A 60948-nucleotide genomic window follows, 5' to 3' on the forward strand; every position below is an offset into this window, starting at 1 on the left:
AAGTCACCGATCTATTAATAACTGTTCGAGGGCAGTCATCAAGAAACCAAACAAAGGAAACCGTGAGCGCCACCCACTGGGGAGTCACGGAGCCGGGCACCTGCCCCACGCCACCCGGCCTTCTGATGTACCCCATCCGTCCCCTTCTTAGGGAGCTGGCAGGGGGTAAGATGGAGGGCCCACTGAGATGCACCGTTCCCTCATTTCTTCCAACAACGTGGGTAGGGGGTCCAATGGGACCATCGCTCTCCCAAGCTGCTAGTTTACTCTGCTTCCTGGATCTGCAGAGCCCCTCCTTCGACCAGCTGAGTAGTCGAGGGCGAACTTCGCTCTCCGGACTCCATTTCTCCGTCCTGGGCTTTCTCAGCAACCCACGTCTGTCCTACAGGTGTTCATCTGACTTGGGCGAGCTTAATCTCATTTTACACAAGGGGAAACCGAATCCCCAAGAGGCCTACAGAAAGGAAGAGCCAGCCCCATCCCAGCCCTCCTGGCCCCTAACAAGGACGGCGGTCACACAGCGGGAAACTGAGGCTCAGGGGAGCAGGTGCGCCAACTGGCTCCTCCTCACGGCCGACTAGGGGCAGAGCCAGATGACGGGGCGGGCAAGGTACGCGGGAGGCCACTGCCACCTCCCACTTCTCTCGGCCAAATTAAGGGACGCGACACCCCCACCCCCAAGCGGGGGGAGCCCCAACAACCCCCCACCCCCACTTCGGGCTCAAACCCTGGGGAAAACTGCCGCCAGCTGCGGCCACTCTTGGCAACACCCAGGGCTCTGCTAGAACAGACCCCCGCCACAAAGAAACCCGCCGGCGTCTTCGCTCCGGCCACCGCGCCTGTAAGCCAGAAGCCCAACACGAGATGGGTGACGGCAGCCGCGGCGGCGCCGGGGAGGGGCCTTTGAGAGTTAAGCTCCGGTGGAGCCGAGCAGAACCGAGCAAAGCCGAACTTGCCCGAATGCAGCCGAGTCCAGCCGAGTCCAGCCGAGTCAAGCGGGTCTGGCGGATCAGAGCCGCGTCTGACCGAATGGTGCCGAGTTGAGCCGAGTTCGGCCGAGTGGAGCTGCTGGAGGGAGCCAAGGGGAGAGGGGAAGGTCACTCGGCGCCCCCTGCTGGACACAGAGCCCGGCGCTCGACTCAGCCGAAGCTAACGCGCCGCCGCCTCCCAGTCCTGGGACAGTCGGGGGCTACTGAGCCCGTTTTATGGATGTGGAAGCTGAGGTTCCAAGACGTTTCGAGCCTGGCCCAAAGGCACACAGAGCTAAGAAGTGGTGGCTGTGAGGTTCGAAACAGATTGTATGGCAGAGAGCTCACCTGTCACTGCCACCCACTGCAGTGATCGTTGTGTGTTTGCTTTGTTCTCGCAGGAATTGCTGTCATTTATCATGGTCATCCAGGGGGAGGCACCTGCCCTGTCTGATGATCCGGGGTAGACCCACCCTGGAGCACAGAGATAACCCCTGTTCTTACAGGTGGTGAAACCAAGTAGGCTCTGGGTACGCTGACCAAGCACAGCAGGGCCAGCTGTCTCCATATGCAAATATTGACATGTTTCCCGGTCATTAAAGCAGAGAGCAAGTCGGAGAGGCCCTATACGACTGCTGGCCTCATTTTCTCTTCCTGTTTACAAGATGGCCAGAGGCTAGGAGCTCCTGGCTGTCTGCAGGCTGTGTTCCTGGGCTATGTGAGCCAGGACCTGGGATGTCTGGGACCCTGGAGGAGGCCAAGTGTGGCTCCAAGCACTGTCTTTGAGCTTGTGAAAAAGTGAAGACTGGCCTTGCCCTCCACACACATGTGTGCTCAAATACATCAGTGACGTTCACTCCTGTGTGCAGGCCACCTTAGCCTGCCATACAGGCCTATGCCAAGGCTGCAAGGCTGGCTGGAGGGTGGCTGGGCTGGGCTTCTAGAACACAACTGATATCACAACAAATGAGTAGTGTCAAAGGAAGGTCAGACTGCATCAATGGAAGCAGCCACCCTCGCTGGCCAGGGGCTCCTGAAGTTTGTCCGGCTTGATGTCGGCCATCCCTTCTTTGCTTCTCTCCTGGACATCTGCCATTCCAAGCAGAGCCGAGCCCACAGGTCGGAAGAGCTGCTTCACGCAGTAGCCTGTCTTTGCACTTGTCTTGATGAACATGGTACCGAGTTCTTTGGCGTGCCGCTTGCCCTCTTCAGTGGTCATCTGCCTTTGTTGCCCAGGTCCATCTTGTTGCCCACCAGCAGCGTGATGACATCACTGCCCCGCTCTGTCCTGACATCAACAATCCAGAGGCCTGGGCTGCCCTTCATGCTGCTGAGTCTTGCTCAAGGACATCGCCTGTCACCACCAGTGGCTGCCAAGGGGGAGCTGACACCATTGGCCTCCAAGTTCTTTCCACACCCAGCATCACTCCTGCCACACTCACCTTCATTTTCATAGTTTCTAAAAACTATAGGCGCTGGACTGAGACTAGGAAAATGGGGTTCTTGGTCTGCCTCTGGTGCTGAGACCATGGGTGAATCATGTGACCATCCCAGGCCTCACTGTCTTCAGGTGTAAAATGGACATGAGAGCTGTTCAATCGTACTGTGAACATCTTTCACGCTTCTTCCCAGAGCACAAACTCCAGTTCCCTCTTGATGCTTGGCTGGGCTATAACCCCTCCAGCAAGATTACCACCCCCACCCATGGATGGCTTCTCACTTTTGTTAAAGCATTACTCAAGGTTTATTTAATACATAGTACCTACAATGCACTGTGAAAGTGAAGTGCTAGCTACTCAGTTGTGTCCAGCTCTTTGTGACCCCACTGACTGTAGCCCACCAGGCTCCTCTGTCCATGGGATTTTTCAGGCAAGAATACTGGAGTGGGTAGCCATTCCCTTCTCCGGGGGATCTTCCCAACCCAGGAATCAAACCTGGGTCTCCCATGTTGCAAGCAGATTCTTTACTGTCTGAGCCACCAGTGAAGCCCTGTACAATGGACTGTACTACTCACATAATCTTCTTAACATAGATGTCTAGCCTCATCTTCATCTCAGAGAGACAGAAACTGAGGCACAGAAAGGTTAATCAAACAGCTAGTGAATGGATGAGTGGGGATTCAAAACTAGACAGTTCCAGATTGCAGGGGCTTAAGAACCACCCGTTTATCTCTTATGTTCAATGTGACTTCCTTCGCCCCTGAAGACAGACCTTGTGTTTCTCTACCTTCTGCTTTTTGCATTTGGCAGCTGTTCTATAAACACTTGTTGAATGAAGACATGAATGAATGATAATGTCCAAGGTCTTCCAGAGGCCCGGGAGAGGCAGGGATGCTGGCTTTGTTTTGCGGGTGGTAATTGTATTAGTTTGCTAGGACTGCTGGACTGAACTACCAGAAACTAGGTGATTGAAACAACCAAAATGTATTTTCTCATAGCTCTGGAGGCTGGAAGTCCAAGACCAAGGTGTCAGGCAAGGCTGCTTCCTTCTGAGGGTTGAGAGGATGGACATGTTCCAGACGTCTCTCCCAGTTTCCGGTGGTTTTCTGGCTATCTTTGGCACTGACCCTTGGGCGCATCACCCAGCATTTTCCCCATGATTGTGTCTGTGTCCTGATCGTCCCTTTTTTAAGAACACCAGTCATACTGAAAGAGATCCATCTTACTCCAGGGTAATGTCATCAGAACTCCTTAAGACTGGAAGGACCTTATTTCCAAATAAAGTTACATCTGGAGGTACTGAAGGTTAGGGTTTCATATGAATTTGAGGAAGAGGGACACAATTCGATGCACAGTGGAAGTTAACTTCCTAGGAGGTCCTGTCTGACACAACTTCTGTCCCTGAACTGGGCCTTTCTCCCTTTCATTCACTGCCTTTCTCCGACCCCAGGGCCTTAGCACATACCGTCCCCCTGCCAGACACACTCAGGCTCACCCTCTGCTCTCACTGCCACCCCCAGCACAGACCCCTCCGCCCAGCTGTGTTCCTCCAGAGCGCACTGCACTAGTGTTCCCACTGGTTAGTAGTCCGCTTACCTGTGTGGCTGCCTGTGAGAGCCACAAGCATGGGAACCGTGTCTATTTCCCTCCGCTGTACTCCCAGTCCAGTGTCAGGGCCTTGCATGCAGGAAAACCTTTGTCAACTTAAGGAACTTTGCCCAAAGAGGTCAAGTGAATGGCCAAGGCCACGTGGTAGGTTTGTGGCAGAGTGGGCCTGCCTCCTGGGTCTCCTGACTTTGGGTCTTATGACGTTTAAGGGATGTGTTTTCCCTCTGGCCTTCCAGTAGACTCACCAGGTCTCACCAGGGCCTGCCAGCCACAGAGGAGCACCCTGGTGTTTTGATGGGACTGTGGCCTTGTACAACTCCCCTCACCTTATACCTGGAGTTCTTGCTGTCTTTAGAGTGCTTTCTTCTGTGTCTGGAGTCCTTTGGAACCCAGGCTGTCCCTTCCGTATGGGACAGTGGCCTCTGTCTCCCCCACTTCTTGGAGGTGAAAAGGGCTGTAGCCCTGGGTCCTTGGTTTCCTTGTCCCAGGCCCTGCAGACTCCTTTCTGCTGGTGCTGAGGCTGATGTATGAAGTCCTAGTCCAAGCCATGGGCTGCTGCCTGGCAACTGCCTCTGAGAGACAAGTTTAAGGTAAGGTCTTGGGTCTTGGATGTCTTGAGCAACTTGGACATCTGGAGAGAAGGAATCAGGCAGGGAGGACCATCACCACCCCTTCCTGCCTGCTTGGGCTCACAGCTCCAAAGCCTCCCCTGAACCCATAGCCCCTGTGGTTCCCATAAGCCACAGATTCTAACCCCAAACCCCCATATGACTCTTTCCACCCCCTCGATTCTTCCCACATTTATTCAGGGTCACCACAGTGCACCAAAGAATTGATGCTTTCAAACTTTGGTGTTGGAGAAGAGTCTTGAGAGTCCCTTGGACTGCAAGGAGATCAAACCAGTCAACCCTAAAGGAAGTCAACCCTGAATATTCATTGGAAGGACTGTTGCTGAAGCTGAAGCTCCAATGCTTTGGCCACCTGATGCCAAGAGCTGACTCATTGGAAGACCCTGATGCTGGGAAAGATAGAAGGCAGGAGGAGAAGGGGATGACAGAGGATGAGATGATTGGATGGCATCACTGACTCAAGGACATGAGTTTGAGCAACTCCAGGAGGTGGTGATGCAGGGAAGCCTGGCATGCTGCAGTTCATGGGGTCACAAAGAGCCGGACGCGACTGAGTGACTGAACAACAACAAGCACATTGTACCAACCAAAGGAAGCTAGAGTAACAGTGTGAAAATTTCCCCCTGGAACTGTGAAATGGAATTTCTCCCATTCACTCATTTATCCCAAATCATCTTATGAAGGGCCCACAGCATTGCCAGGCCCTGGGAACATGGATACATCAGGCTTGAACCCTGCCTGGAAGCACAAGGCTAGTAGGACACTCCCCCCTCCCACACGCACATGTGTGTGCACAGGTAGTGAGTGACACATAGGAAGTCAGGGGAGCTGGAGGGCTGTGGGCTCCAGAGAGGCGACCCTAGCCCAGACCCCACTCCCCACACAACCTTGGCTGCCAGCAGTCCCTCTGCTCCCAGCCCGTGCCCAACTGCCACACACACAGCAGGCCCTGCGCTTCACCCCAGGCACCTCCCTCGAGGATATGGCCAAGATCCCCGAGCACCTCCTGTATGGCCTGCCGCTGTGCTTACACGCCCCTCCTCCATCCTGCTGCTGCTGCTGCCTGTCTCATTTCTCCCTGCCATTGAGAGTCTGTCCCTGACCTAATTCCTACCCCACTGGTCAGGCCAAACTGTCCGTCACAGTGTCCCGCCTTCTTTGTAGCTGGAAAGATGGACTTATGACCCACATCTGACCAATCATGGCATTCTATCACCTTGTCTTTGGTGATCTATCCATATGGCCATCATGTGACCCAATTAGAACCAATCAGCTCTCTTCTATGAGGTCTGAAATTTGGAAAAAGAGTAGGTTTACTGCTTTTGGATCAAGGATCAAGCTCTCTAAGGATATAGGCTGAGGTTTGTCAGGAGCATCTTCCATGACTCCTGGAGGACCAGGACTCTGGAAGGCAATACACAAGGAGGCCTGGGCATGCAGAGCTGAGAAACGGGAGAGGAGTATCCTGATAGAAAGGCATGCATGGACACACCCCTACTCAGGCACACCAATCTAAAACACCGTGCTATTCAGAGCAGTTGGCCCAGGCCGGTCGTCATGTGTCACCAACTTTATTGACAAGAGTGCGGGTCAGAATTTTCCTAAGGGGCCTCTCAGCCACCCTTGTAGAAGTGGCTCACTTGCCCCAGGAATCAGGAAAACAGGAAATGCTGGAATGCCAGGGGTCCTCTTTCCTCAGACCCCCAGCCCCTCCTCGGGAACCCTAGAATGAGGACTGGGCCTCCAGCCTCTGTACAAGCTCTAGTTTTGTCCACTTCCTTCCGCCTGATGGGGCCTCACTCTCCCCCAAGCCTGCCCCCCGATTCTTGGCCTCTGAACCTCAACTTCCCTTCCTTATATCCTGTAGTGTCCTTACCCCCAAGGACTGGAAGACAGAGAAGCCACTTAATGAGAAAGGAGGAGGCTGCCTCCACTCTATAATCTGTTATGCCCCAGCCTCACCCACTGCAGCGTACATGGAAGTTTACCCCCAGATGACTCCTTTTCTTCCCAAATCCCAGGAGGCAGGCAAACTGGGACAACCACTGCCATTTTATGAGGGGGAAACTGAGGCCCAGAGAGGTCAAGGCTGGACATGATCTGGAGGTCTCCCACGTTTTCTCTGAGGACCCCCTACCCTCTGAAGGGTGGGGGTTGGGAGATTTAGCAAGAGGTGCCACCCTCCTCAGAACCAGTCTCGCTGTGGCTCTAAGGGGTCATCTCGGAGAGGGAGTCCAGGCCAGCCCAGGCCCAGCCTTGGACAATGGCCCCTCCCTATGGTCTCCCTCCAGCCTCCTCTAGTCTTTTCTTCCTTGAGCCTTCCCGACCTGGACCTGGGGAATGTGAAAGACCGGGAGGCCTGCTCCCCAGCCTGCCAGGGCCACACCACTCCTCCCAACCTCTCCGGGGAGCCAGGCTCTGCTTCTCAGCTCTGCCCCCAGCTCCCATCAAGGCCCAACACTTCAGCGCACCGCAGGCCCTCAGGGGTTGCTGGCCCCATACCTTTCAGGGCATTAGCTTTTCCATCCTGATGGCATCCTTTCCTTGAGTTTGATCAGGCCAGGCACTGACTGGCAACCCAGTTTCATTGATGTTGCCGCTGAGCTCAGCCCAGGGGGGCCAACGTTGCCCCAGGGTCATGAGACAGATCTGACCTCCACTTTTTCTTCCTTTCCCCCCCTTCCCCCTCTCTTCCTCCTTTTTCTTCCCCTCTCCCTCCTCCTCTTCTTCCTCTTCTTTTCAGTTCTGTTTAGATGTTCTGCCTTTCTGTGCCAGTCCGCCCAGGCCAGGTCCCTGCCTTAGTCAATGAGAGGGGAGAAGCAGGGAGAATTTCTCCTATGAGAAGGCTCCTGAGCCCTCAAAACCCTGAGATCCCCTCCAGCCACAGGACCAAAGCAAGATGCTTTGAGGGTTGGTCAGCTGCCCCCAACAGGGCCTGAGCTAGCCTTTGGGGGGCCTGTGCAGTATGGGGTCCTTGTTTAAGAAAAGAAATACAAAATTACAAAGACAAAATTAGACTCAGAGCCTCAGAAGGGCCCAAGCAGTCAGGGGCCCTGAAGCTGGACTTAATTAGCTTCCTGGAAAATCTGCCTCTTCTCTTGCCCAGGAACACAGGAGTCCTGGTACTGACCATCTGGACCAAGAAGGCCTGGAGGTTATCAGGTTGTTCAGCAGGGGAGGCCTGAGGTCCAGAGAGGAGAAGGGCTGGCCCTTGGCCTTGCAGCAAGAGGAGCAGAGCTGACGTGTGGCCTGGGCAGTCTCACACCCCTTCTCCCTACTGGGGAAGACTTCCTCCCACGTGGGGCTACAGTACTGACCCCTATGACGACTGGGCCCTGCTCCCTCTTTTGTGAACCTGACTGAGCCCGGGAAATCCAAGGCCCTGGTTTATCCTTCTGAGGGCCAATATTCAGGGTGCTCTGTCTCTGAAGCGGAGAGCCCAGCTCTGCCTCTCCCCTTGTTCGTGCTGTGCGTGCCAAGTCGCTTTAGTCGTGTCTGACTCTCTGCGACCCTGTGGAATGCAGCCCACCAGGCTTCTCTGTCCATGGGATTCTCCTGGCAAGAATAGTGCAGTGGCTTGCCATGCCCTCCTCCAGGGGAACTTCCTGACCCAGGGATCGAACCCTCATCTTCTGTGGCTCCTGATTGCAGGCAGATTCTTTACCCCTGAGCCACCAGGGAAGTTCCACCCCCTCCCTTATCCTGACCCTATTCAGGAAGATCAGCCCAGTGGTGATGCCCCTCCAGACTTTTAATCGGATAGAGCTCATCCAGGCTGCTGTCTCCCATCCCTGAGTCACAGAGGAGAAAACAAGGCCCAGAGAGGGGGAAGCCACCTATCTGATGTCACACAGTAAGTCACACAGCAAGGGGATTAGAGCCCAGGCCTCCAAATATCCCATCATGGGCCCCTGCTACCTCGGGTGGCACACCCTAGGTGCACCCACAGTCTTTGCCCATTCCTCAGGCTACCCCGGCCCTCCACAGGCCTCTAGAGATAGCTGATGTGCAGTGTGTCGGATTTCTCCCCAGCCGAGGGTTCCTGGGGTAGGAACTGATGCTCCTTGCTGGTGGTGCTGCTGGGAGGCCGCTCCTGTCCACTGGGACCTGGCTGTATGATCTGGTTGACCCGGCCATTCATCTCCCCCCAGCCCCCCGGCTTCCCTGCTCCCTCGTGCTGGTCCTCCCCGTCTCCATCCTCCTCTTCCTCCTCTGTCTTCTCCGGAGGCCCCACGGGAGGCTCCTGGTTTTGCACACGGCGGGAGGGCCTCAGCAGAGCCCGTCGGAAGCCCTGCTTGAAGCGGTAGGAGAGGAAGCCATAAAGGATGGGGTTGGCACAGCTGTTGGCGTAGGGCAGGGCTACCACCAGGAAATAGAGGCCGAAGAAGGCAGGCTCCTCGGGCAGCGGGCACACCACGTTGATGATGTTGAGCACGTAGAAGGGCATCCAGCAGAGGACGAAGAGCGCCACCACGGCCACCACCATGCGCGTGACCTTGCGCTCAGAATGCCGCCGCCGCTGGCACGAGGGGGCCCGTACCCGCCGCCCGGCGGAGCGCACCTTGACCACGATAAGCAGGTAGCAGAGGCAGATGACCAGCAGCGGCCCGAAGAAGCCCAGCGCGGCCGTGTAGATGATGAAGCCAGCCCGCCAGGCAGCCGCCGGCTCGGGCCACTGCATGTGGCAGGTGCTCATGCCGCGGGGCACGCCCGAGAAGACCACCACGGGCAGCACCACTACGGCCGAGGCCACCCAGACGGCCGCACTGACTGTGCGGGCCACGGGCGCCGTGCGCCAGCGGGCTGAGCGGGTGGGGTGCACCACAGCCAGGTAGCGGTCCACGCTCATGACCGTGAGGCAGAAGATGCTGGTGAACTGGTTGATGCCATCCACAGCCATGACCAGGCGGCACATGAGGGAGCCGAAGGGCCAGTAGGACAGAGCATTCTGGGCAGCCAGGAAGGGCAGCCCCAGCATGAAAAGCTCATCGGCCAGCGCCAGGTTGAGGATGTAGACATTGGTGACCGATGGGGTGGCCGTCTGTCGCAGGACCACGTAGATGACCAGGGAGTTGCCCAGCAGGCCCACCACGCACACCACCAGATAGACCAGTGGGATCAGAATGCCGCTGACAGCCAGCCCTGCCGCACTTGATGCTGTGGATGCATTTCCGAGGACTGCATCTGGGGGCCAGGCTGAGGAGGTGTTCCCGGGTTCCGAGGTTGCGGGCACCGGTGAAAGGGAGCCAGGGGTGTTCATGGCCAAGAGAGGGTGGGTCAGCAGCCAGCTATTGGCCTGGAGGAGGGAGGACACAGCTTGGTCAGGGCAGGGCATGACTTTCTCTCCGTGGCTCCTCCCCGATCACACTGAACTTGGAGACTCCCTGGGCACCTGCCCAGAGTTGGACAAGTCATTCATTCATTCTGCACAGCCCAGCAAGATAGCTGGCAAGATAGCCCCACTTCTCAGACAAGAAAACTGAATCTTAGAGGGGTAAAGTGAACACCATATGCGACGCAGTAGGGGTGCAGCAGGGGACTTGGGCTTGCCTGCTCCAGAGGGCAAGACCAGCAGAGGCCTGGTCCCTTCCCCTGTGTACAGGACGAGTGTCCCACAAATGTTTCAGTAAAGGGGCAAGTGGATCATTCATTCAGCTGCTGACAACATAGGTCCTTTTCTCTATGCCAGCCCTTTTCAAATGCTTTTGACGCCAGTGCCTCTTACATTGCAACTCAGTGATGTCATACTCTTCCATAACACAATATGTGCCCTTTCTACATACGATCGCCTTACTGGCAGAGACCCAAGTGGCTCAGCCACTGAGACAGGCTCTGAGATAGACTGTGTCCTTCCTACCCCTAAATGATATATCAAAACCCTAACCTCCAGTGCGATGGTGTTAGGAGGGAGGGCCGCGGTGGGGGGTGACTAGGACACAGGGGTAGAGTCCTTGTGAATGGGATTAGTGCTCTTCTGAAGAAAGGTCCTAGGTCCCTTCTGCCATAGGAGGAAACAGCTAGAAAACAGCCAGCTGGGAACCAGGAAGCAGGTCCTCACCATATATTGAATCTCCTGGCACCTTGATTTTGGGTTTCCCCACCTCCAGAATGGTGAGGAATCAATTTCTGTTGTGTATAAACCACCCAGTCTATGGGATTCTGTTAGAGCAAGCCGGACAGACTAAGACACCCCCAACAGGTCTCAGCTCGCGCACTTGAAAACACTGCTGCGTGTCACTCATCCTCAATGTTGAGCCCAAGTCTCTAGATGAACTTCAGCGGATCCATAACCAGCCCCCACCCCCTGCCCAAACTCCGGTGAAAGGTAAAAACACCTCCTTGTATTTTCTGGGCAGAGGCCAGCACATTCATCCGATTCCTCAGATTCTGAATGCAGTTAAGAACCAAACACTCAGAGGTGTCCCCTTCCCTGGGAATCAAAGCTCCTGAGGATCCTCTTGGCCTGGCCCATCCCACCACGCCCCCTACAAAGGCCCTGCCTAGGATGATGGACTGTGAACCTGGGGTTGGGCGGCTGCTGTCCCTCCTGCTCCCAAGGTTGACTGATGGTGGAGAAATTCATAACACGTTGGAGGTGAGGACAAGAATAGTCAGCTCCCCCCTGTACCAGTGGGGTGGGCTCCTCTGAGAAGAGGGCACTTCAAGGAGGCCTTAAAGTGTGGGTAAGAGCTTGCCCAGCGGCTCAGTGGGAACCAGCACCCCACCCACTGTGTGAGCACCTTCTTACTGCATTTCTCCTGTGTTATGAGGAGCCAGGCCTCCTCCTGGCGTCTCTGCTGGACTTGACTCTCCTTAAGTGTGGAGATGCTCATATTCAGCTCTGGTCCTTTCCTGCGTCCCTTCCACATAAGTTCTGTCTCAGTGTCTGAGGCACTGAGTGAATCAGAGGAACCCTGGGTGGACAAATCTCGACACAAAGGGAGGATGAACTGCTGACGGAGGGGATCCAGGCCCTCCTGGGGAAGGGCCCCTGGCCTAGGATGCCCTCGCCTCCTCAGCAGGACTCCCTGGCTCTCTGGAGACCCAGTTATAGGCCAGGACTGAAGGCCAGAGCCTCCTCTGGGACTGGACTTTCTCCCTTTTCCAAATGATGCCTCCTCCCCAAGTCCCTCGGCTGCTGGCTTCCCTGACTCCCTAGGGAAACCCCAAGGGAGAAAGAAAGCTCTCAGGGGAAACTTCCTCCAGTATCCCCCTGCCTGCCCACCCCTGGACCTGAAATGCCTTCAGCAGGACCTATGGTCCTCACTGCCCTGTCCTGACATGGCTTTTCAGGTGTGAAGCTCCTTCAAAGGGGAGGCACCCCAACTCAGAGCAGACGCCTCTAGGTGGGTGAGCATGTCTGATTGCCCTTGCCCAGTGACCTGGATTTTCCAAGGACTCTGAGCAGGCAGGGCAATGCCAAAAATGGAAAAGAACCCCTTTCGCCCTGGCTCCTCCTGATGCTTCCCCAGGCTGACTGGGCTCAGAGAATCCCCTCCTTGCTCCTCCAAGCCTCAGGATAGCCCTCAACCTCCCGTCACCCCAGGCACTAGTTGAGGGGCAGTCTGAATGGTGGGTTCATAGGATCTTAACAGTACTGCCAGTCCGTGGGGACTGAGCACCGACTCCAGGCTCCAGGCTCAGCAGTGACGTGCAGCATCGTATAGGGTCTTATGAAGAAGGCACTAGGTTGTCCCCACAGTACACACAGGGACCAAATGAGGCTGTGTGCTCAGCTCACACAGTTGGGAAGGGGCAAAGCTGGAAGGATTCATTATACCAACTCCTGACCCATCCATCTCACAGGCCGGCAAACTGAGGTCAGGCCTAGAGAAGGCACTTATTTTAGGATCATAACTGGTCAGGGAAACCAGCTGGCATTCAGCTTTCTTACTAGCCTATTCAGAACTCTCCTTACTGCTCCTTAGGCTCTTGAACTATTAAGATCATGGATCCAAATCCCTAGACCCTTAGAGACTTAAAAATTGAATTTTAGAGTCTTAGAACTGACTTGTAGAGTCATAGATTTTTAGACTCTGTGTCTTTGAATTGGAGAAGTTCAGATTTCCCGAATGCTGGAATCAGCCCTTAGACCCAGAATTGTGAATCTGGGAACTTAAGAGTCCACACCTCCTTGGCTGGGGAGCTCTACGTCACCAATCCATCCACCTCGCCTCCTTGTGTGCAGATCCTCTTTATAGCATCCCTGTCAGGTGGCCAATCACAGCCCAGGGCTGGAGGAGGGAGGCTCCTAAGAGAGGAGCAGTGAGCCAGGCAAACCTAATTTTCAGGCTGCAGGGACAGATGCCTTGGGGGAAGCTTGAGAGTGAGCTCTGAGGATGGTGTCTCCTGCCCAGACACACACCTGTGCACCCACACACACATGCACACGTGCTAACACACAGCCTTGGCAGGAACACAGTGTACCAGCCAGGCCCTGTCTTCCTGCAGGAGAATTAAATAGCCCCTCCCAGAGCCCCTGGCCCCCCTGGAAGACTCCTTGCCTCCACCTTTATCTGGGTGCATCTTCCCTGTCAAAGTTTAACAGGCCAGAGTGCCAGAAGCGAGGAAATTATACCTTTCCTCGGGTGTAAGTCAGACCTGCAATTTAGATGCTGCCTTTTAAGGAGGTGGGGTACTGTGCATGATCTGGTTCATCCTTTGGAGAAGAGGACCTTTTTCTCCCTGTCTGGTTTATCTTTGGTACAAGTTTGCCTGAAAACCGGGGGCAGACTCCTTGGAAGACTTTTCCAGAGGGAACAAGGGTCCAGAGAGGGTGAGTGGCTGCCCTGAGCCCCACAGCAATTCAGAACGGCCCTCATGGATGCCAGATCATTCTCCGTTTGTCTATATCCCACCCTCTTCCCTTCTAGATTGCTGGCTTTTAGGCACTGGACCCGGAGTTATTTGTACCTGTAACCTTAGCACCCAGCACAGCACCCAGGGAAGCACCCAGAGCATCACAGATGTGAACAGACCAAGAAGTTCAGCAAGTAGAACTCAAAGCCAGGTGGGAGGATGCTCCTGGGATAGGCCTCAAACACACATCATGAAATCCTCGCCAAGCCCAAGAGGGAGGGTTTTTAGAGAGGAGAAAGTTGAGGCTCAGAGAAGTTCGGTAAGTTGTACAAGGTCACGCATCTGGTAAGTGGGAGGCCAGAAGTTGAGCCCAGTTCCGCCTATTACTAAACCGTCAGTGCCTCCTGGTTTTGCAGACTTCCCTGAAGGCCTTGGGCTGAGAGATAACAAGGACTGAGACAGCCCTGGACAACACAGCCTGATGGTCCCTGGCTGACTCCGCATTCTGCTTGCTCTCTGCTCCCCTGGGCCTGCCCCTCCGGAAGAGGCCCCGATGGTCTGTGCCCACTTCAGACCTGACCCCCAGGAGCACAGCCTACAAGCCCACAGCCCCTAGGTTGGGGACTTAGGGTCTGCCACATAGGAACGATGCCAAATTTCTGTGTGACCTTGGACAACTCACTTCCCACCTCTGGACCTCAATTTCCTCCTATTAAAATGAAGATGAGTGTACCCACCTTCCAGGGTTGTTGTAAAGATTAAATGGGAGTGTGCTGAGCACAGTGCCCAGTCCAGAAGGGGAGCTCAGGAAAGCTGGCATTTAAGCTAAATGCCATGAGGCATCTGGTTTGTCCAGCTCCAACACTGCTGTTTTGTGATTCCGAGATTCTGGAGTCATGATATGAGATTCCAAGATTAATGCCCATCCCCCAAGCCCCAGGACCCTTCTGTCCATCAAGAAAGCCACAGGAAGTCCTCCTTCCTCCCTAGACCTTCCTACCCTCCCCCAGCCCCCAGCTCCAGCCTCCCAAGTTCATCCTGGGCAGAAGGTGGGCTCCAGCACCCCACCCTCTGGGACCCCGTCCAGGCCCCAGCCTCCTTACCTGCCCATGGGGCGAGGGCTTCCCTCCTTGCGGCCAGGCTGGTTATCATTCTGCTGTCCCCTCTCCCTGCCCAGTCCCCAGGCGTCCCTGAGCACCCCTGAGCTGGGGTCCCCACACAGTGCCCACTTCTAGACTGCTGGGGGGACCGGGCCCCCTCCTAGGCCTGCAGCGGCCACGGCCACGTCTGCCCACAGAGCCGCTCCCATCTGGTCTCCGGCCCTGACTTCCCACCGTCTGGTGCGTCACCCCCCAACTGCAGGACACGTCCTGGGTGGTAGGGGGAAGGGACACTGATGGGGGTCTGCAGGTAGGAGGCTGGGGGTGGGGTGCAGGGGGAAACCTCCCAAGGAAAAGAAGAGCAATGAGGAACAGAGGACTATAAGAAACCAATAGAAAGAGAGGGGAAACGGGGGTCGGTCGGAGGTGGAAAGACAGGGAGAGACAGAGAGAGAAGACTGCGAGTGGGTGGCGAGCCAGAATGAGGGGGAGTGATGAGAAATGCGTGACAGGAGAAGAGAAAGAGGAGGAAAGAGCAGAGAAGGGGCCAGAGGGAGGGATGCAGAGAGAGATGCAGGGAGAGAGCGCGGGGAAGGAGGGAGGGGAAGGAGGGGGTGGCAGGGAGAGTGACAGAGAAGGATTGTGCCACAGATGGTGACATGGGGAGCCAGGCAAGGAGCGGGCAGGCGTGGGGGTGCGGGAGGGGCCGGGAGGAGGGGCCGGGAGGAGGGGCCAGAGCGCAGGTGCGGATGAGGGAGGAGGGGCAGCAGGTTAGGGGAGGAGGCTGGAAGGGGGGACAGATCTTGTTACCGGGGAGATTTCAGCCACCCACGCTGGCCTTGGCTCTTGCAAGGGGTTGGAAGGGAGAGTGTGGTACTCAGGGGAGCTGGGGGCCGAGAGCCAGTGGCGGGACGCCTCCGAGGCCACGGTGCACACATCCCCCAGGGCGACAGCTGGGTTCCAAGGTCAGTGCTGCAAGGAGGGCTGGGAGCGTGGGGTGAGCACTGGGTGGGGAGTCCACAGTGCTATGGTCTGGGTCCCCCAGCCACAGCGGGAGGCTGGGTGGGGGCTCTCAGCCCTGAGACTGGTTGAGTCTGGGGAGCCCCCAGGCAGGGTGAGGAATAGAAAGGTGGGGTAAAGAATAAACTACTTCAGGCTTTGGGGGCCAAGAGACAACATGAAAGCTGATATACAGGAGAACACAAATTCCCACTCAGTCAATTGACAACATTTCAAATCTAATAATAGCCATCGAGGACCTTTTTTTGTTTGTTTTTGGTGATACAGATCTACTACTGAGAAGAGTAGAATTCTTTTCCCCCCCTTTCTTTTTGGAGAAGGGTAATATTTTGCTTCATTGGAGTTCAAAGTTAGTATTTCCTTTCCTCAAATCAGTTGCAAATGGTCTTCTGTAAAACCCATCCTTAGCTGGCAGGCTGTAAAAAAAAAAAAAAAAAAAAAAAAGCAGGCAGTGAGCCAGACTTGGCCCCTGGACCATATTTGCCAACCCTTAAGATTTCTGTCTGGAGCTTGAGCACAGGCCTGATTGCCCCTGGATGCCATGCCCCAGCTCATGCCAACCAACCATGTGACCATAGGTAAGTTGTCCCCTCTCTGGGCCATGAGGGGTTTCCTCATCCGGACCATGGGGAGATTGTTGTTCACTTGCTACATCGTGTCTAACTCTTCGTGAGCCCATGAACTGCAGCATGCCAGGCTTCCCTGACCTTCACCATCTCCCAGAGTTTGCTCAAACTCATGTCCATTGAGTCGATGATGCCAACTCATCCTTTGTTGCCCCTTCTCCTCCTGCCCTCAATCTTTCCCAGCATCAGGGTCTTTTCCAGTGAGTTGGGTCTTCACATCAGGTAGCAAAAGTATTGGAGCTTCAGCTTCAGCATCAGTGCTTCCAATGACTATTGAGGGTTACTTTCTTTCAGGACTGACTAGTTTGATCTCCTGTCCAAGGGACTCTCAAGAGTCTTCTCCAGCAACACAGTTTGAAAGTATCAGTTCTTTGGCACTCAGCCTTCTTTATGGTCCCGCTTTCACAACCGTACATGACTACTGGAAAAACCATAGCTTTGACTGATGTTTGTCAGCAAAGTGATATCTCTGCTTTTTAATATGCTGTCCAGGTTTATCACAGCTTTTCTTCCAAGGAACAAGTGCCTTTTAATTTCATGGCTGCAGTCACCATTCACAGTGATTTTGGAACCCAATAAAATAAAATCTGTCACTGCTCCCACTTTTTCCCCTTCTATTTGCCACGAAATGATGGAATTGGATGCCATGACCTTTGTTTTTTGAATGTTGAGTTTTAAACCAGCTTTTTCACTCTCCTCTTTCACCTTCATCAAGAGGCTCTTTAGTTCCTCTTCTCTTTCTGCCATTAAAATGGTATCATCTGCATATGTGAGATTGCTGGTATTTCTCCTGGCAATCTTGATTCCAGATTCTGGGCAGATGGGACTCAGTCATTCCTAAGTTCCTCTTTCAACAAGAGCATCATAAGCGCATCAGTAGCAGGTAGTAACAACAGCCTTTTGGGCTTCCCTGGTGGCTCAGCTGGTGAAGAATCTGCCTGCAATGCAGGAGACCTGGGTTTGATCCCTGGTTTGGGAAGACCCCCTGGAGAAGGGAACCGCAATCTATTCCAGCATTCTGGCCTAGAGAATTCCGTGGACTGTATAGTCCCTGGGATTACAAAGAGTAGGACATGACTGAGTGACTTTCACTTTCATTTCTTTTATGAAGCCTGCATCCCCAACTGGCTGCATCACCGAGCCTCGTGGCTACCACACCGCCAGTGGTGAGCAGTGTTAGCATATCCGATTTCCAGATGGAGAAGCCAGGGTCAGGGAGGGCAAGCAGTTTGCTCAGATCACACAGCTAGTGAGTCGAGAGGCAAAGTGACTTGGTGCCAACGACATCTTCTTAAGTACCTTGCCCGCTTGGGTGGCCTGACCCCTTCTCAGAAGGCAAGGGGAGGTAAAAGCCAGAAAGGGAGGGAAAAAGGGAAGGAATCTTTATTGAGCACCTACTATGCACCAAGCCCCTTTCCACACTGGGCCATTCCTCAGGACCAGGGCTGGACTGACTCTGTGGCTAGGTCCCCAGTGCTCGTGTGTTATAGACCCTCAGAAAGCCAGCAAGACAATGCCTGCAGAGGTGGTAGTCAGCACAGAGTAGGACTATGGGGGACACAGCACTTCTGCCTAGAGCCCATTCCCCAACAAGGCCCTCCCTCCAGACATCAGTGATCTGTGTGCACAAGGTCAAAAGGGGCAGGTAGGCTCTGAGACTCCTAGGAATGAGGGGTGACATCAGAGACCCTGTCCCTCTCTCACCCAAGGCCCTCCAGCAACTTCCCAGAAGCTCACAATAAAGCCTAGCCCCTGCAACCCAGCAGGCTTTCACCCTCCCGGCCTTGCTGCCTGCCCAAGTCTCCTCTGCTGATCTTCACCTACCTGAGGATTAGGCACACCCGGCCTGTTTCAGCCACTCTTCTGCTCTGTCCTCCATTCATTCATCAGGCAGGTGATCTCGGAAAGCCTTCCGCTGGTGAGGGAGATGGGGCGGGAAGGGCTGTGCTCTGTGCTGAGGTAAGGACCTGCTTGCGTGTTTGAGGGACCAGGAGGAGACCGGCATAGCTGGAGAAGAGGGAGGCAGGGAGGCCGCAGAGGCCAGAACACATGGGGCTTTGTCATCTCAGGCCGAATGTGTTGCGAGTCTTGCAGGACATGAGCAGAGAAGTCTTGTGATCTGGAGTATGGTTTTCAAAGGCTCACCAGTCCAGAACCGGTGCGGAAGTATTAGTCATCCTCAGGGCTTTTGCACAGGCTGTGCCCCTTGTTTGGATACTCTCCGTGTCTTCTGTGCTGGGCTGTGAGCTCCAGAAGAGCAGACTCTGTGTGTGTCCCTGTGGTGTCCCCAGACCTGGCACCAGCCTGGCACTGCACGTTCAACGAGGAGAGAATGGATGGATGGATGAATGGGTGGCTGCAGTGAAAGGAAGAAGGGGAGACTGATCTGCTGAACTCTAGCTGGAGGTTGAAGAGGTGGTGAGGGATCCCGGGCACCAGGTTAAGGGAAGTGTGACCTGAGTCAGACATTGATTCCACTCAGGGAGTCTTCCCTCAACAGAAGTGGCCCTGGAACCCCTCATCGGCCCCTCCTCCTGGGGATAGCAAGGCAGAAGAAACTGCAGCTCCACACCTGTGAGCTCTGGGGAGCTGGGACGCTGTGTCTGGGAGCTGTGGAGTGGCCCTGCCCTGCTTGGCACCGAGGTCCATGGTGCACCTCTAACCTGGGCCTGAACCTGGCACCTTGGTCTGTCAGGTCTACCTGGTGTCCTGGAAGGGCTGTCGAGCCCACCTCCCCAAAACAGAACAATGTTATGTCTCCCCCGTCAGACTCTGACCTCCTCAAACCTAGGGTCATGCCTCCAGCCTCAGCCTAGAGGGCTCCCCAAGACTGACTGTGTCTCTGCCATCAGACAGGTGGTTTTCCAAAAACTGGGGCCCAGACTCCTCCTATTCCTGAAAAGCAGGATAGATCCTCTTCCTCCTTCTCCACAATGCGCAGGTTAGAGCTGGCCACTGGGCAGCTACTGAGATCTGTCCTCTCAAATAAGAAGAAATTAGCCAAAACCCCTTCCCCGCCCAGGCCCTGGGTTTCGTTGTCACTGGAGTCCCTATTAAGGGTGTCCTGGCTCAGAGGGTAAAGCGTCTGCCCGAAATACAGAAGACCCAGGTTCGATCCCTGGGTCGGGAAGATCCCCTGGAGAAGGAAATGGTAACCCACTCTGGTAATCTTGCATGGAAAATCCCATGGACCCAGAAGCCTGGTAGGCTACATCGGGTCACAAAGAGTTGCACACAGCTGAGCAACTTCACTTTCACTTTCTTTTCTGGTTCCTCAGCCCCTGCTGTGTCCTCCTGGGGTTGAATCTTAGCTTTGCCACTTATTGACTGTATGACCTTAGATATGTGACTTAACCTCTCAGAACCGCAGTGCATCATCTTAAACATCTACTGCACAAGATCACAGGGAATGAGAAATAGTTAACTCTTTTACTCAGCAACAGTTCCCAGGGACACTTCCTGCAGTCAAAAGAGATGGGTTAGCAGACTGCGCTGGTGAGTTTGAGTCCCTGATCTGCTTCAGTGAAGCAGCACGACTTTGAGAAACTTGTCTGCAAACCTTCTTCTTCAGTATCATATGCCCCCATGTCCCTCCCAGCCCCAAAGTTTCACGAAAAGGTCAAATGAAGGAAATGCCTGTCAGCTTGTCTCTGCCCCTCCCGGCATCAAGCCTTATTGCTTTTACTTGAAACTCTCATCTTTCTACCTGTCCCTGCTCTCCATCTCGGAAAGCTCCCTTCTGGGCCAGATCACCATCACCTTTTATTGGTTCGCCTGCTTCTGCTCTCATCCCCTCCTCACCAAGGAGAAAGAGTCTGTTAAAAACAAGTCATGTCAGTTGCTTCCGCCTTGAGACCATTCTAAGGCCACCTGTAACTGGAGAATGGAAGCCACGGTCCCCACCATGGCTGGGTGCCTCTGCCTGTGTCTCCTCCCACTCACCCTTCCTCTCTTTCTAAGAGACATGGCCTTCAGGGAAAACATATATGCCCCAGGCCCTTTGCACAAGCTGTTCCCAGGCTCTCTCACCATCCTTCAACAGGTTCAGGGTGTCAGATGCTCAGGGAAGCCTTCTCTGAAGCCTTTCTATCCCCTGAACTTGCTCCTCTGTGCTTCCTTTTTATTTGTAATGCAATTATTTTAAATTTGCTTTTATCAAAGTACTGTTAGCAAGTATATGTTAAAAACCAATGGTGCTAAACAGATTTGTAACAGCAAAAAAAAAAAAAAAAAAAAAAAGTTCTCCTTTGGCCCTGATCCATTCTCTATCCCAGAGGAAATTTCACCCCATTAGCTATTTCTCCTTGTATTTATCTCTGTTTTGTTAAATACCCCATTTATTTTTCTATCACTTTAATCCCCAGTTTTGCCCATCCATACTGACTTCATATTATGGTAAAAAGATTTTAGGCTTCTTGCACACTCTAGTCTCTTTTCCCCATCCTCTCAACATAACAAACTTTCTGTTAAATGCATATTCAGTGTCTCTGTTATTAATTTAATATAAATATTATTCCCTGCAGAGCCAGGAATTAATAAGTGTCTCATTTTTTCATTTGCTTCAGTTCAGTTCAGCTCAGCCACTCTGTCATGTCTGACTCTTTGTGACCCCAGGGACTGCAGCATGACAGTCTTCCCTGTCCATCACCAACTCCTGGAGTTTACTCAAACTCATGTCCATTGAGTTGGTAATGCCATCCAACCATCTCATCCTTTGTCGTCCCCTTCTCCTCCTGCCTTCAATCTTTCCCAGCATCAGTGTCTTTTCAAATGAGTCAGTTCTTTGCATCAGGTGGCCAAAGTATTGGAGTTTCAGCTTCAACATCAGTCCTTCCAATGAATATTCGGACTGATTTCCTTTAGGATGTACTGGTTGAATCTCCTTGCTGTCCAAGGGACTCGCAAGGGTCTTCTCCAACACCACATCAATTCTTCAGCACTCAGCTTTCTTTATAGTCCAACTCTTACATCCGTACATGACTACTGGAAACAACATGGCTTTGACTAGACAGACCTATGTTGGCAAAGTAATGTCTCTGCTTTTGAATATGCTGTCTAGGTTGGTTATAACTTTTCTTCCAAGGAGTAAGTGTCTTTTAATTTCATGGCTGCAATCACCACCTGCAGTGATTTTGGAGTCCAGAATAAGAAAGTCAGCCATTGTTTGCACTGTTTCCCTATCTATTTGCCATGAAGTGATGAGACCAGATACCATGATCTTAGTTTTCTGAATGTTGAGCTTTAAGCCAATTTTTTCACTCTCCCCTTTCACTTTCAACTACAGGCTCTTTACTCCTTCTTCGCTTTCTGCCGTAAGGGTGGTGTCATCTGAATATCTGAGGTTATTGATATTTCTCCTGGCAAACTTGTTTCCAACTTGTGCTTCATCCAGTCCAGCATTTCTCATGATGTACTCTGCATATAAGTTAAATAAGCAGGGTCACAACATATAGCCTTGAAGTACTCTTTTCCCAATTTGGGAACAAGCTGTTGTTCCATGTCCAGTTCTAACTGATGCTTCTTGACCTGCATACAGATTTCTCAGGAGGCAGGTCAGGTGGTCAGGTATTCCCATCTCTTTCAAAATTTTCCACAGTTTATTGTGACCCACACAGTCAAAGACTTTGGCATAGTCAATAAAACAGAAGTAGATGTTTTTCTGGAACTCTCTTGCTTTTTCCATGATCTCACAGATGTTGGCAATTTGGTCTCTGGTTCCTTGGCCTTTTCTAAATCCAATTTGAGCATCTGGAAGTTCATAGTTCACATATTGCTGAAGCCTGGCTTGGAGAATTTTGAGCATTACTTTGCTGGTGTGTGAGACGACTGCAACTGTGCGGTAGTTTGAGCATTCTTTGGCATTGTCTTTCTTTGAGATTGGAATGAAAACTGACCTTTTCCAGTCCTGTGGCCACTGCTGAGTTTTCCAAATTTGGTGGTACATTGAGTGCAGCACTTTCACAGCATCATCTTTCAGGATTTGAAATAGCTCAACTGGAATTCTATCACCTCTACTAGCTTTGTTTGTAGTGATACTTCCTAAAACCCACTTGACTTTGCATTCCTGGGTGTCTGGCTCTAGGTGAGTGATCACACCATCTTGATTATCTGGGTTGTGAAGATCTTTTTTGTACAGTTCTTCCGTGTATTCTTGCCACCTCTTCTTAATATCTTCTGCTTCTGTTAGGAATTATAGGAATCAGCGAACTAAAATGGACTGGAATGGGTGAATTTAACTCAGATGACCATTATATCTACTACTGTGGGCAAGAATCCCTTAGAAGAAATGGATTAGCCATCATAGTCAACATAAGAGTCTGAGATGCAGTACTTGGCTATAATCTCAAGGCGACAGAATAATCTCTGTTTGTTTCCAAGGCAAACCATTCAATATCACAGCAATTCAAGTCTATGCCCTGACCAGTAATGCTGAAGAAGCTGAAGTTGAATGATGCTTTGAAGATCTACAAGACCTTCCAGAACTAACACCCCCAAAAGATGTCCTTTTCATTATAGGGGACTGGAATGCAAAAGTAGGAAGTCAAGAAATACCTGGAGTAACAGGCAAATTTGGCCTTGAAGTACAAAGGCAAAGGCTAACAGAGTTTTGCCAAAAGAATGCACTGGTCATAGCAAATACCCTCTTCCAACAAAGCAAGAGAAGACTCTACACATGGACATCACCAGATGGTCAATATCGAAATCAGATTGCAGCCAATGATGGAGAAACTCTATACAGTCAGCAAAAACAAGACTGGAGATGACTGTGGCTCAGATCATGAGCTCCCGATTGCCAAATTCAGACTTAAATTGAAGAAAGTAGAGAAAACCACTAGACCATTCAGGTATAACCTAAATCAAATCCCTTACGATTATACAGTGGAAGTGAGAAATAGATTCAAGGGATTAGATCTGATAGACAGAGTGCCTGAAGAACTATGGACTGGAATTCATGACATTGTACAGGAGGCAGTGATCAAGACCATCCCCAAGAAAAAGAAATGCAAAAAGGCAAAGTGGCTGTCTGAGGAGGCCTTACAAATAGCTATGAAAGGAAGAGAAGCGAAAGGCAAAGGAGAAAAGGAATCCATCTGAATGCAGAGTTCCAAAGAATAGTAAAGAGAGATAAGAAAGCCTTCATTTGCTTCAGTTCAATTCAGTTCAGTTCAGTCACTCAGTCGTGTCTGAGTCTTTGCGACCCCATGAATCGCAGCACGCCAGGCCTCCCTGTCCATCACCAATTCCCGGAGTTCACTCAGACTCATGTCCATCGAGTCAGTGATCCCATCCAGCCATCTCATCCTCTGTCGTCCCCTTCTCCTCCTGTCCTCAATCCCTCCCAGCATCAGTCTTTTCCAATGAGTCAACTCTTCGCATGAGGTGGCCAAAGTACTGAAGTTTCAGCTTTAGCATCATTCCTTCCAAAGAAATCCCAGGGTTGATCTCCTTCAGAGTGGACTGGTTGGATCTCCTTGCAGTCCAAGGGACTCTCAAGAGTCTTCTCCAACACCACAGTTCAAAAGCATCAATTCTTCAGCACTCAGCCTTCTTCACAGTCCAACTCTCACATCCATACATGACTACTGGAAAAATCATAGCCTTGTCTAGATGGACCTTAGTCGGCAAAGTAATGTCTCTGCTTTTGAATATGCTATCTAGGTTGGTCATTACTTTTCTTCCAAGGAGTAAGCGTCTTTTAATTTCATGGCTGCAATCACCATCTGCAGTGATTTTGGAGCCCCCCAAAATAAAGACTGACACTGTTTCCCCATCTATTTCCCATGAAGTGATGGGACCGGATGCCATGAGCTTCATTTTCTGAATGTTGAGCTTTAAGCCAAATTTTTCACTCTCCACTTTCACTTTCATCAAGAGGCTTTTGAGTTCCTCTTCACTTTCTGCCATATGGGTGGTGTCATCTGCATATCTGAGGTTATTGATATTTCTCCTGGTGATCTTGATTCCAGCTTGTGTTTCTTCCAGCCCAGCGGTTCTCATGATGTACTCTGCATATAAGTTAAATAAGCAGGGTGACAATATAAAGCCTTAACGTACTCCTTTTCCTATTTGAAACCAGTCTGTTGTTCCATGTCCAGTTCTAACTGTTGCTTCCTGACCTGCATACAGATTTCTCAAGAGACAGGTCAGGTGGTCTGGTATTTCCATCTCTCTCAGAATTTTCCACAGTTTATTGTGATCCACACAGTCAAAGGCTTTGGCATAGTCAATAAAACAGAGGTAGATGTTTTTCTGGAACTCTCTTACTTTTTCCATGATCCAGCAGATGTTGGCAATTTGATCTCTGGTTCCTCTGCCTTTTCTAAAACCAGCTTGAACATCAGGAAGTTCACAGTTCACGTATTGCTGAAGCCTGGCTTGGAGAATTTTGAGCATTACTTTACTAGCATGTGAAAGGAGTGCAATTAGGGGTTTTTAAATCTTAGTTTTCTTGGACTAAGCTTTTCCATACACTCCTGAAGCTCCATAAAAACCACACAGTGGAGTTTCCAGGATTTAATCTCAGTGATAATTTTTTCTTGGAGACTCCTAAACTCCTCCTCTCTGACATCCCAGAATACTTTCTCCACCATCATATCTGGGATTTCCTTCTTTTTTTTTTTTTCCTGTATTGGATCCTGTTTCTTGAATCCGATGTCTTCCTCTTTAATGGTTTACTCCCTTATTTTGTCGGCTACATCCTCCAGTAACTTCCTGAGGAAGGATGCAGGCTTGAAAACCATTCATTCTCCTCCTACCCTTGTTGATGGCCCAGCTGTGCTTAGAATTCTAGGTTGAAAATCTAGACTGACTCTAGATTGGCAAAGGGCAGTTGTACAGGTCTCTAGCTTCAAACTGTATTTTTTTTTTCTTATCTTCAATCCTTTGTGTATAACTTTAGGTAACTTTTAAAATATCATTCTGGAAGCCTCTAGGGTCTTTGTTTTACCCCTAAATTTCTGAAATTTTATAATGTTAAGGCTGTGTCCTCACCAATCCCAAGTGTTTGGGGGCACTCAGTGAACCATTTTAATCTGAAGATGTATATTCTTAAGTTCTAGGAAAGATTTTTTTTTATTATCATTTCCTGCTGGAACTTTTATTATTTTGCTACTGGTCTCATAGGTTAATCCTTTAGTTTTCTTGTTGTTTACTTTTATCATATCTTCTATCTTCTGAGGGATTCTCTCTCTCTTTTTTTTTAGTTCATTTTATCTTCCAACTCTTCTAATTTTAAAAATTTTCATCAGCACAGTTTTAATTTCTAAGAGTTCTGTTTCCTGATTATTGCTTTGTTTGGCATTCTGTATTTATTTGTGGACATAACACATTTCCTTTTCTCTCTAAGACAGCAATAGTGATTCCTCTGACGTTTTCTTCTGATCACTACTATGTCTCTATTTCATGCTAGTTTCTTTTTTTCTATTTGTTTGATTGGATCCCTTTCATGTTAGAACTTCCCTCAATTAACTAGTCATCTTTGGTTATCCATTCATTTTGCAGAATAAAGCATTAAAAATTGGACTGGAAACTCAGTCATGTCCGACTCTTTGTGACCCCGTGGACTGTAGCCTACCAAGCTCCTCTGTCCATGGGATTCTCCAGGCAAGAATACTGGAGTGGGTTGCCATTTCCTTCTCCAATGTAGGAAGGCAGGACTTGCAAAATAGTGAACACCTTTGTAGGAATAGCTGGATGTTTTGTCAAGAACATCCAGATGTCACCAGCTGTCACCATCTATAAGGCTTTTCACTGGGATGGTCAAAGCCTGTCCATGGTTTACTATTTGGGATGAATGTATGCCTGGGTGCTTGCATTCCTAAACTGGCTAAGAGAAGGAGGCTGCGGTCTTCTCTGTTAAGTCTTCAGACTTTCACTGAATCCCCTCTTATCAGTCAGCTACTACTGTGTAACAAACAACCACAAAAATCCTCTGTGGTGCACAACAATAAGCTTTTATTTCACTACACACCTTCAGGTTAGCTGGGATTGGTTGATCTAGGCAGGGCTTAGATAGGCTGATCTGCTTTGAGCTGTAGGTCTGCAGGTCATCTGGACACTGCTGCTCCCTGTTTCTTATGTACTCTTGGAAATGGCAGGCTTCCTGGGATTTCTTTCATCAGCACAAGAGAACATGGTGCAAGCACAGCAAGCCTCTCCTTTTGAGGCATACGTTAACATCCCATGGGCCAAAAGCAAGTCACACAGCCGAGGCAGCATCAGCGGAGTAGGGAAGCACACCCCTCCCCCAGAGGGAGAGGAAGGAGCGAGTGATTATCTGCTAAGTGTAATCAAATCTACCACATCCTCAGTAATCGGTCTGGGGCCTCACCCCATCTGCTTTGTGGCTAGTGTCCTCAGGTCCAGAACTCTCTGGTTGGATTTCCCTGCCTGGGTTAGGGAGGGGTGATTGCTGGGTGCATAGTGCAGGGGAGAGGACCAGGGAGTCTAACTACTTATATAGACTTCTAAACAACCCCCTGTTTTCAGCCTCCGGCCTCACCATCTGTGGTACCTGGGTCTGCCACTTTGGAGCCCCCTCACAGTTCTGTAAGGCCAGTTGGTTGCATCTCTCCTGTCTTCAACCCCCCTACCCCACTCCGCCATGGAAGAGCAGGCACTTAGATTTGTCTTTCCTGGGCTCTGTTAAATCATTTACCACCCCTGCATCTGCTCTTCATGCTTATGTGCTGCGGTTTGGGGCCACAGGTGTCTCCTGGTTTCTTTGAAGATGAGAGTTTTGTGTTTCTGTTTCATGTTCTCCTTGTTGTCAGGCTGCTTTTGGCCAAGGGTGAGGGGGTGGAAGCATCTCTACCTGGCACCTTGAAACCAAGGTCTCTTCCTTTTTCTGTTGAATGCACTTTTGTGGTATGTTGATCAAACCCCGTGGCAGATGTTGAGTTACACGTCTGTCTTCTGAGCCTCTGGGGAGCAGGCGGCTGGGTCTCACCCCTTTCTGCCCCTCCAGCTCCCAGCACTTGGCACAGAATGTATTGTTAGCATATGGGAACTGAATTGAACTGAACTTCAGACTACATGGATGACTGCTCATCATTTCACTTTCTCAAAGCCTTCCAAAGTCTTCTAGAACTATCCTAGATCTCTGTTTCACTCCCTGCAGCTTACTCTGCTCTGCCTCCCACATCCCATGAGGCCTACCTAGATGACGTCGATTGGCCCCAGTGGTGACTATTTCTTGGGCAGTGGAGGAGTTAAGAGGGTAGGGAGGAGAGTTAAGAGATCAAAGGAAGAGTCAGCAGGGACTTTGGCCCCAGAAGAGGCATTGTTTCAGTATACCATCATGTTATCTTTCATGATCCTGTGAGATGGCTGGGCTCTGTCGTCTGACTCTTCTGTTCCACAGGATGTTGGCTGGGGTGGCAGTCATCTGGGGACTCAACTGGGCAGACATCCGAGATGGCTCCCACACATGACTGATGCCTTGATGAGGGTGCTGGAAGGCTGGACTCAGCTGGGACACTAGAAGGATTGGGTCTCTCTCTCCTTTAAAGTCTTTTTTTTTTTTTTTTTGTCTGCTTGTTCATTTATATAAACACCAGAGGCTTATCCAGCATCCACTAGATGTCAGGTACTTGCTAGGATCATGGTGACCCTACATCGAGGATTCTGAGGGGCATAATTACATTTGTAAATGAAGATGATTTCCCAGGATGCCTGCTGGAGGTTAGACAAGGCAGGGAGAGTACAGGCAGGAAAGCTTGTGAGAAGGCATAACTACTGTCCAGGGGATGATTGCAAGGCCTAGAGCAGGAAGCGATGATGGGCCAGATGACAAGGTAGGTTTAACAGATATTGGGAAGCTGAATTTTCCAGTCTTGGTAACCAGTGAATGCTAGGAGCACAGAATGGGAAAAGCCAAGGGGGCCCCTGGCCTCTGTTTTAGAAGAAGACACAAGGATAAGCCAGACTCCACGACAGAGAGCCCCAAATGAAGTAGGCTTATCTGGCAGGTGCTCTCCTGCCCATCAGGTGATGATTTCATTGCAAGGGGCCGTTCCCTGATACCCAGTCCAAGCCTGACAGTAGCAGGGTGCTTGGGAGTGGCTGCTGTCAAATGAGTGAACATCACCATGTTGTCAGCTCTTGCCCATAACTAACAGTTCTTCCTATTTCAAAATTCTTCACTGACTTTCCTCAAGGTTTCTCTTTCCTTTCTGAAGGCCTTCTGGTCCTCAGCCAATTTGCAAAGCAGAAACAAGTGACTCACCCAATGTCCAGCAAGTTCTGGACACAATGATACAGAGGAAGGAGCATAGAGCTAGGAGTCCTAAGACCTCAAGCTAATAGTAATAGAAGGCATGACCAACAGCAGCATAAACAAATAAGTGGTTTCATTTTTCCTCTGTTCCCTTAACAAGGTAGCCATTGGCAGTAGTTCAACTGCTGACCAAAGTTTTGAGGGATCCAGGCTTTTTTATCTTTCTGCTTCTCCATTCTTAGAATGTTAGGTTGTATTTTTCTGTTTGTGGTTTCAGGTTCATAAGATGGCTGCTGCAGCTCCAGACATCTCATCAGAATTCACTAGAGAAGGAGCCAGGACACAGGGCAGTGTTGGTTGGTTCTATCACTTTTTTAATGGAGAAAAATCAAAACTTTCACACAGGCTGCCTCTCCAATTGCTTTTGTTTTATGTCTTACTGGCTGGAACTGTATGAACTTGGAACTCCAGCTGCAAAGCAGGCTGGGAACAAGTATTTTTGTCTAGGGCTAGATACATTGCTGTTCTGAACACAGCTAGGATTCTATTAGCAAGGAGGATGCAAGAGGTGGTAGTGGGTTGAAAAGTACAGTGTCTGCCTTAGTGAACTGAACCCTAACTCCTATGTCTCTGTTTACTTCTTTGCAAAACAGAGTTGCTAGTACTACATTGGGGGGCTACCAGGAGAATTAAATGAGATCATATGTGCTAGGTGAAACCACACAATGGTGAGAGTATTTATTTCCTGACTTTATTACTGGTATAAAACAAGGACTGTATTCACTGGGGTAGGCTTGGTAGAAGAGGTACCTGGCAGAGGAGGTGTGAGCACGGGAGAGAGGAAGGCAGGGTGTGGCCAGGCTTGCGGCCACCAGGATAGTCCTGGATTTATCCCAAGGCCCCGTTAGGCAGGGAAGAGAAAGAGGTTCTTCTCGACTCTGGCCTGCTGGGAAAAGCCTTCTTATGGCTTCTAAACCTTGGACCTCTTAGAGTGTGGGTTCTGACCCACGCATATCTGTGTTTGTGTTGTGTGTGCTGGGGATGGGGTGAGGTAACAGTGTTAATGATTTTTGAGGTTGTTTCAGAAGAGAGGTAACTTTAAAAACATAACAACCTTGTCTGAGCTGAAACTGAGAAAGGACATGGGGCTTCCCTGCCTACATCCCATCCCTTTCTAGATGGTGGAGCTTTCAAGAGGGAAGGACAGTGAGGTGAGATCTTGCATCAGAACTTCAGGTCTCGGGGCAGTGGAAGTGGCCAGGAGCCCTGGGGGAGCCAGAAATGGAAATTCAAAGCATTTCACTGGCTGCGAATTGAGAGACTTCTGGGTTGTCAGGACAGTGTCTCATATCTCTTTGTAAAAATCCTTTATTTTAGCTTCTCTAGACTGTCAGCCCCTGAGGGCAATAACTCGAGTGAATTGCAGGGCCACACAACAGTGCCTGGAACAGAGTAGGTGCTTGGTAAACTTGTGTTGAATGGATGGATGAAGCTCAGATAAATAGAAGCAGGATCATCCGCAGGATTGGAAAGTCTAGCATTCGTGAATCAGCAAACACTGAGGGGAGATTGGCTCCATACCCCTCAGTGGCGCTTTAGAGATGAGCTTTGTTAATCCTGACAGCAGCCTCTCTTAAACTTCCCTGTGCTTAGTGCCTCCTGGGACTGGCACTGGTTCCTTACACTGTTTGGACATTTTCCTGGGACCGCCAATATTGGAGACTGGGGTTTCTGGCTTGCGATTGGTTGAAAGGGGGAAGATCTAAGGTGGACCAATCAGAGTAAACCTTAATCAGAACTTTGCCTGTGGCAGGCACTTGCTCTTTTATGCTGAGCTTGAAACTGGAAGGGTGAAGCCATGAGAGTCACTGTGCCTAAGAATGAACCAGACAGCGGAAAGTATAGGAAAGTGAGCCCTGATGACTTCATTTGAGCCCCCTTGATCAAGCTGCACCTGAAGTCATGATATTTCCAATCTCGAATCAATAAATTTATTTTCTGCTTAAGCAGGGTTTCTATTTGCAATGGCAAAAGTCCTGACTGGCAAGGTCTGAAAGTTTTAAGACTCTCACAGATAAATGCAGCTCAGGGTCCTGTGAGTGGAGCAGAAAGACTTGAGAGATGGCAGGAGTCAGCAGGACCCTCTTTTTTGGTTGACTGGGCAGGTACTCACAGAGATTTAGAAAATCTGAATGTATGTTGTCCCAAAAGGAGGACTAAGACCAGAGAGGAACAAACCTTCTGAGACACTTAATTTAACTCCTCAGAAGAAGTCTCAATAAGCAAGACCATCAGTACTGGAGTATACCACTGCCCCAGAAGGGAAGGAGAGATCCATCTCTGAAGGTATATAAGTGGTGGCCAGCAACCATCTGGCCTGAAGTTCGCAGAGGGCATTCGGGTGTTGAGGGTGAAGGGAAGAGTAACGGGGTAGATGACGCCATGTGTGGCATCTGACCGCAGCAACGCAGGGGTGGCTTACTGGGTGCTGGGACCTCCTTTTGGCCCTTGAGAAGGCTGGAGCATGAGGGGATGGGGGCGCAGCACCTACAAATTTATACTCTTTGGGCCCCCAGGGGGACCTTCAGCACAGAGAAGACAGTCAACCAAGCTCTGCAGCCATCTTGCTAAGAAACACCACAGGAAGGGAACAGCATGGCCAGCCAGGGGGCCACTGCGCATTGGGTGGGGCCCTTGGAGAGTCAGAACCATCTGGCTGGGAAGGCTGGGTGCATCCTGGAAGGAAGACAAACAGGGGGTGAGAACTGGGGGCCAAGCAGAATCCACAGCCCGCTCCCAACTCTCCTGGCTCCCAGCTCAGCCCAGCTCCCAGCTTGTGCTCAAGGTTGGCCAAGTCCTCTCTATCCTTGTGGGCGCCTCCCACCCCCACCCTTTCCTCTTCTGCCCTAATAGCCTCGGAGCTAGTCTGCCCTGCCTCTACCCTATATGTGAGTGTCGGGTCTCCCGGCTCAACTGGGCTCTCCTGAAGGACAGGAGCTGAAGTATCTCTTCACCCTGGTCCTCTCTGCCCTCCTGCAGGGACCGCACATTGGGAGCTCAGTGACACCGCGCTTGGCTCCTGTTACCTGGCATTTTTTCTGATACTTTGAACCCTCCTTCTGGGAACTGGGCTCACAGAGCAGGCCCAGCTCAGGCAAATGAACCAGCTGAGGCCCCTTCAATGGTCCCCCTTCTGTCCTGGCCTAAATGCTGCTCCTGGTGAAACCTAGGGCTACCAAGCAGTGGCTGAACGCCTCCCTCCCAGCCACGGCCTGCTGTGTGTGGGGAGAGGAGAAGAGGGGGAGGGAGTGTCGTTAAGCCATGTGGGTGGGACTCTTACCCCTAGAGGATGCTGCAGGGGCGCTTCTGTGGCCGTGTGGGCTGCGGGCACAGGACGGCTCGGATCGCCTCATCAAAGACAGTTTTCAGGCCTCGCTGGGTGAGGGCCGAACACTCCAGGTATTTCACTGAGTCTGGGTCAGGGCAGCAAGAGAACAGAGGCCTAGGTCAGGGCTGGGCAAAACCCCCTCCCAAGTCATACAACCACACCAGGCTGTGGGGGCCCCCTGGGCTGTGTCCCTCACACATTTACCCCCTCTGTGCCTCAGTTTCCTCATATCTGAAAGGAGGAACTTTATTCAGGGGAAAAGGTTAAGACCCACGACAGTAGGTTTGTGTCTCTCTCGAACACATAAGCCCATAAGTTGTGGAGGGTGGCAGGAATTTTGATACCTTCCTGGGAAGAAAGGAGCTCAAGCTACAGTGACCAAATCTCTCAGCACTTCACTTTCTTTCAGAAGACTGCCACATTCCTGCCTCCACCTTCCCGTAGGAGGCCTGAAGAACCCATGGGCTGCTCACCAGGACCTTCCAAATATCATCGAACTGGTCCTTCAGATCACCCCATTTTACAGATGAGAAAGCTGAGGCTCAGAAAAGTCACTAGTCCAAAGTCACACACTAGACATTTCCCGTCCCCTAGGGGCTGCTGAGAACTCTCAGCAAGAGGAATGAGAAATGGGGAGCCTTGTTCACCTTTGAGGGGACTGTCCTTCTCCCATGTGGCCACTCAGGGCTGGAGCCCAGGGCACAGTGAGGAAGGCAGGCTGAGCCCCACGCCCGGGGCAGTGTTCATGACCTTCTGGAAGGAACCTGTGTGAGTTTCTCTGTTCACAACAACCCAAGCTGTCTCCCTGAAGTGAGCAATTGACAAGTTCTCCCTGAGAGAAGCCTGGGGGCCAATTTTAGGAACCAGAGGAGGAGAGGGGCAAGAGCATGGAAATTTGCCTCCTCCCTAGAGCCCACTCCTCTGCGAGGAGGAAGCAGAATGACACTGATCGGCACCTGCTCCCTGCTAGGCGCTGAGCTGGGTATTTCCGACAACCCTGTGAAGAAATTCTGTGAGTCCCCACTTCCTGGGTGAGGAAACGGGCCCAGAGAGGGGATGCCCCAGGCCCAGAGACACACAGCTTGGAGAGGGGAGCCAGGATCTCAGGAGGGGCAACCTGGGATGAGGGAAAGAAAGGATGGGGCAGGAACAAGGACACTGAAGCTCAGAGAGGATGTCATTTGTCTAAAGCCACACTTGGGACTCTCCCATCGCCCTTGCATATGGGAGCATTGTCCCAGCAGGGAGCGTGGGCAGTGGTCCCAGGGCCAGGCTGGCAGGCACAAAACACCAGGACTTAGGTCTGGGAGTCTCACGTAAACTTCTGTGCCCAGAAGAGTCTCCCTGGGCATTTGGCCACTGTCTCCTTGCAAGGGACTGTGAGGGACTGTGGCCAATGTCCACTTCTTCCTTTCACACCCACTAACTGTGTCCTCCCTGGCACCTGCCACCCTCCTACTTCTTGGCTAGGAGTATCCAGAGAAAGAGTCCTGACTGGGGGCCTGGCCTTGCTCTGCACCCCAGTCTCCCACCTTGATCATGACTGAGGGAGCCACGCAGCCCAGGTTCCAGTCTTAGCTCTGCCACATCCCAGCTGGGTGACCTTGAGCTCTTGACTTCTACCTGAGCCTCAGTTTCATCCTCTGTAAAGTGGGGTGATGAGAGTTCCTCCTTCATAGTTGCTATGATGATGAAGCAGGAGAATGCACAGGCCCAGCACCCAGGAAGTGCTCAACCCATGGCAGCTGGAATTGGCAGCTGCACCACAAGTCAGCACACTGGACTGGTGGGCAGAGGCAGCCACTGCCTCACCAGCCCTGCAGGCTCCCCAGGCCTCCCCCTTGGCCTGGGCCAGTCCAAGGCAAGTCCAAAGTCATATGTCACTGCCTCTACCCCATCTGGGATCAGCTCCAAGAAAAATCGGCTAGAGGCCAAGGCAGGACCCCCAAGTCATCTCTTTCTGGCAGAGAAAGGACCTTTAAGGAGTGTGCAGGCTGGCTTGTACAGATGGAAAAACTGAGGTCCAGAGGAGGGGAGCCCCTGATCCGAGGTCACACAGACAGTGCCAGAGCTAGTACCAGAATCCAGGTTTCCAGGCCCCATCTTATCCCAAAGCCTCTGCTTTAAAATGGAAAGGGTCTCCAGCTCAGAGGCACTGTCTTTGGTGGAAGGAATCCGGAGGGCAGGCTGATCAGAAAGAAGAGAAGGCAGGGTCAATCCCCAGTATCCCTGAGGAAAGACCAGAGAGCCTGGGAGTCAGAGCCCCCAGGATGGGGCGTAGGACCCAGTGTTTAAGCGGCAGCAGAGGGCCCCCTGGGAAAGATGGCCTTGTCTCTGAGCAAGTCATGAGAAAGGGGAGGTGGAGGCTGCGGTTTCTCTTCCTGTGGAGAGATGTGAGTCCCCAGGGCCCTCCCAGTTCCGGCGGAAGGAAGAGGGTTAGGGTTGAGGGAGGGAGGGGCTGGAGGAGGCCCCACCAGTTCAGGGGCCAAACCCTGGGTGACCCAGAGAGCCCTGGGTAGCTGGATTGCAACTCATAGTGGCCAAAGCCTGCTGGTGGTCCCAGGCTCTTGGGCAAGTGCCCTGTCTCCAGGCAGCAGGCAGGTCAGGGCCTGAAAGATAGTAGAACTGGACACCATGGAAGAGGCCAGACACACCAGTCATAGCCGGTGCAGACAGCCCTGGGCCACCACGAGGAGGGCCCCACGCCAGTGCCTTGCGGTTCTGTGTTCAAATCCTGCTTCTGCCACCTACCAGCTGTGGGACCCTGAGAAGTCACTTCACTTCTCTGGCCCAGTGACGGGGAAGCAAAGGGGAGTTGGGCTGAGAAGCTAGGAGGGTGGGGAACAGGGGGTGAGAAGGAGGCAGAAGGGAAGGCATCACCCTTCAAATCCAAGCTAAAACAACCCCTCCAGGAAGCCTTCCCAGAAAACCCAAGCTTGAGTTGACTACTCCTCCTCTGAGAAACCACAGCGCATCCCACTCCAACCCTGCTCTGTCTGTCACGTCAGAATCTGCTTATGGATTGCACTAGTACCAACAGTGATCAACACAGAGCGCTTGGTGCTTCTCTGGAGGCTTCACAGGTGTGAATTCACTGAATTCTCCTAACCACTCAGAACCACTTCTATTGCCACATTTCACTGATAAGGAAACACAGGCAGAGAGGCTAAGTGACTCGTCCTGGGCCACACAGCTAGTACCCGGCACAGCCAGAGTTGGAATGCAGTCTGGCCCTGGAAGCTATGTTCGTAATCACCACAAGGCTGTGTCAGAGTTCCCCTCTCTGAGCCGAGCCCCCTACCAATCTCCTTGGCCAGTGCCAGGCCCTGCGGGTAGGTGATGGGTGCCAGCTTCTTCTCCTTCAGCTTCTCGATGGTGTCCTTGTCGTCCCTCAGGTCCAACTTGGTGCCTACCAGGATGATCGGTGTGCTCGGACAGTGATGTCGCACCTCGGGGAACCACTGGGCCAGCGGGCAGGGGCAGGAGGTCATGCAAGGAGTTGGAAGAGATGAGGGGCACCAAGTTGGGAGAGGAGAAGAAGGGGGCATGAGGGTGTGTGGAAAGGAGAGGGCAAGGTCAGAGAGTAAAGTTAACTATCCCAAATGTCTCTGAGACCCGAGTTCCCCCATCCCCGCCCACCAGCCATGGTTGGCACTGGGAACCCTCTCTGCCCACATCCTCTGCTGCCCAGAGGCAGGCCAAAGTCTCCAGTCCCTCCCTGCCATGCTCCCCTCTTCAGGGTCGCCTGCCCTAACACCTAAGGTCCTGCTCCATCCCACTCACCTTGGCCCGGACGTTCTCATAGGAGGCTGGGCTGACAAGGGAGAAGCAGATGAGGAAGACGTCCTGGGGAATCAAGCAAGGGTTACTGGTGAGGGGAGGCCTGGAGGCGTCCAACCTGGGCCCTCCACACCTGGGCAGCTACTGAGGGCTGGAGCAGCCCAGGGGATGCTGGGCTTTTAGGATCTGGCATAGCAGGGTTTCCCTTCTGTACAGCAGGCTGCTGCTTGTTTATCCAACACTTCCTAAAGGCCGGGGTTTCTTCCAAGTGGGTAATCCTCACATCACGCTGTAGCGATGCCATTGCTACCCCACTCTACAGACAGGGAAAGTGAGGTTTACAAGGATTAAAGGGTGTGCCTTCTGGAATTCCAGAGTCCGTGCTCTTACTACCCCTCTGTCGGTTTGCAGGTCCCAGCCCTTTCTCTGCCACTGAGCCACCTGCCGCTGTGCCCTTGTCTCCCTGCCCCCTGCCATGCCCCCCGGAGGCTGATCATCCCGAGCTTCCTTTGGAGCCCTGTCCAGGGTCTGCCTGCCCCACCCACTGGGCACGAGGTGGAGCCAGAGCCCACGGGAGGACGGGAAGGTACAGTGAAGACAGACAGAGGCGAATGCAGGGCAGGGACTCCTTGAGCTGGGCCTCAAGGGGAGGGTCAGGGTTCACCAGGCCGAGCTGGACCACGAGGAGGGTGGGGCGACGTACCGTCTGCGGGTAGGAGAGTGGCCGAAGCCGGTCATAGTCCTCCTGCCCAGCTGTGTCCCACAGCCCCAGGTTCACAGGCTTGCTGTCCACCATCACATTGGCTGAATAGTTGTCAAACCTGTGGGAACAAGACAGAGGGTCCATCTCCAGCCCCAGAGTCCACGGACTTGCAGTCCCTGGTTCCATGACAGAGGCCAAGACCCAGAGAGGAGCTACAATGGGACCCAAGTCACACTTCACTCTGCAGTTGGGGTTAATTTTTAATTTTTAAATGCCAATCCATTGTATTAAAAGAATGTTAAACACAGGAGAGCATAAAGAAGAAAACATTGTCTTTACTCTTTTTCTGCCCTGTCTATCCTTTCTGGGTTGGGAAGATCCCCTGGAGAAGGGATAAACTGCCCACTCCAGTATTCTTGGACTTTCCTCATGGCTCAGCTGGTAAAAAATCTGCCTGCAATTCAGGAGACCTGGGTTCCATCCCTGGATTGGGAAGATCCCCTGGACAAGGGCATGGCAACCCACTCTGGTGTTCTTGCCTGGAGAATCCCATGGACAGAGGAGCCTGGCGGGCTACAGTCCATGGGGTCACAAAGAGCTGGACACGACTGAGTGACTAAGCACAGCAGACAGCACACATCCTTTGAAGAGATGATTTTTCGAGACTGTGTAACATTCTCTCAAAGGCACAATCAGAATAAACTTTACCCTCCTCTGAGGCTGAATGCTGCAGCTGGTCAACCAATTTTTTTTAAGTTATTTTTTTATGTGGACCATTTTTAAAGTCTTTATTGAATTTGTTAACAGTATTGCTTCTGTCTTATACTGTGTTTTTTTTGGCCTAGAGGTTTATGGGATCTTAGTTCCCCGACCAGTGATTGAACCTGCACCCCCTGCATTGGAAGGCAAAGCCTTTATCACTGGACCCTCAGGGAAGTCCTGCAGGTACCCATTATTTGTTGAATGAATGCTCATTTCCATCTTAGTTTGGGTCCCCCCAGAAGCAAACCCTGAGATGAAAGTTTACTTGGGAAGTGATTCCAGGAGCCAAGGGAAGGGGCAGAAGCTATTGAGGTGTTACTGGGGGGCAGGTGGAACTGGGATTCCATCTTGCTGGGACCTCTGAGCTCAGGGCATCCCCCTGAGGAGGCAGAGAGCTGGGGTATTTATTCACCTTCTCCACCTCCCACTGGCAGAGGGATATCCTGGGGTATTAATTCACTGGCCTTCCAGCCCACCCCAAAAGCTGCCAGTCACCGGAGATTTCAGGAAATGCCATTGGCACACACTGGAAAGGCACGTGCTGAAGGATATGCACATGCTAGACTCCCTGCCAACGCCAGACAGGCCTCTGGGACAATCACACGAGCTTCCAGATTTTTTTAAAGGTTCAGTTCAATAGTATTTCTCGTTACACACATTCCTGAGAGGCAGCAGCTGGTCTCTAATGCTGTGCAAAAAGAAACTGGGATCAGAGAGATAGAGTGACTGACCCTAGCCACACAGCCAGTGAGCAAGTGACCCAACCAGGTGTGAAGCCAGTTCTGATTCCAGGTCCAGCGTTCACTACCCCATGCCACAGCTGCTTCCGCAGCCTCCCTGAGGGCGAGGGACCACCACCTCTCTCTCTGCACTGAGGTCACCCACACAGGTCCTGCTTCCTGTCCCCTGACCTGGCCCACTGAGACCTCAGGCTCCTCCAGCTTGTCTCCCTTCACACATCAGCCAAGCCGTTTCCGTTTCTGGCAAGACTCAGGCTTCCTGCCTCCTTGAGTCTGTTCACACTGTGCCCCCCTGCCTGGAATGCCCTCCCACCCTCTGCTTGTCGAAGGTGTTTCCTCACTCCCAGGCCGCATGGTCCACCGTGCTCTCCAGCCTGTGCCCCTGTCTGCCCGTGCCTCTCTTGGGAATACTCCTCTGTGCCCTCAGCACTCCGTCTCCCATTCATGCTTCGAAGCCCTGCCCAGGCAGTTCCTCCTCTGTGGGGAAACATCCCGGCCACCTCTTTCCTTGTCCCCCACCTGGAAAGATTTTGTCATCCCCTCCCTCAGGCAGCTGCTTTGCCTAGAATATGAGCTGGCATTAATGTGTCTCTCCTGCCATGTAGCTGGGGCTCCATGGGGGCAGGGTCCGTGTCTCTTTATCTCTGAAATCTCAGGACTGGCACCTAGTAAGTGCAGGTAGAACAGAATTAAACTGAACCAAAGCACTTGGGAAGCCACCTCCTCCATGAAGCCCTCCAAGAACATTGCTCAGTGACAGGCTGCAGAAGCCCTAGTGCTTCAGAGCAACTCAAAGACATTTGTCTTGTGACAGGCACCCTCCACCAAAACAGTGGGCCACTTGATGCTTTTAATACCCTGTGCTTGTCCAGCCTTCACTTCCTCAGATGGCCCTGCTCCCTCCTGCCTGGAAAGTTCCTGCAAATGCTCTTCCCCTGGCTTCCTCCTCTCCTTTCCAGGTGCCAGTCTGACTCTTACTCATCCTCTTTCCAGCCCCATCTCAAGGTCACCTCCTCCAGGAAGCCTTCTCTGAGCCCCAGCCAGGTCAGCGCCCCCACCCCACCCCTACTCAGTAATCTGTGGTGAACTCAGCACCCAAAGGCATCAGGCTTGGCTTGCTCCTCGCTGCCCTGAGGCCAGCATCGCATTTGGCACCTAGTGGCTCAGCGGCAAAGAATCCTCCTGCCAATGCAGGAGACCGAGGTTCAGTCACTGGTTTGGGAAGATCTCCTGGAGAAGGAAATGGCGACGCATTCCAGTATTCTTGCCCGGAAATCCCGTGCACAGAGGAGCCTGGCGGGCTACGGTCCATGGGGTCTCAAAAGAGTCAGACACGACTGAGCGGCTAAATGACAACAGCAACAGTTGCCCTGCGTCTGCTCTGGGTACCACCCATTACCGCTGTGGGATTTCAGGCCAAAGGCACTATTCAGGGAGACACCGCAGGGCGTGATGGGAAAAGAAGTCCCTGTGTTTTCTTTGGCTTCGGCCAGAAACACTCCTTTGGGGTGAGCTTAGGATATAGGGACTTTATCTCCTCTAATGTCTAGTCTGAAATTCTGACACCAAGAATTCCCCCAAGATTCCTTGAGCCAAGGATATCTATCTTCTCTGAACCAGCTCTAGGATCTCAGGGGCCATGGTGATGGGGAAAGAGCTGACTTGTAGGACCTGTCACAGGACTAAGCACTTGCTCTGGGGCCAGGCAGAGGGCTAGGGACCTTCATACCTTAGGTTTTGAAGTCCCATGTGACCCAAGGCAAAAGAACCTCAAATTATTCTCTTTAGACAGTTGAGGAAATCAAGGCTCCAAGAAGTCAAATAACTTATCCAAAGTCAGCCAGCTCAGGAGCACAGGAGCTGGGATTTGATCTGGTCTCCTTCTGAGCACTCATTTGTGAGTGAGAGAGAGTAGACTAATGCTCCATAGGAGGGTGGATTTGCCTGGGGACAGCCCCCCGCCCCCAGAGTGGGAAGGGAGCAGAAAGTTCCTTGTGAAGCCTTGTCCTGGCTGTGTGACCCTGGGTGAGTAGCCCAGCTTCTCTGAGCCTTACTTTCTTCACTGTGAAAAAAGAAAAGCCCCATCTTTTAGGGCCACTAAGAGGATCCAGGCAGAGAGGACTTTCAAGCCATCCCATGGGGAGATGCTGAGAAGCTGAGCAACCTCATCCTGAAACAGCCCCCTCACTGGCCCCTCCCCAGAGCCTGAGGGATTCCTGCAGAGACAGTGATCCACAACCCCTGAGTCCCCCAGTCCAGAGACCCGCAGGCAGCCGGGACCAACGGAACATACACCACCACTGTGGCCAACCCTCACTCTTTTCTTCCAGATGAGGAAACTGAGGCTCACAGACAGGAAGGGACTTGCCCAAGATCTCACAGTCAGTTGGTGGCAGAGCCAGGACTAGATCCTGTTACCCAGTTCAGAAAAGCCTGTGGTATAAGCATCACTGTGGGTTCATGGCCAGAGGCTCAGTGAAGTTTGAGCTCAGGTGCAGGGGCTCCCTAGTGGCTCAGATGGTGAAGAATCCGCCTGCAATGTGGGAGATGTAGGTTCCATCCCTGGGTTGGGAAGATCCCCTGGAGAAGGGAAAGGCTACCCACTCCAGTATTCTTGGGCTTCCATGGTGGCTCAGACGGTAAAGAATGTATCTGCAGTGCAGGAGACATGGGTTCGATCCCTGGGTCAGAAAAATCCCCTGGAGGAAGGCATGGCAACCCACTCCAGTATTTTTGCCTGGATAATTCCATGGACAGAGGAGCTTGGCGGACTATAGTCCATGGGGTTGCAAAGAGTGGGACACGACTCAGAAACTAAGCACAGCACAGCACGTGGGGCTGACCCGGACCTGTGCAGAGGGCAGGGGGTCCATGCTTGCTGAGCACCCGGGGGTCCCAAATGCTGCTCCGGGTCCTTTATACTTAGATCATTCAGTGGACCCAGGAACTGGATTCTACATTGTGTCTGGGATTCAGAGCCCTAGAGTAACCTGCCCACGGTCACACAGCTGGTATGCTTTTACCCAGAGTCTATGTGGACCCCTTTCTGCACCCCTAGGCTACACACTCGGCTCTGTAGCCCTCCACCATGGAGAGGAGGAAGGGCATGGGACAGATGAAATGGCCCTCAGCCCTGCGCATCACTTGACCACCACCCAGGCCTCCAGGGAAAGGAAGGTGGACTCACAGAACACAAAGAACACGGGGCATGCATGGCTGCTGATTTGGGGACAGGGAGCATTGATATGTCAGGCGAGGCATGGACCCCTGTGAGGATTCGCGGCCCGGTCCTCGGGACAATAGGGAGCCACCGAAGGCCTTCACCAGGCGGCGGTGACATGCTCAGCTTTGCATTTGGAAAGGTTCTCTTGGCCACTGGGTGGGAACATCTTGCAGAAGGGTCAGAGGGGAAGCTGGGAGACAGAGCCACTAGTGAGAGAGGCGGGTGGTTGGAGGAGGTGCAGAGGCATGGGTGTCCCAGATGGGATGGGAGGGGACAGAGCCTGTGTAGGAGCAGTGAGCAGGCTTGAGCCAGCTTGACACAGGGAGGGATTAACACACCTGGTGGCAGGAGTATGGGGCAAGGGGGGCATTGCGAGGCCAGGTGGGAAAACTTAGCCCGAACCCTGGAATCTCCACTAGGGAGGCTGGGCGCCATCCTGTCTATGGGAATCCAGGCTGGACTGCCAGTTTACAAAGGAAAGTGAAAACCTAATACTGGCCCATCTGACCCGAATTAACTCCTTGTGTTCTTCCCAGAGAGAAGTTCCGCAGAGCCAAGCTCCCTGCTGGTGGCTGAGTTCCAGCACCCTCTCAGGGCAGACTGGAGCACGCCCTCTCTGCCAGCCAGGGTGGTCCAGTCACTACAGAGCGCCAGCGAGGGGCTCAACTCTGTTCTAGCAGCCGGTCTAGTGAACTAGACGGACCAGGGCCCTGTCCTCACAGAGCTGCCATCCCAGCAGGAGAAGTCAGATCAAGATGGGCAGCGGAGACCATCCAGCGGGTGTGGAGGGATGGGGGAGGCCTGGGTGGAGGGAGGGATTGTTTAGACCAGGGTCAGAGATGGGCTGCTTCAGCAGGGAACTGAGTGATGGGAAGGGGCGGGTGCAGAGGCCTGGGGGAGGCTGGCCTGTCTGGTCCCCAAGGACCAAAATGGAGTGGGTAGGAAATGGCTTTTGAGAGGGGAATTTCAGCAAGGTATTCCTCTATCTAGTTTTTGCATTTGAAAGCTCACCTGGGTTTCCCTTTGAGAGTGGTCATAAGGAGAGGGTAAGGGGGAGATCCTCTAGGTCACAAACACCCCATAGCAGGGTCTTCCTACCTCGTCTTTGTATCTCCAATGCCCAGCACCTGACCATCCACAGAGCAGGCCTCAGTCTCCCCATCTGTGAGACGTGGCTTTGACTTCGAGCTCTTATCCCCCAACCCTAGGCAGTAAGTTGAACTCGCTCTCTCTTATCTGATCTGATTCTTGTGGCACAGGCCTCTGGCCCCAGCAAACCCTGCCACCCTGAGCCCCAGAGCCCTCCTGACCTTTATCTCTCTGCCGGAGATCTCAGGCTGCCTGTTTCCCCCAACTCTACTCTCTCCAACTGTCCCCACCCTCCAGTGTCAAGGGCTCAGGGTGGCTTATTTTCCCCTCTCTGTCACAGGAGTGCAGGCTTTGAAGCAGGAGCCCCTCTAGGGGCTTGTCCAGAGACAAGTGACTCCGTATGGAAGACAAAGAGGGAGGGGTGCAGGTCTGGCTACATACCAGGCCGGGCCCAACACAAAATGAAAATGTAGGGCCCCTTGTTCAAATATTAAGAATTTGGGGATGGGGGCCTCAAGCATTAAATGAAGTGCAGGAGCCTCCTGTGTGGGACGCTGTGAGCCTGCCTGGATGGCCCACCTGGGAGCAGGCCCTGATCTCTGACCCAGCTCCTCAGACTCCTGGGAAGGTAAACCCTGTCTGGTCCATCCTCTCTGTCCTGTAAAGTTGTCTAGGACCACCGAATCTGCTCGGGGCCACCAGGGGTTGCTGAGAGCACCTGGCCCTTCCTTGGCCTCTGCTGGTCCCCCTACCTTGCATCAGAGAACTCACCTCCCATCTCCCTGCATAGGGAAGGTGCATGGGCAGGGAACTTGGCACCTCCCAGCCCTGCCCCATTTCTTAAAGAAAGAGAAACTGAGGCTCAGAAAGGGGAAGCATTGGGTCTAAGGCCTTTGAGCAGTTAGGCCCTTCAGATCATCTGTGACAGGCAGGGGCAGGAGAGTAGGTGGTGCCAGCGACAGTCCTGGTGACAATGACCTTCTGCAGCAGCTGGTTGGCCTAATGCTGCACCTGCCTCCCTGCCACGTCTAGAGCCCACCATCCTCAGCACCAGGAGGCGCTGAGAAACGTTTGGAGTTGGATGGTAAGTGGGCAGATACAGGTTGATGCGAAGGGGGGCACTGGTGCCCCGATGGGGAATTGGGAACAGAACCAGGCTAGAAATTGCTTTCCCAGGTTTCCTGCCCTCTGCCCTCTCCTAGCTGCCATCCTCCTGCCTGGGCTGGGGTCCCTGAGGCAACTGGAGCCTGGCGCCTTGTGCCAGGGAGAAATAGAGAGATCCTAGGCCACCTGGTGACCCTGGAGGGCAAGTCCCTTAGCTTCTGTGAGCCTCAGCTCCCCCCACAGACACTGTGGGACTAAAATAATCCCAACTCCTCCCACGAGCATCAGATGAGTTCACACACGTGTGACATTTCCAGGCACCAGCACCCAGTAGGCCCTTGAGAGATGATAGCTGTGATCTATCCTCCTAGGGCCTCTCCATAAAGTTCAATTCAGGTCAACTCAAAATATATACATCATTTCTAAGATAACGTGTAGATTATACTGCATGTAAGACCCTAAGTCCCTTAAAGAACTGGAGATGGCCCCCCGCCCTCTGTAGACTCTTGATCATGGAAAAGATCAGATGAAGTCTGTCTAGGGAGTGAGAGACCCCTTCAGGCTATGTCAGAAAGGCTTTCTGGAGGAGGGATGCTGGAGCTGGCCTGGAGGACTTAGACGCATGGGCATGGGAAGGAAGAGCACTCGAGGCAGAAGGAAGAGCTGGAGCAAAGATCCCGAAGTAGAAATGTCTAGGGTGTGTTTGGTGACCAGGCGGCCAGAAACAGAAGAAGAAGTGAAGAACTGGGTGGTGAAGCCAGAAGGGAAGGTTGGAGAAGGCCACGCAGAGCCTTGGGTGCTGTGCTGCAGAGCTGGGGGGCTGTCGTGAGGGAGTGGGGCCACCGAGCATCAAGGAGAGAGGAGCTGGTGCTTCCGTTCACCCCACATACTCCTCCATACCTGCAAATCAGTGACAGCCCTGCTCCACATCCAACACAAGGGTGGGTCCTGAGTGGTCTCCAGTGGCACTGTCCTCTCCCCCTGCACACGTGTGTGCCCTGACGTCTCCAGTCTCCCCATGTTTAGGCCCTCCTCCTGCACCCACTCCACTCTGTCCCAGTCCCCTTCCACCCAGCTCTGCTCAGGCCAGCTCTCCATGTCTCCCTGCCTGAAGGCCCCGCTCCCTAGCTTGGCTCCTGCGCCTCTCTCCGCTCTGGGAGCCCGGGGTGCTCATCCTGGCACAGGTGGCTACCTCCCCGTCTGGATCAGCAGGCCCAAGACTGGCTGGAGCCTGACCCCCAAGTGCCCACACAGGCCCGGCACACAGGAAGTGCCTGAAAGGGGGGTGGGCCTGGTGGTCCATGCATGTCTCCCCAGCCTCCGAGCGTCCCACCCACATGCAGAACTCACACGGTGGGGATGTACTCTCCAGGGAAGGCGTTGGTGGTGTAGCTGATGAGCAGGCAGGTCTTGCCCACGGCTCTGAAAGACAGGAAGTTCAAGAGGACAGCAGTCAGGGGCCCTGCCTGAGACCTAGGGAGGTTTACTGAGGACCTCCACGGTCCCTTAGCCCAGCCCTCAGGGGAGACCCAAGCCCCACCTCCGCGGGCCTCAGTGTCCCCATCTGAGAATTTCTGTATCAGCGTTATCACACTGAGATGTTTGTTAAAGGACAGACTTTGGGGTCCTACCCGAGATTCTGAATCATGAGTATGGCGTGGATCTGGGAATTTGTAACAGGCTTTCCCAGGTGACTCTGATGTGAAACAGAGGATTAAGAGCAGCGGGTCCCCAGGAGGTTCCCAAAGCCTGACTAGGGCTCTGCCATTACTGCCCTGGGATCCAGATCCTTCATCACCCACCCAGCAGGAATGCGCTCTCAGGCAAGCCGCATAACCTCCCCATGCCTCAGCTTCCCCGTCCAGAAAACAGGGATGAGATGAGTCCAGAGACGTAAATTAGATGAAGCCGGTAAAAGACTGAAGCACAGTCCTGGCACAGCAGAGCAGTTACCAAATGTAGGGGACTGCCTGACCCTCTCCTTCCCCTCCCACCTCACCAGAGGGTGTGGCCGGTAAGAGCCTGGAGTTCGGGAATCAGAGAGACCAGGGCTCAAATCCCATGAGGTCGTAAGCAAATGACTTAACTTCTTTGAGCTACAGTTTTCCCACCTGTAAGACGGGCCTAATATGAGGGTTGTTGGGAGGATAAAACAGAGGAGCGTGAGGAAGCCCAGGGCCTGCACACAGTAAGCACTAAGTTAGTAGTGAGTGCCGTGATTGGTGCTGTCTGCGCCCTGAATCTGCTGGGCTGGGAGGGGGCGGGGGCCACAGGTAGCCCTGGGCCTTCCCCTGCTCCACTTGGTTTCGTCACTTCTGGCTCTGAAGGGGGCCACCCGCCCTTTTCTCTCCTCGTCCCCTCCCACCTCCCCGCCTGCCAGCAAGGTACCTCTGAGTGACTGGAACGTTGCGGCTTCCGCCCTCCCCTCCTCATATCAGATACAAAGCAGAAGTGAGCAGGACTGGACAGGCGGGCAGAGCCGTGTATCACAATCAGCTAAAGGCTGCCTGATAAACCAGCCCCCACCCCCACTATCCCCACCCTACTGCCATGATAAACCAGCCCCCTACCACTACCCCACCTTGAACAGGAAAGTCAAGTCTCTTAAGGCCTCAGGCTGCCCCTCTGTAGGATGGGAGGCCTGGACGAGAGGCCTGCCGGCTAGAACATGCTGGAATACGTTGGGGTTGGATGGACCTGCAGAAAACTTCAGGAGGTACCTTTGTGTTGGACCCTGAGGCAGTGTTGCTGGCAGGCCCAAGAGATGGGATATCAAACCTGTCATTTTACAGATGAGGAAACTGAGGCCTGTAAGGGCACATGACAAGCTAAGGTCACAGAGATCCGACCGCTGAGAAGGGCCTTCAGTTCAAGCCTGGGCCGTCCCCCACAGTCCCCCCCACCCCGCCCTCCTCCTGCCCTAGCGCTGCTTCTCACGCCCCTCCCCCTCTGCTCCTCACCCACATCCCCCACACCACCTCCCCAGCCAGGCAGGCTGAGACTTGGAAGGCAAGCTTTACCGAGCGCACATACGTGCAGGACAACCACTCAAAATAGCTCAAGCGACCCGACGTCAACCCTGAGGGCATGGACCTCTTCCCAGATGGCCAAGCTTTGGTTCAGAGAGGCACTATGACTTGCAAAAGGCCGCACAGCAAAGCAAGTCAGGGGCTAGAGCCCAGGTCAGCCTGGGGCCCCACCCCCCACCGGCAGCCACAGATTTAGAGACCAAAGTCCCATAGGAGACCAGCCCCAGCTCTCAGGGCGCAGGCGAGAGGCCCCAGGTAACACTTAAGCGCAGTCTTTTACCCAGGCAATTTCCGGGATGAGTAGGGCAGAGAGTGAAGCTGTGTGCAGCCCACTCCTGGGGTTCCCTCTGGGCTCTGGGAGAAAAAGGGAGCAGTTCCTCTGGCTGCCTCCTAGGGACCCCTCTGTCTGCAGGCAGGGGGCTTCCCCAGGGACTCCAGGGTGGGAGGGCCCCAGGGCTACCCCCGGAGGGAGCTGTGAGCAAGTCCAGCTAGATACCTACCCATCTCCCACCACCACACACTTGATGGCCTGCATGGTGTCCGAGGCCTGGGGGCTGGTAGTGGTGACAGCTCAGAGCCCCAACGTTTCTGCAGGCGCGCGGGGTGTGGAGAGCTGGAGAGGCGTCCTGAATGAGGAGCAGCAGCAGCGGGACAGGAGGCAGGAGGAAGCGGAAGGGGAACTTACCCAAGCCTCTGCCCCCACGGCCGTTTGCAGAAGGCGGAGCGTGCGGTCTGGCAGAACGGCTCCAGGGCAGGGTGGCCCTCGGGTGCTGGGCTGGGCCCTTGCCAGCCCCACGGGTATCGCTGCTCTGAGGCACCAGCAAGAGATCTGGGGACCCTCAGGGCTGGAGACGTACTTCCACAGGCAGAGCCAGAGCTGTTCTCTAAGAACCGGAGGCTTCCAAGAGTGTAGTTCACCTCCGTTCTAAGCAATAAGCATTTAATGAGCACCTGTTCTGTCCCAAGCACAGGAGCTAGTACTCGTGAGCCCAGGATGTGAGTGGGGAGATACAGCTTCATCACAGGGGTCCATAAAACAAACTAGGAAGTAATGGGGGCACAGAGGACTGGCAGGGAGGGGATCTCAGAGTCACACAGAGGGTGAGCTGGGACCTTCAGGGTGGCACTTGAGCAGGTACGTTAAAGCTGGTGTCAGAGAAAGGGCACTCCAGAGGGGACTGCCTAGGCAAGACAGGAAGACTTCCCTGAGCAAGGGCCAGTGTGGAAGCCCCTGAGTGTGCAAGGATGGGGGAAATATGATGAGGCAGGAAGAGAGGTGGGGAGTCAGCTGATGGAGAAGGGGAAACGGAAGTGACTGGTAGTGCCACACCTGCTGGGCCCTGTGCTGGAGGGAGCCCACGGACAGGCGCCCTGGCTCAGGAGCTGTGGCCCGTTTAAACGATGCTGAAACTGAAGGTCTGGGGCTTAGGTTGATTCACGAGGACTGCCCAATCTGAAGTCAAACCCAGGGTCAGGTGACTCCAAGCTCCTCTGTCACCCCAGCTGCTGTCTGGGGGACAAAACCTGAGTTCTGCAGCTGGGGTAGGGCAGGAGAGTGAGCCCGCTCGGCCTCCAGGAGACTCAGGATCCCAGGGGCACTGGTTTTCTGCAGGGAGCTCCAAGTTCACCTAGCTGTTACTCTCATCGCTAGTGCTCCCCACACCCAGCACCCTTCTGGCTCTAGGGACAAGGGGAGGGAGGCAATGGGCAGAGTCGCTCACTGGTCACTCAGGACAACCCAGGAGACTGCCCAGAGAGTGTGGAACACCAGGTGCTGGGTCAATGACCCCTCTCCCACCAACAAACACGAGGAGCTGAACCTTCCTGAACCTTCCACGCAAGCTACAGGGTTGCCAAAAATGGCTTCCACAGAAAAGGAAAGGTCCTCCCTGAGGACCTGCTCTAAAAAACTTGGCCAGCCAATGATTAAAACTCACCAACCAACTCTGATGTCTTTTCTCTGTGCTTTGCATGGGCTGAGTGGAGACAATGCAAAGCCTTAATGGCACCCAGCCAGGGTCAGGAAGGTCAAGGGTCCCCCCTACAACCCAGACTGGGCACCTCACAGGCCACCTAAGGACTTTGTTTTGGCTACTCCCCCCAAATCCACATTCTTTTCCCAACCACTGGGATCCCATAGGGTAATCTCTGTGTTAATCTAACGAAAACAATGTACTCAATGCAATCCTGGATTGGATCCTGAAACAACGGGGGAAAAAAGGATATTAATGGAAAAGGCAGTAAACTCCAAGACAAATTTGAAATTAAATAGTAGTATTATACTAAGGTTAAGTTCTGTGGTTATATAAATGCTGTGAACATAAGAGAAAACTGATTGAAGGATACGGTGAATTCTATCACTGTCCTTGCAATTTTTCAGTAAATCTAAGTTTATTCCAAAATAAAATGTTTATTTAAAAAGAAAATAGAAGAATGCACCTCTTTAGGAAGACACAGACAATGCAAATGGCCACGTGACTTGGAAGCGGATATGTGTACTGTGTTTCATCCCCCGTTTGTCCGCTGGGGTGGAACTCCCTTGTGCAGTGAACAATCTACTCAACTGTACATGGCCATGATGGCCCTAAATTTGTACCTGCCCTCCATGCTGAGAAAGCCAATCTCCAGGACAACACAAACAAAATCTTCCCTGACTTAGGGCCACCTGAATCCCTCCTTCCTTCTGCGAACATCCATTATATACCACTTGAATACCTAGCTCTGGGCTTGGCACTGCAATGGATACAAAACCAGGAAGACGAGAAGCTGCCCCCGAGGAACCTATAACCTGTAACAAGAGTGACTCAGAGGCCTGGGGACCACAGATTATCTTGGGATGGCCCCAATCTGCAGGTAGCCCTATGGCTGTGAGGACAGGGCAGGGATGGCAGGAGAATAAATAGGGAGTAGGGCAGCCTGGGTGACCACCAGGTGTCTGCAAAGCAAGAGGAGAAGTAGCAGTCTCTGCGGGCCTCCAGTGAGGTTACCACTGCTCTAAACCCTGGCTGGTGGTGTCTCTATTATTCCCCCACTTTACAGATGAGAAAACTGAGGCCCAGAGTGATTGATGAATTTGCTCAGAGTGACTCGATGCACTTGTAACCATTACACTGGAAGCCTCGTTTTGCAGATGGGGCATCTGAGGCTCCTGTGCATGTGATCAAGACCAAGATACAGCAGCAGTGGCCTCCTCTCCAGGCCTCTTCACTTTTTCTTTTTTGTTTTTAATTATCTATATTGAGACATAGTTCACATACATTAAATGAATCCATTTAAAGTGTTCAATTCCATTCATTTTCACAGATACTGGTTTGGCCCAAAAGTTCATTCAAGTTTTTCCATAACATCTTACAGAAAACCCAAGTGAACTTTGGGTTCATTTGGCCAACCTGATACATATATGCATGAAATCTCTACCACAGTCAAGACGCCAAACATCAGAGAACTTTCCCACTCTTGTGGAAGGTTTCTTCTCAGCCCTGCACATCCACTCCCCCACCCTTGTACCCCCACAGAGAAGCTTTGATCTGCTTTCTATCATTACAGATTACCATGCATTTTCTAGTGTTTCCCATAAACGGAATCACAGTATTCAGCCTCTTGCAAAAGGTTTCTTTCCCTCGGCGTGTTTTTGAGCTCCATCCGAGCTGTTGTATGCCCATGGTCCATCCCCTTTCGTTAGTGAGCAGTTCCATCCAGGGATGTATCACAGTTTGGTTACTCATTCAGGCCTCTCTTAACCACACTGTGCAAGCTCACTGACTCACAGAAGCACGGGGTCTCTGGGCACACGCAGAGGGATCACAGAGGCCATCTTTATCCAGCCCTGCCTCTGCACTTCCAGTATCCAAGGCTTGGCCCATGAAGCAGCTGCCCAGTCCAACTCACATACCTCCAATGATGGGGAACTCATTCCCTTAGGGGACAGTCCCTTCCACCTTGGGCAGCCGGGCCTGTTAGAAAACCCTTCCTCATTTTCAGCCCAACTCACCTCCCTAGATCGTGCTCACAGAGGTCCTAGTTCTGATCCAGGGGCTGCTCAGGTCAGCTTCCTCCCCCCACCACAAGCCTTAGCATTCTGGAAGCATCCAGCAGTGTACTGGTAAATGTTTAACCTGTAGCTGTTGTTCAGGTATCTTTGCTTGTGTATAGTATCATGTGACATGATTGCATCAAAATGCATTTATCCCATCTCCTGTTACTGGATATGCATGAGGCTTGCAATGTTTGCTTTACAAATAGTTCTGCTGTGGATATTTATGGATACCTGAAGCTGGTGGGTGAGGTTTCTCTAGAAGAGGGATGGCAGAGCTGTCGGGCACCTACATCTTTCACCTAAATGCAGAGCGAAAAGTCATTTTTCAGGGATCCTCATGGTCCACACACTCGCCCACATTTGGCTTTGTAAGACTTTTTGCCAACTTCATGGGTGTGAATTAGCATCTTGTTGCAGCTGTAATCTATACTAACTTGTTTCTAGTGAGGTTGAGCATCTTTATCAGACACTGATGACTCCTGTTCCATAAATTATCTTGTCATATCTCTTGTCCACATCTGTACTCTCTGATACTTATTTGGTGAAGTTCTTTATATAATTTTCAAACTTAAATTTACTATATGCATTACGAATCTTTCTTCCAGTCTTCAAGATGTCTTATAATCAGTTGTGACTTTTAATACATAAAATTTTCACTTGGATGCAGTCTGATTTAAATTTCTTTTCTAATAACTTGTGCTTCTGGAGTGAGTTTTGCTTACAAAGTTCTGTCTTATTCCCAACTTCATCAAGATATTCTACTGCATTTTCTTCTAAAGCTTCTAAAGTTTCATTTACTACATTTAGGTCCTTAAACATTTGGGATGGATTTTAGGCTGTGGTAAAATAAGATTTCTTCAGTTTTCATGAGATTAAGGATTTAATTTCACCATTGCCATAACCAATTACTCCAGACCACTTTAAGAATAATTGTTTCAGTTCAGTTCAGTTCAGTCGCTCAGTCGTGTCCGACTCTTTGCGACCCCATGAATAGCAGCACGCCAGGCCTCCCTGTCCATCACCAACTCCCAGAGTTCACTCAGACTCACGTCCATCGAGTCGGTGATCCCATCCAGCCATCTCATCCTCCGTCGTCCCCTTCTCCTCCTGCCCGCAACCCCTCCCAGCATCAGAGTCTTTTCCAATGAGTCAACTCTTCACATGAGGTGGCCAAAGTACTGGAGTTTCAGCTTTAGCATCATTCTTTCCAAAGAAATCCCAGGGCTGATCTCCTTCAGAATGGACTGGTTGGATCTCCTTGCAGTCCAAGGGACTCTTAAGAGTCTTCTCCAACACCACAGTTCAAAACCATCAATTCTTCGGCGCTCAGCCTTCTTCACAGTCCAACTCTCACATCCATACATGACCACAGGAAAAACCATAGCCTTGACTAGATGTTTAAACTTTGTTTATTTGCTTTTGGCTGCACTGGGTCTTTGTTGCTGCCCAGGCTTTTCTCTAGTTGTGGAGAACAAGGGCTACTCCCTAGCTGTGCTGCACAGGCTTCTCCTTGCCGCGGTTTCTCTTACTGCGGAGCGCGAGCTCTCCAGCACGCAGGTTTCAGTAGCTGTGGCACTTCGGGCTCAGTTAGTTGCGCTCCTGGACTCTGGAGCACAAGCTCAGTAGTTGTGATATATGGGCTTATTTGCCCAGCAGCAAGTGGGATCTTCCCCAAACAGGGGTCGAACCTGTGTCTCGTGTGTTGGCAGGTGGATTCTTAACCACTGAACCACAAGAGAAGCCCCAGCACCGTTTTTAATTTGTTTCCATTTGGGGGCTGCACTGGGTCTTCATTGCTGGGACTTTCTCTGGCTGTGGCAAGTGGGTGCTACTCTTCTTTGCTTCCCTTCTTGCAGAGCACAGGCTTCAGTACTCGTGGTGCCTGGGCTTAGTTGCTCGGCAGCATGTGCGATCTTCCTAGACCAGGGATCAAACCTGTGTCTCCTACGTCGGCAGGCAGATTCTTAACCACTGGACCACCAGGGACATCCCAGCAGCACCGTTAATGAGCTCAGCTGCCTGTCTTGTCACCAGTGAGCTGCAGCCGAGCTGTCCACAGCAAGTGTGTCTGTGAGTGTGTGAGTCTGTTCCTAGCTTCTCCATCTATTGGTCTATGTGTCCACCTTGGAGCCAGCATCATGCTGCCTTAATTACTGAAATTCTGTGTTAGGTCATTATATTCAGAAGGGCTAAGTCTCCTCTCAAACTTTTTCGAAGTTGTTACAGTTGTCACTAACCATTTGCTCTTTCACAGAAATTTTAGAATCAGCTTGTCAAGTTCCAAGAAAAACTATGACAGGATTTTGATTAGAATTCTGTTCAATTTATAGAAGAATTTGGAGAGGATTGACATCTTGGTAACATCCTTCAATCTTCCTACCATTAACATGTCATATTTCTTCTTTATAGCTTTCAATAAAATTTTATAATTTCGCCCAAGAAATGTCATGCACTTTTAAAGTAAGATTTATCCCTTGATACCTTATTACTTTCAGTGTCATTATAGCTAACACTTTTTAAAATGTCATTTTCTGTTTGTTGCTTATACATAGAAAAATGTCAAACATTGTAGATTGCACTTATATATATGGCAACCTGGATGGAAATTCTTATTATAATTTATGGAGAGTTTCTTACTAACGAGTCTGTTTTTGTAGACAGTCTTATCTGTGAAAAATGACAGTTTTATTTCTTCCTTCCCAATTTTTATAACATAACTCCTTGGGTTGAATAGAATCAGTGATGGCAGGCATCTTTGCTTATTTCTGATTTTAAAAAGAATGCTTCTAAGTAATTAACCTCCAATTAAAATAAATACATTTATATTTTAAAAAAAGAATGCTTCTAGTATTTCACCACTGAATGCGATGCAGGGTCTTCTTGGCAGATATTATTATCGTATATTATTATCAGTTAAAGAAACTTCCTTGCTATTCTTAGTAATAACAGCTTTATCTTGATCATAAGTGTTTAGTTTTGAGTGCTTTTTTTTTTCTTATGTATCTATGGTGATACTGAGAATAATATTAATACATTCCCTGATGTTCACTTGGGGCTTCCCTGGCAGCTCAGCAGTAAAGAATCTGCCTGCAGTGTAGAAGACATGGGTTCAATCCCTGGCTTAAGAAGATCCCTTGGAGAAGGAAATGGCAACCCACTCCAGTATTCTTGCCTGGGAAATCCTGTGGACAGAGGAGCCTTGCAGGCTGCAGCCCATGGGGTTGCAAAAGAGTCGGACATAATGTAACAACTAAGCAAACAAACGTTCACTTACCAATGAATTAGGGAAGTCAGGTTTAGTCCTGCATAAACCTAATTTAGTCTATCTGGGAAATGCTGCTAACTATCCCCCAATAGCCATTCTCCATTTCTTTTTAAGAACAGAGCTCCAAGATTTGTAGCCAACCCTAAGCATACCCAGCTGAAGTCCACGTCTCTCAGTGTCCCCGGCAACAAGATGCGGTCCCGTAATTACACTGGGAGGAAAAGGGTATGAATGGAGTGCAGTTTGTATTACCATCTCCTTGAAGGCTATGCCATGTGTCCTGTTCATCTTTTTTTCCTCTCCACTGGACAGGAAGTATTGATAGAAATACTGCCGCAATCCTGGATGTGTGGGAGATGGTGGATTTGAACAATTCACATCTGGATGTGAGAGAGAAATACACCTTGTCTTCTTTAAGCCACTGTGTTTGGAGGTTTTTTGGTTACAGCAGCTTAAACTGTACCCTAAGAAATGCAGTCATGATGATTGTCTTTGATATATTGCTGGCTTCAAACTGCCAGTATTGGTGGGGGACCCCAATTTCATCAGTGAGATTTGCCAGTAATTTTCCTTTTTCACATTGTCTTTTTTTTTTTTTTTTTTTGAGGGGAAGGTATCAAAGTTATACTAGTTTCATGAAATGAGTTGGCAGTAGTTATCTTTTTTTCCATTTTTAGAGAAGTTTGGGTAATGTTGTATTGTCTCTTCACTGAATATTTTGTAATATTTGTAAAGTTATCTGTGCTAGTTTGGGATGATGTAGGAGGAGGGGGTGGTAGATTTTAAACTACTAATTCAATTTCTTTAATAGATACAGAGCTATTCAAAATTTCAATTGCTTTTCAAGTCAATTTTTGTCTATTTTTCTAGAAATAGCCAATGTATTTTTCTATTTTGCTTGGGTTTTCAAATTCACTGATATAAAGCTATTCATAGTATTATTTTGTATCTTTTTAATCTCTACTTTTTAATTTTTGTTATATCCCTTCTTTTCATTCTACGTTGATTATTTTTGTCTCCAAACTTTGTTCTTGTTTCCCAAATATGTTCATGTTATTAGTCTTTTCAAAGAACCAATTTTTGGCCTTGTATATCGTTTCTACTATACAATTTTTTCCACTTAATTTCTGGTCTTTGAGTTTATTCTATTGTTCTTATTTTAGTTCTCAGTTTTGAATGCTTAGGTCATGAATTTTCAGCCTTGTTTTGTTCCTCATATAAGCTCTTGAGGCTATAAATTTTTCTCAAATACTACTTTAGCTACAGCTTATAGCTTTTTTTAAATTGTGGTACACTTTTGATGTGTAATATTTTATTGTGTTTTAGTTCTAAGTATCTTAGGGTTTTCATTATTATTTTTTGACTGTGTCATTTGAAAATGTGTTTTAATCTTCAAATGCTGGGGAAAGGGGTTTTTTTTGTTTTGTCTTCCTAACGGTATTGTGGTCACAAAGCATGGACTGTATTTCACTGATTCATTTAAATTTTTGAGACTTGCTTCATGTATGACCTAGTATGAGGTTTGTTTTTTCACAAATGTATAGGTTCTTCATACAATTGAATTTATTTACGAAACAGAAAGAGACACACAGGCTTAGAGAACGAACACATGATTGCCCAGTGGGGAGAGATGGTTAGCAAGTTTTGAATGCGTACTGCTATATTTCAAATGGATAACAAACAAGGACCTACTGTATAGCACATGGAACTCAGCTCAATGTTATGTGGCAGCCTGGATGGGAAGGGAGTTTGAGGGGGAATGGATACATGGATGTGTATGGCTGAGTCCCTTTGCTGTTCAACTGAAACTATCACAACATCATTAATCGATTATATCCCAGTGCAAAATAAAAAGCTTAAAAATAAATGTGTACCTCTTCAGTGTTGCATGTGTGTCTCATGAGTCAAAGATGTTAACTGTCTGCTTAAATTGTTTATATCATTACAGATTGCTTTCGTTTGCCTCTTGATCTATCAGCTCCTGAGAAGGGTATTGATATGCTAACTCTCGCACTATACTGGCGAATTTCTCAGTTCTTGTAATTCTGTTGCTTTTTACTTTTGCTTTATAAATCTTTGGGCTGTATCATCAAATGCATAGAACTTTAAAATTGTTAAATCTTCATAAAAATGTTAACCTTTCCTTAGAATAGCAGCCAACATTTTCTGAGTCTTCCTTGTATTCTAATATCTGGCACTGATATGGAACTTAGTAAATTGTTACAGAAATAAGAATTTTTAAATTAAAACAAAACAAAACCAAACAATGGGACCAAGTTGCGCTGTGTGTCTCTGGTAGGCCCCCTAGAGGCAGCACTAGGAACTGATTTGAGTGGAGGCTCACTCTGCCTTGGTCAGCCCCAGGCTCAGCATCACAATCAAGAAATGTCAGAAAGGGGTGTCCAGGGAAGTCCCTGGCCGTCTGGTATTTAAGCTTCTACACTTCCACTGCAGGGGTCATGGGTTCGAATCCTAGTCAGGGCACCAAGATCCCACACGCCACGCAGTGTGGCCAAAAATTTTTTTTTTAATTTAAAAATTAAAAAAGAAGAAAATGAAGAGAAGGGGTGACTAGCTCCAGGCAGTCCCCATTGATGGAATCTGACCCCCAGCCTGGCATGGTCCTCCCAGAATGACTGGGCTCTGGAGTCAAATTCCTTGAGTTTTGGTTCAAACAGCCGCTGAGGGCTGTTTGCTCCCCTGGACCCCAACCCAGCTGCCTCTGCCGATCACTTCAGGCCACTTTCCACTTCCAGTCATCTCCCTCCTTCCTGCTAGAGGAGCCCAGAAGAGGCCCAGCAGCCTCCAGGGGGCAAGTCCAGGGCCCAGGGAGGGGATTTTGCGTGGGAGATTCCCCACAAAGCCCCGGATGCAGAGCACAGACCCCTTTCTTCATCAAGTGCTCTTCTTCTGCCCCTGGATCAGGTTTTGTGTCCCAGACACACCCAGGACCGAGCACAGCCAGGCCACTCTTGCTTCCCAGCCCTCAGACCCCAGAGGCCTCCCCGCATACCCTACATACCTCCGATTGATGGTCACTGAGAACTGCCCCTCCAGCCCTGGCTCCCCGGCCAGGTCACCCTCCTCTCGTTCACACTTCTGGTCCTGGGGTGCTGTCTTGACCTTTCTCTTACACCCCCTGGAGTCATCTCAGCCCTCTCTGGGTTCTATCACTGTCCCCAAAATAGGACCCCTGGATCTCGCTCCCCTGCCCACTGGAGGGGCTCCCCTGCCCCCGCAGATGGCCCACTGGTCCCTCCAGCCCCACAGCTTCCCCTGTCTCCCATCCCATTACAACACAACTATCCTAAACTGGGGCCTAGACAGCATCACTGCTATGCTTTTAAACTTTTTTGTTATTTTAATCTTTTGACATTACCTCTGAATGAGTAATACATTCACATGGTCTAAAACCCAAAAGGCACACAAGAACTGACCACGACAAGTCACGAAGAAGCCTGTCTTCTAGCCCAGCCACTCAGTCTCCTCCTAGAAAACCACCTTCATCGCCAATGTCCTTTGTGTCCTTCCGGAAGTATCCCGACAGAAAAAGGCGTTCATTATTTCCTTTATCTCACCCGCAAAGGGAGCACACGAGGCCTGGTGTCTCACACGTAGCTGGTTTCCATTTATTATTTACCTTCGAGTTTGTTCCGTAATTGCAGATAAAGAGCTTCCTCATTCGCTTTTGCCGCTGAACAGAATTCCATTGTTTCACGTGCTGGAGTTGGTCTGATCACTTCCTACTGAAGGATGGCTTGGTTTTCCTCAGCCTGTTTGCCCTCCAGCCGTGCTGCCCCGTATTACAACGTGCACACACCGTTTGGTCAGGTGTGAGTGTCTGAAGACTGCTGGGTGCTAGAGCTGCCGTTTGTCTCAAATCCCCTCCTGGGCTGTGTCAGCCATCCTCCCAGCAGCGGGGCATGAAAGCTCTTTTCTCCTCGTTCTCATCAATAGTCTTCTAGGTGCCTTTCTTATGTTTGATATTCCAAGAAGCCAAAAAAAGAGAAAGCGATGGCATCTTAATTTGCATTTCTTTTAACACGAGCGGGCATTTTTTCACAGCGTTGAAAGCCATCTGCATTTCCCTTTTCTGGGCATTGTGTTTTCATGCCCTTTGCCCATTTGCTTATTCTGGCTTGGTCTTTTTCACTGATTTTCATTTTAGGGAAATTAGTTCTTTGTCACATGGGTTACAACCACATTTACCCAGATTGTCACCATGTTATTAATAGTGGCTTGAACCAAGCAGACTTCTTCAGAAGCATGTCATTCAGTCTGTCTTTTCTTATCTGGCTCCTAGTTTCTTTGTAATTCTTAGAAGGGCCTCTGCCCTCCTGAAATTGCGTTTCTAGAGCCTTCTCTGGTTTCTCCTTGCTGTCATGATCTCGGTTTTACATTTGGCTAGTTGACACATCTGATATTATCACACTGTACCATATAAGGTACCACTCCTACCTTATTCTTTCCAAATGGCTACCCCCCTCTTTCCTTTTTCTTTTTTTGGCTGTGCTGGGTCTTCACTGTGGCATGCAGTCTTCTCTTTGCAGAACACAAGCTCCAGAGCATGCAGGCTCAATAGTTGTGGCTCACAGGCTTAGTTGTTCCAGCATGTGGGATCTTAGTTTCCCGACCAGGGATTGAACCCATGTCCCCTGCATTGGAAAGCAGATTCTTAACCACTGAACCACCAGGAAAGTCCTAGATGGCTGTCCCTTGACCAACACCATCTACCCCAAGAGTGTATCTTCTCCCCATTGCCTGAAGCGACCTTCATCTCATGCTACCTTCATACATAGGTTTAGTTAGCCTTGAACTGGGCAGCATTCCTGGGCTTTCCCTCCTCTCCGTCCAGCATCCAGGGCCTTGAGGGTTCTCCCTCCTGAATAGTTCCCCCTCCTTCTCTCACAGTCCATCTCACAGCCTGGCTCAGAACTCACCGTTTCTCTCCAGAGGTGTTCCGGTGTGTCAGTATCAGTGCTAGGGGGAGGTTTCTGGCATGTCAGTGGGAACCTGTTTCCCCCAGAGAAGGCCCACTCCCATCTGGTTAGGGCAGGAGGGTCTCGATGCTGGTCCCCACACACCTTCACCCTCTATCACCACCAGGCCAGACCCCAGAGGCCCTCCACTGCCCGCTCAGAGTGGTCTTGCACCCACCATTCTCCCTGCCCGAAATCGCTGCTCCTCCTCCCGCCAGGCCAGATGCTATGTCTCCCCAAGACTCTGCACTGCGCGTTCCCTGCCCTCAGCTCCCACCACTCACCTCTCCACTCCTCAGCTGCCGCCACTCACCTCTCCACTCCTCAGCTCCCGCCACTCACCTCTCCACTCCTCAGCTGCCGCCACTCACCTCTCCACTCCTCAGCTCCCGCCACTCACCTCTCCACTCCTCAGCTCCCGCCACTCACCTCTCCACTCCTCAGCTGCCGCCACTCACCTCTCCACTCCTTAGCACAGCCCCTGCCTTTACCATGAGCAGATAGGAGCAGGGACCACCCCCATCCTCCAGTCGGCCTGCCTGTCAGCCTTCAGGCCCCACATGAACCACACGGGACAAACCAAGGCACAGAGACCCCTTGGCTCCGAGCCCAGAGGCCAGGAGTCTTGGGGCAGCTTCTGCTCCATCCGCTCTCAGCGTTCCCTCCTCCCACACGGACCCCCAGCCATTGAACCGCATCACTCTCACCTTTTTCCTTGTGCCCTTGCTATGGTCAGTTGTCCAGCTCTGCCTGCTCTCAGGTGGGTGAGCTGGAGCCCTAACCCTAAGCAGGGAAGGGGAGGGAAGACACCTTCATCAGGCCCTGGCCTGGGGGGTGGGGAGGACCCTCCCGGACTGCAGGTCACCTGTACCACTCCAGGCTGACATGCGCTACTCAGTGCATATTCAACAACCTGCTGGGCACCGGGCCCTGGGGACATGGCCGTGGAAAAGGCCGAGACTCTGCCCAGGGGAGCTCAGAGCCGGCAGGGACACGGACTATAAAGAATATAATAAGTAGAATGAAATACAGGTGGTGAAAGTGCCCTGAGAAGATAACAAAGGAGGCTGGGGAGAAAAGAATGACACAGAAGGGCAGAGGCAGACTCAGTCTGACTAGAAACCAGGCTGAGTTCTCAAAGATCGAAGGCTGAGCACTGCAGGAGGGACCTGCCGAGGGCAAAGGTGGGGAGGAGCTCGAAGTGTTCTCAGGCGCAGCAAAAAGGCCCGTGGAGCTTGAATGAAGTGCACTAGGCCAAGTGGCCAGCAGGCCGACAGGCGCCAGGCACGACTGTGCAGGCAATCTGTGAACAGGGAAGCCACGGGAGCCACATCAATATGGGCCCCTCTGGTGGCCATGTGAGGAATAGAGCATTGTAGAACAGGGGCAGAAGCTGGGAGACTCTATCATCACAGAAATGTCCGCGTGAGACAGGATTGAGGCTAGGACCACCAAGGTGGTGGTGGAGAAGCTGTAAAGTGGCTAGACCCAAGATATATGCTGTGCGGTCTACAGGCTGATGGAGTCAAGGACGGTGCCAGTTTCATTCTTAGCAACTTGGCAGGTAGACGTGCCATTTAACCAGGAGGGGATGATGGTGGGAGGAGAGGGTTTGCAGGATGGGGAATTCAGGCTTCCATTCTGGAAATTTCGGTTGAGAAGACTATTGGACATGAGAATGTCAAGTATGGAGTTGGATGATGTGCCTGGAGCAGGGGAAGGAGCCAGACTAGAAATATAAGCGTGGAAAATCCCTCTTACCATATACTTGTCACTGAGTATGAAATATCTTGGGAGAGGGAGAGATATCTGTCCCCTCTCCAGGCTTTCCCAGACCCACCCTCACCCAGCTTCGGCCTCCTGCCCTGGCCCCACTTCTTGTCCTCCCTTCCACACCCCAGACAGCAGCTTATTCTCAGATTGCTCTTCCTGCTCAAGTTACCCAAAGCACCCTTAATTTCTCCCTACTTTGTTCTCCCAACCACACACTGGCTGCCTGCCTACCTCCCTACCCTCCACCCCCTACCCAGCCCATTCATGGGCTGCACACAGTGGTTGGAGAAAGTCCACTGGGGCAACTTCAACTTCAGTTTTGGCAAGGCACTGAGGTCTCAGCCATCCCCTTACTGAGCCCTTGAGGGCGCTCTTTCACACACGCCCGGGGCCCTCTGACCATCACCTATTCAGGAACCACACACCTTCTCCTTCAGTAGACCTCAACTCCCAACTCACTCTAACCCAGCCAGAGATGGGTCCTCCTCCAACTTCCTTCTCCCCCGACTCACGGACCTGGAGTCAGCTGTGTGATCACGCCCACCCCCTTCACTTGCTGGAGAGCCATGAGCACGTGGCCAGTGATGTGAGAGCCAAAGGACACTCCTAAATCCCCGGGAGGCTGAGGCCGCCCGGCCAGGTCTCCCTCTTCATCGTCTGTCCCTCTGCTC

The 60948-nt window shown here is 51.5% G+C and overlaps 2 protein-coding genes and 1 pseudogene across 6 annotated transcripts; all 3 read right to left on the reverse strand.

Moving 5' to 3' along the window:
* Positions 1 to 5739, reverse strand: part of LOC114113656 (ras-related protein Rab-6B-like) — a 5763-nt pseudogene extending 24 nt beyond the window's left edge.
* Positions 5740 to 6199: 460 nt separating this feature from the next.
* On the reverse strand, positions 6200 to 18594 carry SSTR3 (somatostatin receptor 3). Of its 4 annotated transcripts, none has more exons than XM_042247261.2 (3): positions 18014 to 18594; positions 14181 to 14331; positions 6200 to 9940 (listed from the first exon to the last, which is right to left on the reverse strand). In XM_042247261.2, exon 3 carries the CDS (start codon positions 9902 to 9904, stop codon positions 8636 to 8638), a length of 1269 nt encoding a protein of 422 aa, XP_042103195.1. In that variant the 5' UTR covers positions 9905 to 9940; positions 14181 to 14331; positions 18014 to 18594; the 3' UTR covers positions 6200 to 8635. The 4 variants fall into 4 exon arrangements, with proteins under 4 accessions (XP_042103195.1, XP_042103193.1, XP_042103194.1 ...); XM_042247259.1 differs by lacking the exon at positions 18014 to 18594 and adding an exon at positions 14547 to 15187; XM_042247260.2 differs by lacking the exon at positions 14181 to 14331 and having other exon boundaries at positions 18014 to 18593.
* Positions 18595 to 29135: 10541 nt separating this feature from the next.
* RAC2 (Rac family small GTPase 2) lies at positions 29136 to 60310 on the reverse strand. 2 transcript variants are annotated; one of them, XM_060414176.1, is made up of 7 exons: positions 46910 to 60310; positions 44546 to 44617; positions 36278 to 36395; positions 35578 to 35640; positions 35096 to 35255; positions 31747 to 31879; positions 29136 to 31142 (listed from the first exon to the last, which is right to left on the reverse strand). In XM_060414176.1, exons 1-6 carry the CDS (start codon positions 47242 to 47244, stop codon positions 31749 to 31751), a joined length of 879 nt encoding a protein of 292 aa, XP_060270159.1. In that variant the 5' UTR covers positions 47245 to 60310; the 3' UTR covers positions 29136 to 31142; positions 31747 to 31748. The 2 variants fall into 2 exon arrangements, with proteins under 2 accessions (XP_060270159.1, XP_027823562.1); XM_027967761.2 differs by lacking the exon at positions 46910 to 60310 and adding an exon at positions 46725 to 46899.
* Between the last annotated feature and the right edge of the window lie 638 nt (positions 60311 to 60948).

The sequence above is a fragment of the Ovis aries genome, chromosome 3 (genome assembly GCF_016772045.2).
Source record: "Ovis aries strain OAR_USU_Benz2616 breed Rambouillet chromosome 3, ARS-UI_Ramb_v3.0, whole genome shotgun sequence".
NCBI lineage: Eukaryota > Metazoa > Chordata > Mammalia > Artiodactyla > Bovidae > Ovis > Ovis aries.

Coding starts and splice junctions, on each gene's coding strand:
- SSTR3 (XM_042247261.2), bottom strand. CDS start 9,904: ATGAACACCCCTGGCTCCCTTTCACCGGTGCCCGCAACCTCGGAACCC.
- RAC2 (XM_060414176.1), bottom strand. CDS start 47,244: ATGAAGCTGTATCTCCCCACTCACATCCTGGGCTCACGAGTACTAGCT. Junction 36,396..44,545: donor GGAGAGTACATCCCCACCGT/GTGAGTTCTGCA, acceptor TTGTTCCCACAG/GTTTGACAACTATTCAGCCA. Junction 31,880..35,095: donor GGCACTGGCCAAGGAGATTG/GTAGGGGGCTCG, acceptor GCCCTGACCCAG/ACTCAGTGAAATACCTGGAG.